This window comes from Mustela putorius, unplaced genomic scaffold (genome assembly GCF_011764305.1).
Source record: "Mustela putorius furo isolate JIRA1106 unplaced genomic scaffold, ASM1176430v1.1 tig00003867_pilon_pilon_pilon, whole genome shotgun sequence".
Lineage (NCBI taxonomy): Eukaryota > Metazoa > Chordata > Mammalia > Carnivora > Mustelidae > Mustela > Mustela putorius.
The window spans coordinates 19770367-19842455 of record NW_025422019.1 but is presented as its reverse complement, the minus strand read 5'-3'; the positions used below and the strand labels follow the sequence as shown (position 1 = coordinate 19842455).

Here is a 72089-nt window from a genome sequence, read left to right as displayed (position 1 = left end):
CAACTAAGAGCATGGACAGTGCATCCATAGTACCAGGAGAGAAAACAGAGTGTATGGCCACAGATAGAGGTAGGTGAGTAAATATAGTAGGAGTTTATAAAATTCTCTTCTGCTATTTTTTTTCTCAGTAAAATATGAGCCTGAGGAGGCTTCAAATCATTAAGTAGGAAAGGAGGATGGGGAAGAAGTTATTGGAGGTTTCACGTATGAAGTAATGCACTAGTAGATGGAAAATAAATGGTTATGGAAATATAACTTCTAGTTAGTCTTAAGAGCCCTCTTGAGATTAATGGTCATGAGTTTAAACTGAGGGCCTTTATCATGGTTTTCTGCACTTCATTAGTCAGTTTCAGTTGCACAGTTGCATGGAAAGAATAGGCAGAGAGTTGGATTTCACCAGGGATGTGTTTTGTCCTATGAGGAGTATATAGAGGGGCAAAGAAGTCATTAATATGTGCAAAGGAGGCATTATAATTATTGGTCACAGAATTAAGGCTGGATAAGAAGGGGAGTGAATCCAAGGTGGGTCAGAAAAAGTGAAGCAAAAGTTAAACATACCATGATGAGTTTTACATCCTGATAGGTTCAAAGGGAGACTGAAGAGAAGATCATGGAAGGAGTGATCTGGAAAGACAGCACGTGGTGGTTAAAGAGTATGATGCTGGAAATAGAGAATATGGAAGGGACGTAGTTCAGATAATGAGAAAATCTGTGGTATAATCATGGAAGGAGAACATAGGAAGTTAGGAGGATGTTAGGAAGCCAGGGTATCAGAAAGATCATATTAACTTGGAAGGACATTGAAATCACCAAGAAATAATAGTATAAAAGAAAATGACAATGAAGCAGAATCAAAAATCTTTGACATGGGGCACCTGGGTGGCTCAGTGGGTTAAGCCGCTGCCTTCGGCTCAGGTCATGATCTCGGGGTCCTGGGATCGAGTCCCACATCGGGCTCTCTGCTCAGAGGGAGCCTGCTTCCCTCTCTCTCTCTCTGCCTGCCTCTCTGTCTACTTGTGATTTCTCTCTGTCAGATGGATAAATGAAAAAAAAAAAAAATCTTTGACAATTAAGAAGTGGCCTTAGTATGAGTTGATAACTATAGCTAGGAGGACTGGTGTGTAGAAGCACCTGATCATTTGAGATTCAAAACTGTTTCCATAGAGAAAGAATGGAAAATAGACAAGAAGGGGCAGTAAGGTGGTAAGAGGGCAGCTTTCCCTCCTGCAATGCCAGTGTCTGAGAACACACAGAGGGTAACAGTTATTATCTGAAAGGGCTATGGGGGAAGTGATATTCTCAAGAAAGAGTCAGGACCTAGAGCACAAGTTGTCTTTCATTATAATGAACCAGGAGTTCTAGAGGTCATATTTGAAGAGGTTTAGGAACTGGGTACAGGTGGAAGATGTGATCAGAAAAGGATTCCATGGGGTGCCTGTGTGGCTCAGTCAGGTCTGTGTTCAGCTCTTGATTTTGGCTCAGATCGTGATCTCAGGGTTGTGAGATAGAGTCCTGAGTAGGTTCTGTCCTGAGCATGGAGCTGGCTTAGGATTCTCTCTCTCTCTCTCTCTCTCTCTCCCTTTCCTTCTGCCCCTTCCCCCTCATTCACATGAACTCTCTTAAAAAAAAAAAAAAAAAAGACATGGGAACTTGGTCAGAGCAAGGAGAGGAAATCATTACTTACTAAAATCATAGGCTAGAGTAAAACACTTGATATCCTTGTACTGTGTGATTCCTCATGAGGAGAAAACTTGGAGGATATCATTGGATAAGATATATAATAAGTTTTTACTTTCTCCTGAATTAACTATTTTTATTTTACTGAAAAGCTTGGGTTGGTAAGTGAAATAATACACATGACAATTGCCAAACTCTTTGAAAAATAAAGGTGCTTATAGGAACGGAAATATTTGTTTTAAATTTTTGAGAATAAGAAAGAAGGAATGAGCAGATGGCTCGTCATGCTTTCATTGGTTTTCAGGTTGGTTCCAAATGGTAAACTATTGCCTGGGCAAATATTTGGAATCAAAATGACCCTACTCCATTTGTTCAGAATATTTCAGTACTCTGTGTACTATGCAAGTCATGTTCACAATTATAAAAGGACATAAAACTTGCTAGGAAAAAAATCCGTGATTTATTAGAGCACTGGGATGAAGGTTGAAAAGAAAGCAAGTGAAGGAACAGATATCCATCACCAAATGGCAAAGATGCTAACCGAGGAAGAAAAGACTCTAAGTATATTGTGGAATTTGAAGTTTAGGTGGCAGAGCTTTTATCTAGGCATGAGCAAACTCTTTATGCTTCATTGTTGTAGAGAACAGGAGTATTTTTAAGTGAAAAGTGGATCTTGAATTATGGATTTTGTTCTAAATAAAGGGAATATTGCTTAACTTTGATGGAACCAATACTCTTTGAGTAAATAATATTTTTTAAATTTTAGTTAAACTTGAAATGACTGTATTTTGGAATAGTTCTTGAGAATAAAAGTAAGCTAAATGAGACATGACTGAAGAGCATCAATCAAATTGGACCTAAAAAGAAAGAAAGAAAAAAATATTGAAGCATGCATAGTTAATTAGTAGTACAAACTAACTTTAGGAGGGTGGGAAGTGGTTCTTTCAATGCTCTAGTTTATTACTTGAGATTAGCTCAAAGACGAAAGTTGTATATCAACATTCTCTCTCATGTAACAGTCTAAGGGTTGGCACTACATACACCCCTGTTGCGGTAACTCTGTTCCATCAAGACTCAGCCCCTTCTACCTATTGCTCTGACAGTTTCTGCTGTAAAGTGGAAATACTAAAATCTCCTTCATGATTTACAGAGATAAAATTAGATACATGTATTGCTTAGCATAGGGTCTGAAACACAGAAATAGGATTTTGCATATAGTCCTTCCCAGTAAATTTGCTATGCAATGTATTGCATTAATATCACCTGAACTATTCAATTTTTCTTTCAAAGATATTTGGGGATGAATTTAATAAAAGAGCCTATTTGCTTTGTTTTTTTTTCCCCCTACTTAATGACTAAGCAAAACTTAAGGCCTAGTGTCCCATGGGAAGCAGACTAGATGGACCTAGATATTAGTTTCCTTAAATAAAAAGAATATTTATTCCTTCTGGTTATGCTGTGATAGCTGCCTCTCTCTCTATTCAATTGCTATGTTTTGGCTATGATTTTTTTTTATTTGTCATTATTAGAACTTGGGCAAGTATAAATTAGTCCACCCCACTGCAAGCCAGTGGTCATTCCTGGAATAGAAATCTGTTAATCCCTTCATGTTATGACATATCCCAGAAAAGCCCTGGGCAGTGGGATAGGAGAAGACTCTCCAAGGAAAACAGAAAACACCAATGGGGTTCTTAAAGTTCCCTGCTCAAATGTGTCCTGTTCAAAAAATCTTCAGTTGTCTAGTAAGAATTGTTTTATATTCCCTCAAGTAATTTCTACTGCTTAATTTTGTAGTTATGTCTCATTGTGTCCTGTATTATATTTGTTCTCTTGTCAGTCTCTCTTAGCTGTTAGGAAGCACTGTGAAAACTAGGCTATCTGCTCACTCATTGCCACTTTCCTATAATACCTAGCATCCAGTCCTGTGCAGGTATCCAAACAAAGTCAGCCCCTGTCAATCATTCCCTCTCTGAGTAACCCCAAGACTTGAGAGTCTTAGTGACTGTGCTGTAGCCATCAAAATATTTAATTTGGGATCTGGGGAGGTTTTTGGGTAACTGTAATTAAATAAAACCCCATTTTGAGGTAAGAAAGATTGAAGATTGTAGAATCAGTTATCCTATAATGCAGAAGGACCTTCCTGGTCCTGCTGCCTTCCATCTCCTTGGTGGAGAAATGGCATAGACGGGTAAAACTGGCTTCCAAGCCAAAGGCACACCTATTTACATCATTGTGATTATTTATTTCAATATTACCTTTTTTTTAAAGATTTTATTTATTTATTTGAGAGAGAGACAGTGAGAGAGAGCATGAGCGAGGAAAAGGTCAGAGGGAGAAGCAGACTCCCCATGGAGCTGGGAGCCAGATGCGGGACTCGATCCCGGGACTCCGGGATCATGACCTGAGCCGAAGGCAGTCGTCCAACCAACTGAGCCACCCAGGCACCCCTCAATATTACTTTTGATTCTCCAACACCTCTCTCCCTTCTCAATAATATTTTCTCACTGTTCCATGCAAATCCTTTTATTTTTCAAATTACTGATCCAAAGAGGGTAAGAGTGGGAGATCTTGCATGAAAAGAAAAATCAATTGGCATATATGATTATCTTGAAGACCTGATATTGAGTTTAGTTGTTACCCTGCTAAAAATTAAATAATGTCTTTTTAAGGCACAAAACTAGGACTGCTGAAAACTCTGATTTTAAATACTCATAGGTATCTGGGCCAGATTTAAACATATTATTCTTAGTGGGAAATAATTGTATCTTATAGTTCCCTTCAATACTATTGTGCATAAGCCAGCAAATCTCTGTTCTTTTTGATTGGAAAATGTAAATCATACTTAAGAATTGTTCCAAAAAGAGTCTTGAGCTGAGTCCTTGGATGCAAAGTTGCAACTCGCTGCAGATTCTGATAGTCGAGTTACAACTCACTGAAAATCAGGGGTTTAAAATGGAAGCACTGACAAACCTTCAAGCCAGGGCAGCACAAATGGCGCCTCGATAATTTATAGTCTACAGGCAGCTCTTGGGTTTATTATCACAATGACAAATGCACTGTCATTGTTAATAGGATATTTCCCAGCAAGGACTTCTTGTTATGCAAGCCAGGTTCGGTATGTCATGCAGCATGATAGCAATAAAGTCTACAAGAATTTGTAATGAACTTCAATTACTAATAGATTATGGTTAATGGGAAATATGTGCAGTAAAGATATGGGTTTTTATATGCGCCTTCTGGTATTCTACAAGGCAATGATTTATGCTACAATTTATGTTAACATTTTCTGCTATGAAAAGGCCCAATTTGGTAGAAAGCCACTTCATCCATAACAAATATTCAAGATAATTTTGCACATATTATAAATGAAAGTATAAAATTAGATATTAATCTGTTTAATTTTAGCATTTTTATTTTTATTGAAAATGAAGACTTTTTCTTCTCTCCTGGGTAGTACTGTTGGTTAAAAATTCTTGATATAAAATGAAAGCATGAGATATATTGATGTCTTTCAGTAAAATGTAACATTTTTATGTTAATTTCTTTGTTTAACTTCCTGCTGTAATTAAGGACCCAGTTAAGATATGATATATGCTGGTGTCTTGCTTATGTAAGTATTTTTAAATTAAGAAAACCCACAAGTATTCATGTTACTTTAACATGAATTTATAATCCACATCATGATTCCTCTCACTATGGAGATTGACAGCTGTGATAATAAATGTGGAAGTACATATATAAATGATTTATGTGTGTGTGTGTGTGTGTGTATGTGTATGTGGCATAAACACACAGACATATATACAATCTACGTACATGCATATATTGACAAAAGTAGACAGAACTGGAAAATGCAAACTATAGCTTAGCCACGTATAGACCACAAAAATGCAATAAAACTAAACTATAAAAAATGAAAGCATTCACCAAAAGATTTTGAGTTAAGTGATAATGAATCTAAAATTATGAACATAGAGCAGGAACATTCTTGGGAACCCACTAAGCATTTTACATCTATGTGTGTGTGAGTGTGTGTGTGTATATGTGTGTGTGTGTAAAAGCTAAGATGATTTTTTTAAAAATTATTTTCAGTATAACAGAATTCATTGTTTATGCACCACACCCAGTGCTCCATGAAATACGTGCCCTCCATAATACCCAATACCTGGCTCCCCCAACCTCTCACCCCTCGCCCCTTCAAAACCCTCAGATTGTTTTTCAGAGTCCATAGTCTCTCATAAAAGATGAATTTTCAAAAAGCTCGATCCTTAAACTCAGAATACATATTTTTAATGTTCTTCCTTTTCTTTTAATTCCCGAAATCATTATTTCCATAGGTCCTATATGGTATCTTACAAATGGCAGGCACACACATAATGAATACATTTGTACTCACTACTGTCCTTACTTAAATAAATTTTGAACTGTGGTTCTTCCCTCTGACCCACTTCCTTGGTAAGAATGATGCGCGGCCTTAGTGTCCAAGAGTTAAGCTCTAGGACTCCGGAGAAGAGACCCAGTTCTGCCACTTCTTAGCTTAGACTGTATGAAAGCTCGTCTAAACTGATCAAACCTCAGGGTTTTCATCTAAAAAATTAGGTTAGTAAAGAATGTCTTTTTATTTTGAAAATTTTATGAAATAATATAAAAAACTTGCATAGTGCCTGACACATAATGAGTGCATAATTCATTTTAGAAATTATTTTCGTGTCAATTAGAGAAACACTGGTCTAGATATGTTAGTGAATGATTAAGATACTCTAATTATTGCTACCATTATTATTAATATTCCTTACAAACTTATTTTCGTGTCAATTAGAGAAACACTGGTCTAGATATGTTAGTGAATGATTAAGATACTCTAATTATTGCTACCATTATTATTAATATTCCTTACAAACTTCCATATCTTGTAGCTTTTGAGGATCTAGTGAGTGAGAGAATCACCCGGTTGGTTCACAAAAGGACAGATTTCTGGGCCACACACACAGATCTAGAGAAGGACCAAGAAATTTGCATATCTAACAATCCTCCCAAGTCATTCTTTTGCCCACTGAAATTTTAAAAGGAGAGCATTGGTACAATTTACAGAATTTGTAGATGCTCATGTCTCTGTAACTTATTGAAACAGAACTAAAATACCATGATGACTGACTAGATCATCTAGTAGGTGATCATGCTGGTTAAACACCTAGAATTCAAGTGATTGATAAAATATGTATACTTCTCATCTTGATATTTTGATCCTATTTGGGGAGAAAATGCTTTTTCCTCAAAAACAACCATCTACTCTCCTAGACCCAATATAACCTGTGTTGTATTTTTCAAAGTTTTTTTTTCTTAATTTTCTCAATGTTCTTCTTGGTCTGCTTTACGAATTAGAAAAAAGGGAAAACTTGGATTAGATTAACCTGTTTGTGTTAGGGTATTATATTATTCCAAATAAGTTAGCATCATACATAGAATGTTGTTTCTCTCTCATATAACAGTCTAAGGGTCAGCCCTATATACACCCATGTTGCTGTAACTCTGTTCCATCAAGACTCAGCTCCTTCTACCTATTGCTCTGAAATTCCCTATGGAATTGCTGCTTTTTTTGCACACTGAGATCGCACACTACCACATCCACATTCTAGTCATCCAAAAGGAGAAAAAGTGGAAGAGAACATAACTCTTGCTTTGTCAGCATAACCCACAAATTGTGTTGCTTCTTCTCATATCCCATTGGCTAGAACTTAGTCATATGATTATATGCAGCTCAAAGGGCATATGGGAAATGCAGTCTTCATCTGGGGAGCCATGTACTTCATTAAGAATTAAACATTATGTTACCAGAGAAGAAAAGGAGTATTGCTATCGGGAAATAGTCTGCACATTACCTTACAATTCTCCAACCAACTGGAGCTACGTAGACCTTACTGTTTGCCATTACCAAAAGTCTCTTTTGCTATGGATACTCAATAACTAATAATATGTTTACACAAGACCAGGATACTAGATCAATTCACTGGAATTGTCTTCCCCTTCCCAACTGGGCAGGCCAAAGTTATATAGGAGTTATATAGTAGTACATTATAGGATCAAAGTTGACTAAGTCAAGTAAGTGCTATCTTTGTAACAGTGACACCGAGTGAGATCAGTCCCTGGGAAAAAGAATGAAAATTCAGCAGCTAAGAGGTAATTCCTATAATGAAGCTTGTAGGGCTAGGAGAGAAAGGAACAGTGAATCAACAAGGATTAATATTAAGGGCAGCCAAGATGTGGTGGTTAAGAACATGGTCCCTGGGGCTCATCTGTGTGGATTGGAATTCTGGTTCCACAGGCTGTGAGAATATGGGAGAAGTGATACAAGCAACTTACACCTCAGCTTCCTTCTTTGTGAAACTGGGATAAAAATATTTACTAATTCATAAACTTGCTGGGAGGATTAGATTAAATAATGTAACACAGTGTGTAACTCCTCAATAAATATTAACTATTATTAACATGGAATCCTTAAAATTCTTTAAGGTCCATTTTATTTAGCAAAGACTCTTTCTCCATGATCAACACTTTTCCAAGCTGGAAATCCATAAATTAGACAGACCAAAGAAAACACAGGGAGCCAATATTTACTCCACCATTCCTAGGACACACAGATGGGAAACCTATGGGTTGTCAACCTTGCCCAAACAAATCTGTCCCATGAGGTTTCTTCTGAAGCAGTAAGCCTTGGCTCATTTCCTTGTCTCATTTTCTGGTTTTTTGTTTTTTGTTTTTTGTTTTTTGTTTTTTGTTTTTTTTTTTTAATGAGGAAGAAGTCCAAACTCTTCTCCCAATCAGACTTAGAGAAAAAAAAAAAAACTAATAAAAATAGTAATAAACAAACCACAAAAACTGTAAAACACCTCCCATTAAAAGTCATTGTGAAGTAGACTAAACCTCTTGGAAAGCATGCAGAATGGTAGCAATATCTTGATAAATAAGCCAAGGCTGCAATGTGCTTGTGCTGATAATAAGTAGCATAGAAGAACTGTCTCTTCTACCAAATCCTGGGATTTATGTCCATTCTGCCTGCATCGGAAACTAGAGAATTAACTCATGAAATCCATCTATCAGCACAGGTAGAAAGAGGAATAGCAGTACAGAAATGAAATTAGCATGAAATTAGTTAGCTGTAGGACATAAATAGGAGTACTGACATTTTCCTGCATCTTCTGTATCAAATGTCTTTGGAGAACTCACCAAGCTTGGACTGTAGTTGATGGCCCCTGTGATTTATTTCAACATTTTCTAACCTAGGCAGGTTGTTTGCAAAGTCCTTCAAATATCATTAAGACAAATCAGGAAACAAATAATTCTTGAAGAGAAGAATATAATCATGGGAAGACACTGCTTATGTAGAATAGCCACAATGTGTCATTGCAGCCTCCAGAACAACGCATCACTGTATTTATTAATCCATTGCTACAGAGATTATGGCATCTGACATGGAGCCCTAATGAATTTTTGGCACATTTAGAAATTGTGACTATTGTTGCCCAGGGAGCCTCTTAAATCAACTCCCACCCCTTTACTGCAGTTGCCTTTTCACAGTGTATATCATGTTGAGAAATGGATTACACAACCGTAGCTTTAACTACCCTGCATTAGGAGATGGCATACTATGGATGTGTATTACACAATGTATGAATCCTAGGGGAGCTAGGAAATGGATGACAGATAATTTAAACATGAAATCAGTGATGCCTGGGACCTGGTAGGAATAGAGGTAGAAAAATAAAGACAAAAGTCAAGGCAAATGGTTGGGAGAACCCAGGTATTTGGACTTGGTTAATACAAACTTACTCATGAAGCATAGTGTTTAGAAATCTAGAGTATTATTTTACCATTTTTTATATTACTCTTTGGCCCTCTGGTGCTGCTTCCTCCCTTCCGTAATAAGATCAATCCCCTTCTGTTTGCAAATGGACCTTTGAGAACAAAAGGAATCCTATGAATTCTTACTTTTTAAGACAAGCTACATCTAAGATAAAAGAGCATATTAACTTGATTTGCACACTGTACAGACACATAATGTGAAGTCAGAAGGTATAGAGTCTAGCTTATACCCTGCTACAAACTTGCTTTGAGAACCAGGCTGAATCATTTAACTTACTAGTATCTCAGCATCCTTGCCTTCAAAAGGGATAATATCATCAGTCTTTCAAATTAAGTAATAATCAAATGAGATGTTATATGCTGTTCTATCTAGGACATCTGGGTGGCAAGAAGATACCCATTAGAACACACCAAGGAAAAGGGAATTTGTTTCCAGGATAGACCTAGACAGGGATTGGAAATGGCAAGGAGCATTACTTGAGACAGCCAAAGCTCATCTCCCATTCAAATGCCATGTAGTTCCATTCTCCTGGCATTTCTCATTCCTGTATGTGTCCCATTCCTGTCTTTCAAACTAACATCCGAATGAGGGCCTCCCCCATGTGGCCCACAGTGACTACTCTGCATTGACTCTATCTTAAGACCTTTCATCGCAGCTGCTAGAGAGCTTAGCCTCCTGCAGTTCCTTCAAATATGTTAAGCTCATTCCCACAACAGGTTCTCTGTACTTGCATGCCCTTCCTGAAATCTCTCCCAGCTCTTTGCATGGCTTCCCTTGCACTTCATGTAAACCTCTGTTCAAATCTCACCCCTTTAAAAAGGACTTTCCTAACCATTCTAAATAATATTATATCCTCTGGTACTCTTTTCTCCTTATCTACTTTTATTTTCTTAAGAGTGCCTATCACTATCTGACATATATCTATTTTTCTGTCTGCCCTCCCACTAGAAATCAGGCCAGTGGCATTGGGAACTTTCTTTTCTTTACTGCAGTATTGCTCTTGCTTAGAACAATGCCTCACACAATAAATATTGGTTGCATGTATATTTCATGAATTAATGATAGTACAAATGCCAAATCTCCCCAGATACATAATTTCAAAAGTTTTTAAAGATTTTATTTATTTATTGGAGATAGATCAAGAGAGAGACCGCAAATAGGGGGGAAGGGCAGAGGGAGAGGGAGAAGTAGGCTGCCCACTGAGCAGGGAGCCCAACCTGGAGCTCCATCCCAGGGCCCTATGCTCATGACCAGAGCTGAAGGCAGACGCTTAACTGACTGAGCTGCCCAGGTGCCCCTATAGTTTCAATTATTTTAAGAAAAGAATTAAAAGGATCTATTTCATATTTCTCAAGAGAAACCACTCCAATCAATTTCTGGCCAACCAGTGAGTTGCTTCCTTGTGTTAGTTGCCCACCCCTTGGTCTATTCAGACAGGGTTGAGATGGGGCCACTTCAGACAGTACAGAGCACAAGCAGTTACAGCATGGGACAGGCAGATATGCCATGGTAGGACTAGAGTGGCCCAACCCTGATCGCACCTTGGACTTCATGAAGCACCAGCTTGGCTCCAGTAGACAAAGAGAGCCCATCAACCTTTGGCTAGAAATGTCAAAGTTATGAATTATTATATTGACTTCTCTAGGTACTAGCTCTCTGACTTTAGTCATAATTTTTATTTTAATTTTTTATCTGTTCTTCATTTTATGTTAAATTTTTATGAGCAATTAATAAAATCATTGCTAATATTTTTGAAATTCCCTGACTCCACCATTTTGTGAATATATTTATGTAGCTTAAGTCCTAGAATCCTTAGGACCATCCTCTGAGGTAGATAGGATGATCATATTTATTTTGAAGGTGAAGAAGTGTGAGAATCGAGATAAAATCAGTTACCTAAGATCTCAGTATCTAACATAACTGGGGTTTGAATCCAGAAGTCTGGTTCTGCTTTATCTAGCAAAACTTTATTTTATATATTCACTTCACTGTGGGGTTTAACAAGAAGTCCTTATATTCTTAGAAATAACATTCTGATGGAATAAACACATGTACCCCTTAAAAAGACAAAATATTCTGCATAAGCTATTCTTATTAAGCAAACACTTAAAATACATTAAATATACATTAAAGTATGTGTGATTTCACAGACTTAAGAACTAGTATTCTCTGTGATCTTTGAATCTGTTTTTATGGAGATATGGAGATATACCAGAAGTCGTTACTTTTTTGTTTTTGTTTTTGTATTTTTGCCCAGATTGGCAGAATTTTTTATTAAGAAAATTGCCAATTTTTATAATAAGCAAATATCAGGGCCCTGTAACACTGTGTTCTACTTAATGTCTTCTCTGGATTTTAGCAGTACTCCCTAAAAACAAAATTAGAAAAGTGTCAGAAATACTTCAAATAAGTTAAGGTTTATACAAACACTAATGGCAACCAACAGTTTTACTGGAGTCTTGAGCTATGCTTGCAGTAAAACTATAAACACACAGGTAAAAAAAAGAAAAGTATATATATATTACACACACACACAAACACATAGATACAAGATGAATGCTTGAGAAAAAAAGAATTCTCTGAATACCCATTACTTAGGATCCATATGCATGGCATCATTAAACACTGGGAAATGTATAATTTTGTATAAAACAACATTCCAAATTCATGTTAGAGGCTTTTTTTCTGAATCAAAAGAACAAACTTGAAAAATCAGTAGTTTCATTCCTTGTACCTATGCAACTTTCCACTACTACTTAGTAGGTACTAATGGGGATCTTATTTTTGAAAAGGTTCAAGTGTTCCATTACATTAACAAACTGAATCAGTGAGAATTTATTTATTTGTTTGTTTTTAGTAAGGGATATTTATAGGGATAAGAAAGACCATTTTTACAAATATCCATCTATGGAGTGCTATTCTTTTCTATCTGTAAGTAGCATGTTAATTCTATTCTTGTTTTGTTTTGCACATGTGCCTTTCATAGAAGGCCATAATTTGCTCTATAGAGTCTTGATTTCTATCCTTTTGGGGAAGTTGTTCAAGGTCGTCATGGCCCATATCCATCAATTATGCCTGCCTCACAGACTTCCTTTGTCAGTAGTACATATCAGTATGATTAATAGTTCAGGGTTCATATTCAGGAACCTAATTGGATAACTGTCGTTTCATTTGTTGTCACTGATAATTCAGAAAACACTGATGAAGTTGTCTAGAAAAAGAGGGTAATGCAAGCCAGTTTTACCCATAATGAACAATAAAGTTTGGTCTTTTGTTAGCAAAAATAGGCTGTGCTCTCCACTATACTTCCTGGATCTCATCTAGGAGATTAGGAAGAGGTATTAACTCTATAGGTATTTCCTGTAACATTAAGTAGTAGTTCTACAATATGAAAGAGTCAATACCACACTATGTTGAAGGCTTTATAACTGGGAAAATGAGGATTCATGAGCTTTTCAGTAAAACCTAACTTATTCTGTACCTAAGAGAAAGTAGTAATTATTCACTTACTTTAAATATAGCCTTATTTATAAATTATTGGACTTATTTAAAGAAATGTACTGTTTTTATAAGAATGATAGATGTTTGTCATTAAAAATAAAATAAAGCACATTCAATAAGCTTTCAAAAATCCTCTGAAATCCTGTCCAAGGACGACTCTTAGTCTTAAGAGAGATTTTAGAGGAACATAAGAGACTCTAGAGTTTTGAAATAGATTCAGGGTTTTCTGGAAATTTGGTAAATGATACAATGTAGCATTTTAAGTCAGTGGAGATTTCCGCCCCCACCCCAAGAGAATTGTGTTGGTATAGCTACCTATCTTTTTGAGGGCAAACATTTTATTCTCATCTTACCTCCTTTCACTTATGTAAATTTTTATTAAGTTTCTAAATTTTAATTCCAATATAGTTAACATAGAGTGTCACATTACTTTCAGGTATACAGTATAGTAATTCATTAAATCTATATATTACTCAGTGTTCATGATGATAAGTGTACTCTTAATCCCCATCACCTACTTCACCCATCCCCTAACCCACCTCCCTTCTGGTAACCATCAGTTTGTTCTCTATAGTTAAGAGTCCAGTTCATTTGTTTGTCTCTCTCTCTTTTTTTCCTTTGTTCCTTTGTTTTGTTTCTTAAATTCCACATATGAGTGAAATCATATAGTATTTGTCATTCTTTGACTGACTTATTTCACTTAGCATAATAGTGCTCTTTAGCTCCATCCATGTTGTTGCAAGTGGCAAGGTTTCATTCTTTTTTATGGCCAGATAATATTTCATTATATATACATACACCTCTTCTTTATCCATTCATCAATTGATGGACACTTGTGATGCTTCCATATCTTGACTATTGTAAATAATGTTGCAGTAAACACAGGGGTACATGTATCTCTTTGAATTGGTGTTCTTGTGTTTTGGGGGTAAATGCCTTGTAGTGCAATTACTGGATTGTAGGGTAGTTCTGTTTTTAACTTTTTGAGGGAACTCCATAATGTCTTCCATAGTGGATACACCAGTTTGCATTCCCACCAACAGTGCACTACGGTTTCTTTCCATCTATATCCTTGCCAAAACTTGTTTTTTTAAGCCATTCTGAAAGGTGTGAGAAATATCTCTTCATAGTTTTGATCTTTATTTCCCTCATGATGAGTGATGTTGAGCATCTTTTCATGTGTCTGTTGACCACCTGTATATCTCTTTAAAGAAATATATATTCATGTCATCTCATTTTTTAATTGAATTGCTGTTTTGTTTTTTTTTCTGGTGTAGAGTTATATAAGTTCTTTATATATATTGGATACTAATGCTTTGTCAGATATCTACATCAGATATGCAAATATCTTTTCTCATTCATTACGATATTTTTTAAACTTGGTTGTTTCCAGTCAGTTTTGCTGTTGAGAAGCTTTTTATTTTAATGTAGTCTCAATAGTTAGCTTTTACTTTCATTTTCCTTGCCTTAGGAGACAGATCTAGAAAAAATGTTGCTACGGCTAATGTTGGAGAAATTATTGCCTGTGCTCTGTTTTAGGATATTTATAGTTTCAGGTCTCACATTTAGGTCTTAATCCATTTTGAGTTTATTTTTGTATACAGTGTAAGAAAGTGGTCCAGTTTCATTTTTTTGTATGTTGCTGTCCAGTTTTCCCAGCACCATTTCTTGAACAAACTGTCTTTTTCCCATTGCATATTCCTGCTTCCTTTGTTGAAGATTAAGTGACCATATACTTATGGGTTGATTTCTGGGTTTTCTATTCTGTTTCATTGATCTACATGTCTGTTTTTGTGCCATTACCATACTGTTTTGATCATCATGCTTTGTAATATAACTCAAGGTCCAGAATTGTGATGCCTCCAATTTGATTTTCTCTTTTGAGATTCCTTTGGCTATTTGGGGTCTTGTCTGGTTCCATACAAGTTTTAGAATTGTTTGTTCTGGTTGTTAGAAAAATGCTGTTGGTATTTTAACAGGGATTGCATTAAATATGTAGACTGCTTTGGGTACTATGGACAGTTTAACATGTGTGCTTCCAGTTCATGCACATGGGATGTCTTTCCGTTTCTTTGTGTTATCTTCAATTTCTTTCATCAAATGTTCTACAATTTTCAGAGTACAAGTTTTTCACCTCTTTGGTTAGGTATACTCCTAGGTATTTTATTGGTTTTGGTGTAATTGTAAATAGAATTAATTTCTCTTTCTGCTGCTTAATTATCACTTATAGAAATGCAATGGATTTTTGTACATTGATTTTGTATCCAGCAACTTTACTGAGTTCATTTATCAGTTCTAGTAGTTTTTTGGTGAAATCATACACACACACACACACACACACACACACACACACACATATATATGCATATATATATATATTCATATTCATGTTATCTGCAGCATTCCCTTTTAACATTGCTTGCTTGTAGGACTGGTTTGGTGATCATGAAGTCCTTTAGTTCTTGTCTGATAAATTTTTTATCCCTCCTATTCTGAATGCTAGCATTTCTGGATAGAATATACTTGGCTGCACATTTTTCCCATTCAGTACTTTGCATATATGCCACTCCCTTCTGGCCTGCAATGTTTCTGCTAAAAAAATCCACTAATAGTCTTATGGAGTTTCCTTTGTAAGTATTGTCTTCTTTTCTCCAGCTGTTTTAATTTTTTTAATCACTTCTTTTGCCATTTTAATTACTATGTTTCTTTGTGTGGGTCTTCTTGGTTTGATTTTATTGCAGGATCTCTGTACCTCCTAGATCTGGGTTTGTTTCCTTCCCCAGATTCAGGAACTTTCAGTGATTACTCCCTCAAATAAATTTTCTGCCCACTTTTCTTTCTTCTTAGTGATCCCTATAATGCAAATGTTGTTATGCTTGATGGAGTCACTGAGTTCCCTAAGTCTATTCTCATTTTGCATATTTATTTTATTTTACCTCCTCAATTTGATTGCTTTCCATTATTGTCTTCCATATTGAGAATTTGTTCTTCTCATTCCTCTAGTCTAGTATTTATCCCATCTAGCATATTTTAAGTTTCATTTATTGTGCTCTTCATCTGTCATTGGTACTTTTTGTATCTCTTTGTTAAGGATCTCACCAATGCCCCCACTTATTTCCCAAGCACAGTGACTACCTTTATGATCATTACTTTAAATTCTCTATCAGGCATGTTACTTATATTCATTTCACATAAGTCTTTTGCTGTGGTTTTGTCCTGATCTTTCATTTGGAACACATTCCTCTGTCTTCTCATTTTGTTTAACTCTCCATGTCTGTTTCTCTGTGTTAGGAAACTCAGCTGTCTCCTACTCTTGAAAGTAGTGGGTAAGGCACACACTTTTAATGAGATGGTGCTGGTCCTCTTCCATAGGATACATGCAATTGCTGTGAAGACCAGGCCTGGCCAGTGCTTCTCTGCAAAGCCCACATAGGCAGGGAGTGCAGTTTTAATAAGGTGTGTGTGGAGGTGAACTGTTGCTTGGAACAAAGCCCCACAAAACACCCAGGAGACTCAGCGTTGGCAAACATTATGTCAGTCTTCTAGGGGAGGGGACTGTAGTGCAGGCAAGTGCCTGAGGAGGGGCAGATCTGCTGATGTGGGGTTGCTTAGTGTAAGCAAGTTAGGTAAGGAGTGTAGACTTTGCCAGTTTCTGAAGGTGGTAAAGGATTTATGCTGAGGGGTGGGAGATGGAAATGGCAGCTCCTTTGTTTCTGGAGGAGTCTCTCAGGGAAATCTGTTTTTCTGGGACATGCTCTGAGATTAGTAAATAACTCTCCCTCCCATATACCCTAGTTATTTTTCAAATTGCTGTTTCTATGCTGTTTCTATTGCTGTTTCTATGAAATTTGTTGTGCTCTCTTTTTAAGGGCAGGGACACAGTTTCCTGCAGCACACTGGACTCTCCCAGAGCAAAGCCTGCTAGTTTTTAAAAGTCATGCTTATTGTAAGAACTCAAAAAATTCAGTCCCTTTGCTTTCAAAGCCAAATGTTATGGGGATTCTTCCTCCCCATACAGGCTCCCTGGTGTGACAGTGTATTTCTCACCCTTCTCCATGCCTCTGCTCCCTCCCAACTGCAGAGAGCCAGGGCCTTTTTAGCTCCCCACCTCATCTTCACCTTTCCTATCCTCTTCCACATGGCCTCTTCTCTACCTTTAGTTATGGAGTTTCTTCTGCCTGTCTTTGGGTGGTTTTCTGTTATTTATGCTGATTTGAGTGTTACCATGGGACTGGGTGAGCTTCGGGTCCTCTACTCTGCCATCTTCCCAGAATCCTATACTTATGTAAATTTCAAAAATATGAAGATTTATTTTTTTAAAGTGAAACTATATTTTTATAATAAAATATGTAAAGATTCTAAAACTTTAAGAAGGCCTTTAAAAATGTATCAGAAACCCAGAAGGGAAAAATAAAACCTGAAGATTTGACTGAAAAAAACTTCACTGTATCAAAAGCAAACCAAATACTATAAAATCAAAGATAAAGGATAAACAATAAAGAGAAAACAAAGTGGAAGAAAATGGGACATGTGACAAATAATTTTGTAATATCCTAAGGTGCTTATTTTTAGTATCAATAAAAACAAGTTAGAAACTACTAGAGGAATATGCACAAATAATTCACAGAAGGAGGAAAAAAATAAACATATACTTTTTTCATATATATCAATACGTATATAATTTTGTAGTATTTAAAGAATCCATAGTATATGGATTTTATTATTTTATTTATTAATTAAATTAAATTAAATTTTATTTTACTTTATTTAAATTAAATAAATTATTTAATTTAAATTTAATTTTGATTTAATTTTTTAAAAATATTATTTAAATTAAATAAATTTATTTATTTATTAATATTTTATTAATATTTTAGGAAATTCCAGTACAATCAACAAATGGAAAGGATTTTCTTGTCCATAAGCTAGTGAAACTTAGTTGTCTCATTTTTATAGCCTAGGTGGTATTTAGCCTGATATGGCCTCTTGATATGGGGAAGGAATGGGATAAGAATAACAGTATCCTATATGATATGCATGGAAATCTGAGAACGTCTTGGAATTTTCTAGATTTTATATATGAGACAATGCTCTATTTATATTGGGATGTGTTTATAATTTTAATACAGAAGTAAGTGATCAACAGTATTCAAAATATAATTTTTTAAAAAGATTTTATTTATTTATTTGACAGACAGAGATCACAAGCAGACAGAGAGAGAGAGGAGGAAGCAGGCCCGCCGCTTAGCAGAGAGCCTGATGTGGGGCTCGATCCTGAGTCCAAGGCAGAGGCTTTAATCCACTGAGCCACCCAGGTGCCCCCAAAATATAATTTTTTGAATACATCTTCATGATTAATATTTATGCCTCAACCACTATGAAACTCAGACTATTATTAAAAAGAACTTTTCCCTCCTTCTTTAAACTGAACTCAGACTCTTGCAGATCTTTCATAATTTCTGCTTTGAGATCAGGTGGTGCTGTTGTATTAAAGTTGCAGGTTTCTGTCAAAAAATCACAAAGCAGTTCTCCATTTTCATTGCCATCAATAAAACAATCAGATATGTCCATGGTGGACAGAAGGTCATAACATTCATACTTAATCCCCAGTTTATCCAGCATCTGAGTGAGGTCAGATGATGTGACATACTGACAGAGGTCATCCTGAGGTAAGCGGGATCCATACTTTTTCCACAGCTTGTTCCAGCCGCTGATTCCTGTGTGATAAAAGAAAGCTCATGCTTTTACTTATTCTTCTTTTCATTTCCCTTCTCTGCCAGGAAGTATACTACATGCTTAGAATAAAGCAGCCAATAAATAAATATTCTTGCTTTTGGGTAGCTTAATTTAAGAGGTACACAGAAGGGGGAAAGAAAGCTAAATATACAATTAAATAAATCACATATCAGATGGTGCTAAGTACTAATGAAAAACAAATCAGAACAAGGAATAAGGAGGGTCAAAGAGTTGTATGGGTTACGGTTTATATACGGTGGTCACAGAAACTCTTGATAATAATGTGACATTTGAGCAGGGATATGTGAACAAGCCATGTAGATATGAGAGGGAAGATTACCTTAGGTAGAGAAAAGAGCAACTACAAAGGACCTGAGGCGAGAGCATGCTTGTCATGTTAAGAACTGGCCATAAACCAGTGAGATCTGAAATCAGTGAGCAAAGGGGAAAGTAGAAGAAGATAAAGTTGGATGAGTGGTGGAGGGAGTGGGTAGGGTACCATATCACATGGAGTGAGATGGGAAGTCACTGTTGTGTTATCTGAAAGAACTTTCTGGAACACATTCTGTATCTGCATTGTCCAATATGGTAGCAAGTAACCATCTGTGGCTAAGGAACATTTGAACTGTGGCTGGTATGACCAAGGAAATGAATTTTAACTTTTACTTCATTGCAATTCATTTACATATCAATTTCAGTAGTCAATGTGGCTTTTATATTGAGCAATACAACATTCGAGTGACTTAACCTGATTTATATTTTAATAAGTTTAATTGGTCACACAGATGAGAATAGACTATAGGCCCATAAGGGTGGAAACAGGGAGAACTGTAAGGAGGTTATGACAATAATCTGGGTGGCAGATGATGGTAAATTGGAGTAGCTAGCTTTTGGAAGTGATGAGAAGTGGTTGGATTTCTTTTATATTATGCTCATAGATACAGTGAGATTTGCCAACAATTTGGATTTTGGGTATGAGTGAAAATGGAGTCAGTGACCCAATGATTCTGGCCCAAGCTCCTGAAAAGAGAGAATTGCCATTATGGGAAATGGGAAGAATGAGGGAGGAACAGTTTTAAATGTATCAATGTGTCAAGTTTTGTCCCCAGCTTTAGAAGATGTTTTAGCAATGTCTATTGTGTTTAATGGATAATGTGGCCCAGTGTAGAAGCTAAGAGATGCAGCCTCTGAGGGAGAGAGACACAGGTTGGGATGTACTTCTGACACTTCATGAATAAGATGAGATTTGTTTTTTAGTCTCTTGAGAACCTCAGTTTTCTGATCTATAAAGTGGGGATAACTGTACATACCTCAAATGCAACTGCAAGTACTAAATGAGATAATTTAAGTGAATTGTTGTACAATGCTAAGTACATAGCAGATGGGTAATAAGTACTCACAAAATAAATGAACATTATATGGAGTTGGTTTGATAATGTATTCTCACTGGTTGTAATCTTGAGACTATGAAAAAGCAAACTTGCTGTTTGGAAATCTCTAATACTAATACCTCAACAGAAATAAGCATCTATTTGTGGACCCTCTAATACCTGCATATAATAATGGGATGTCACATACCCAATTAATATTTATCAATTGATACAATGTAGTAGAGGGCCTCTAAAGCCAACTGCCTAAGTATGAAGCCTGGCTTTTCCTCTGACTAGCTTTATGAAGCTTCCCCTCAGTTTTATCACCTGCAAAGAGGGATAAATACAGAATTTATAGCATAGAATTGGGGTAAGAAAAAGTAAAGGAACTAAGAACCGTGATTGGCAAACAAAGTAAACAAACTTTGTTCAAGTATTAGGAAATTAAGTTGGACTTGGCAAAGCAATATAAGAGAGAACCTGTATTCCAGGATTAATAGTGAAGATTTCAAAGGCTTGAGGTTTTTGGGTTTCCAAACCTCTTTTATGGTCTAATGAAGTAATTGACTCTCCAGCATAATACACAAACAATAAATACCCATACCATTATGTATATAATTATTGGCTGTTCAAAGAACCCTGGCCCTCATCCATGGGCTAAAGTCTCCTGATTGAACTCAACAAAAGGGACTAACCGAGGAGAAAAAGGTAAAATTTAAATAGCTTAGATAACTGACATTCAACTAATATTTCAGAAGAGGGAGTAATAACCACAGGGTACGCTCTAGAGGGTAAAATTGGAATGAAGCAGAAAAAAACAAAACCTCAGTCTAATGGGAAAAAAAAAATAGGGTCATGAGTCTATATTAAAAAATCTTTTATTACACAGACAGTGATTATCTGCCCAAATAAGAATATGCCTACAAATAAGACTTTATGAGAAAATAAATATTTCAGTGGTTGAAAAGAGGCTCTATTATCATTATCATTTTCATTATTATTTTCATTATTATCATTATTATTTTTATTTTTAACCTGACAGAGACAAAAAAAAAAAAATAACCAAACACTGATTGCAGAAGTTTTACTGGTGTCAGTGTTGTGTGACTTGGTGCCATTTCTGAGCTGAGCAATTACACACTTTCTAACTGATGCATTATCATAATGGCTCTCGGTGGGCACAACATATGGTGTTACTTTTGTTTCCAACATGATATAAACCAGATTTTTTTTTTCATTGTATTAAAAATAACACACCATGATTTGCCTCCTTCCTTAGTCGGGTAAGGAGAGGGATGAACAAAAAAGTGGTGTCTCCTTCTGGCAAAACCCCCTTAACCAGAGAAGTTACATTTTAACCAGCAACTCTCAAAATTAATGCCTGGCTACTACATTTGGGGAAAGACATGCTACTACTGATATTAGTGTGAGACACTCATTTTAAAAATCCACCTCTTTTGTCCTTATTTCTCTTCCTTTTCATCCCCAAATCAAATCTTTTCTCTTTATATAATCAAGAACTTCTGCTTGTTATAATTAAATGAATATTTACTGAGCTGGGCTAGTTCTGTAACTGATAATTACAAACACAGAGAAAAGCATCTCTTCCCTCAAGCAACACGTATTCTAACAGTAAATGCTGTCATTTAATTCTGATTTCAATTTCTTTTTCTTTTCCTAATGAGTTTCATTTGCCTACCCTTCATAGCTTTTCTCTGCCTATTTCAGCATGGGTTTTGAGCATGTGTGTGTGTCTCTGTGAATGTTAATCTTCTTTATTGAGTCTTTTACTCCTGTTTATTAAACCTTTCTTCAAATCTCCAGAACTTTCCATATTCTCTGATTCCATGTCCATCATGTAGTACGTTTTAGCCAAAATATGCTCTCTCTTTTTTTTAAGATTTTATTTATTTATTTGAGAGAGAGACAGTGAGAGAGAGCATGAGCGAGGAGAAGGGCAGATGGAGAAGCAGACTCCCCGTGGAACCAGGAGCCCTATGCAGGACTCGATCCCTGGTCTCTGGGATCATGACTTGAGCCGAAGGCAGTCGTCCAACCAAATGAGCCACCCAGGCGTCCCAAAATATGCTCTCTTTTATTAGACACATTCAGAACTAGTAGTTTAGAATGCTATATGCCCCATATGCCTCTGATAAGGAACTTAGCACACTGCTCCAAGTGTTTACATGCCTCAGTCCTCCACTACATAAGAGTTGCTCCAAAGCAGTGGAAAAGTAATGGAGATAGGAAATCAAAAATTGAACTGGGAGCAGAAGTTTGGGGCAAACAGTGGTTGGTAACCATCAGGAGCATGTAAGCATGACTCCCAGGATCCTCAGCAGTCACAGAGCAAGGGATGAATGACCCAAGTTACTTGAGATAAGGGATCCCATCATTTTTCCTGGATTTGCAAGAGTTATGAGTGATCCCTTAAGACTGGGGAATCTGGAGACATTCACTTTATACTAAATTGATGACAATTTCAGTATATTGACAATTTTATTTACCTTTTCCTTTACTGAGAAGGAAACTATATTGAACAAGGTGGCTTACTTTTTATTATGTATATTTAATTAATTTCCTTCCTTAATAACTCTTCTGATAGAGGCAAGAAATCTGTAACTTTTAGCCTTAGGAGAGAATTGGAAAGTCCAAAATAAAATGCCTAAATTTATCTTCTCCTTTTGTTAAGTGGTTCTTTAAGAAGAAATGTACATATGATATTTTTCTTGTAGCTGCACAACTCTCTTCTAAGAAAAGTGCATGTGATGAAGGCAAGGGGTCACTGGAGTCCTTTTAATCATTGGACATTTGTTATTTGTTCTAGTCTTATGTATAGGAACAATGTCTATGAGTAGTGTTGTCCTCTTTGGGATACCTGTCTCCCATGCTGAATACAGTAATGAAGAGGGTTTTTTTTTTACTACATAAAGAAAAAGTTAGCAAAATATTTCCACCATCAAACTACCTTGACTGAGTAATTTTGACTCAAAATACTTTTTATGAAAAAGCTAACTGATATTTGAATCTTTATTACATTTCTTTGATTTTTTCCCTGTGAATGGATATATACATAGTACATATGAAACATATATATGCATAGATGCAATATAATATAGGTATGATCATCTAGAAATAGCCCTTGAATAAACTAAGACTCACAGACCACATTCACACAGCTAGGAAATGCCTCAGCATTCTTGTTGCATGTATCATCATATATTTCACTGCACCTGTTTTGATCTGAACATTTCTTGATGCCAATATACTATGGGTTGTATTAGTGTAATTCAAGAGATAGCTAGCAGAATACTGTATTCACAAGGGCACTTAGCCAGTTCTCAGTTGTTTGTATAGACTACTCACGTCACTTTCTAAATCTTAGGCTGGCTTTTTCCTCTTGGTAGAAATATAGAAAACTGCTTTCTGACACTGAAATACTTAACTTCTGAAATATTTAAGAATAAACCAAATATAAATAAGAGTGGATCTTCTATTTATATGAAATACATCCTAAACTCTGGATGAATTATTATTTCTATTGCTAACACGTTTCTTTATTATTGATACAGATTATCAAGAATAGACTGCCCTCATTGGTCACAACTAAGTTTTCTTTTGTATTCCTAAATGTAGTATAATGGCTTTACCCAAGTGCCTTGATTTAGATGGAGGTTAAAAAGAAGCATCCAGTTTACATGAGCCCTTCTAAATGGGGAGATAGAACTCTCCCACATAAATGAGTATTTTTAATTAACCAACAGATAAAAATAGTATATCAAAATGTTCTTTAGGGAAGAGGTTGTATGCAGGAACTCTCATTTGCAAAACTTCCACATGAGTTCAAACCTAGAATTACAGGCAACAACCCTGTTTGCCATCCTTAAAGTCATTCTTCATATTTAAGAACTGATGAATTTTATGACATATGGTTTTGAGTATAGGGTCTGGTATAAACTTAGGAAGACAGAGATTGTTGTATATCTAGAATCAATCAGCCTAGCACTGTGTATACAATCCATGAAGATTACTAAATGAAAGAAGTAATTAATTAATGAACTCAAGAATTTCAGTGTCTCATTTATTAACATGTTTACTTCTCTGTGTGGTACTTACTATATATACTGGAAGCAACATGACATGATCAAATGCCCTGTTTTACAAATAAGACAGTAATACAAAACAAGTGAACAATTTTTGGTAGTTATTTGAGAAAATCAACCATGAGCAATATTGATAGGTTCTAGAAATGTAAACTAATCAAATATGAAGGTATCCCAAATATTTAAACCTTTATTTATGTATTAATAAACATCACAGAAGGGAAAGAAACATTCAAGAAACAAAAAGGAGGGGCGCCTGGGTGGCTCAGTGAGTTAAAGCCTCTGCTTTCCGCTCAGGTCCTAGTCCCAGGGTTCTGGGATCGAGCTGAGCAGAGAGCCTGCTTCCCCCTCTCTCTCTGCCTGCCTCTCTGCCTACTTGTGATCTCTCTCTGTCAAATAAATAAAATCTTTAAAAAAAAAAGAAAAGAAACAAAAAGGAGGTAAACAGAAATATTCGCTATTTTTGGCCTCGTTAAAAAATTTGTATTAGTGGTATTTGCTCTACATTGCATAAAAAAGAATTTATAATTCCACTGGACCCCCTAAATTGATAGCTGTTGTGAAGGACTTTCCTAATACTGTGTTAACTGACTATGCTTAGAAGCCAAGTCAAGAATTTCATAATGAAGACAAAATATTGCAGCTGCCTTCAAACACATATATCCAAGCACATAGGCACTATTACCATTTTAAAATTCAGGGTGAATGTAAATAATTTACCTGACACAAGAATAATCAGCATCTTAGCATTGGTAGCTAAGAGACTGTGAAAGAATTTCAGGGTAGCCGGGATATCTTTTACATAATACAGCATCTAGAAATGAAAGAAAAGAGAAATTAGACACTTTTCTATGTCAATTTTTTTGTTACTTGGGTTATATATTCTTTAGAAAGGTTGATTTTCAAGTTGAGAGTTTTTTTTTTTTTTCCATTTTATTTTATTTCTTTTCAGTGTTCCAGAATTCATTGTTTATGCACCACACCCAGTACTCCATGCAGTACGTGCCCTCCATAATACCCACCACCAGGTCCCCCTCCCCTCCGAAACCCTCAGTTTATTTCTCAGAGTCCACTGTCTCTCATGATGTGTCTCGTCCTCCGATTTCCCCCAACTCACTTCTCTTCTCTTATCTCCCAGTGTCCTCCGTGTTATTCCTTATGCTCCATAAGTAAGTGAAACCATATGATAACTGACTCTCTGCTTGACTTATTTCACTCAGCATAATCTCTTCCAGCCCCATCCATGTTAATACAAAAGTTGGGTATTCGTCCTTTCTGATGGAGGCATAATACTCCATTGTATATAAGGACCGAATCTTCTTTATCCATTCATCTGTTGAAGGGCAGCTTGGCTCTTTCCACAGTTTGGGGACTGCGGCCATTGCTGCTATGAACATTGGGGTACAGACGGCCCTTCTTTTCACTACATCAGTATCTTTGGGGTAAATACCCAGTAGTGCAAATGCAGGATCATAGGGAAGCTCTATTTTTAATTTCTTAAGGAATCTCCACACTGTTTTCCAAAGTGGCTGAACCAACTTGCATTCCCACCAGCAGTGTAAGAGGGGTCCCCTTTCTCCACATCCTCTCCAACACATGTTGTTTACTGTCTTGTTAATTTTGGCCATTCTAACTGGTGTAAGGTGGTATCTCAATGTGGTTTTGATTTTAATCTCCCTGATTGCTAATAAGAGTTTTACTCAACAAAACACTTTAAGAAGAAGATATTCACAAATGACAATACAAAGGACTGATATCCAAGATCTATAAAGAACTCCTCAAACTCAACACACACAAAACAAATAATCTTTTCAAAAAATGGGCAGAAGACATGAACAGACACTTCTCTAAAGAAGCCATGCAAATGGCTAACAGACACATGAAAAAATGTTCACCATCATTAGCCATCAGAAAGATTCAAATCAAAACCACATTAAGTGGTTCCCACCTTACACCAGTTAGAATGGCCAAAATTAAGAAGACTATGGTATTTGTTTAATTATAGCCAAAGAGTTTTAAATTTACTCTTTCTGGTTTAAATAACAGAGACATTTATAGCTGGAGATACTTCGTCTCTACTCCACATTGGGACATTGATTCTATGCTTGCTCTATATTTTGTGAATTGTAGTTCTGGGAGAAGATGGTGCTGGCACCATAAAAACAGACCCCCATTTCATAGAACTCTGCTTTAAAATTAAGCCCTTTGCACTAGCTTTACCATATGCTCACAGATGCTTTTTATAAATCACAGAAAATATGGCAGTCTCTGATACTGACAGATTCTCTAGGAAAATGGACTGAATAAAGCATGAGATTACATCCCTGGTCACAGGGTGCTGAGGGTCAACTCACCCTTTTTTTTTTTAATAACTCTGGACCATTTTCTGATGAAATGCAGGGAGAGGTCTTTCCACTCAGCAAGGCAGAGCCTATAATTATACATTGGCAGTGGAAAATTTTCCCCAAAGGCTTCCTTTGCTTCCCTGTAATCTACCCCCACAGGTACTTCTTATATCTCATCTCCATCTCTCTTGGGCAAGAGTTTAATTTCTATGTAAATGCCTATGATAGAATTTATTACATTAAACAAACACAACTTAAACTTTGCCCCTCTCACATGAATGGATGAAATAAAATGACGGGGTGCCTGGGTGGCTCAGTGGGATAAGCCTCTGCCTTCAGTTCTGGTCATGGTCCCAGGATCCTGGAATCAAGCTCTACATTGGGCTCTCTGCTCAGCGGGGACCCTGCTTCCCCTTCTCTCTCTTCCTGCTTCTATGCCTACTTGTGATATCTCCCTCTCTCTCTGTCAAATAAATAAATAAAATCTTTAAAAAAAAAAAGAAATAAAATGGAGCTGAACATGGCCTATGCTGCTTTGGGGCCATATTTAGTATCATGTCATTCCATGCTGTTCACGACAGGGATAGATACTCAGATACATAATCCATAAGATGGCTAACAGTCTATGATGTAACCTGGCTAAAAAGAGGAGGTGGCCCATAACAGATGCTCTGAAATTTGATCTAATAGATACTGAGATTCTCTGAAGTTGACTGTGAATATTAAGCTGAAAGAATGTCACTTGAGTGTTAAGACTATAAGGAACAATGAAGAGACAAAGACATAACACAGGGAAAATGTGAGCTAGACAGGGAGGAAGGTAGAGAAATAGAACAGTAATGCAGAGGAAGTAGTGTTGCTCTAAGAAAGAAGGAAGACGCATGGAAATTTTGAGAGAAATAGGAGAATGATCTCTGAATCTGCAACATTTTATAACAGGTAAAGAATGGGATCCAGAGCACAAGTGGAGGTACTGGTTTTCGATAAAAGGAGGCCTTTGTAATAAGATGAAAGACAGAGATGGTGGGTACAGATACAGTTGTGTTTATAAATTTGGAGGGTGAAAGATGACTTTCCATTGGATGATTTCTCTTTTTGCTATACAGTATGAAGTGAGGTCATCAGCTGGGAATGAGTGGTGGTGAAGGGGTTACAGGAAGTATAAGGAGAGAGAGGGATGTATGAAATAGTTATATGAGGAGGGAGGAAATTAAGTCTAATAGAGAAACATTGTAGGCTTGATGGGCAATATAAGTACTCCTTTATAGGTAAATGATTTTGTCAGCTAGGAGAACAGAGGTGTAGTATTGCTTGGATATACCAATGTTAGAGTCATTTCTTCCTTTGATTTCTTAAAGGTTTAATCCTTTGGGATGACTGTACTTGTGGACTACAGAATGATGTCTCTTACAACATGTCCAGAGTTTTTCTGAATCCTCCTCTTTTTAGCCAGGTTACATCATAGACTGTTAGCCATCTTATGGATTATGTATCTGGGTATCTGGTATTTCTAAAATATACATCTTCTAATGGTAGACAACGTCCAAAGTCTATACACCCATATGCTATCCAGAAATATCAGTGATTCTCATAAATCCATCCCCATAACATCTAATGAATGGTCACCCCCTTTCCAAGAAACCCTTTAGTATATTTCCAAGAAATATACTATCAGTGTTGGATCATAGAAATATATTCCTACTGAATGACTGACATAAGTAAATTTTATCAACCTAAGAATGATCTAACCTTCCCCTTCTGTCACATGCACACTAACCAGGTCATCAAAGAAGGTTAAGGAAAGGATTCAGAAAAACTCTGGACATCAGTCCATCCAGACCATTAGAGCTGTGCTAAGATATGTCACACTCTACTCTCCTCAAAACTATCTATGAACTTCCAATCCTACAAAAATTAATTAAGCCAACACTGAAAAAAAAAATCAGTAACAGAAGGTGTGGAGTATAAAAAACCTGGCTTTTTTAATGTTACAGAGAACCTCTCAGTCCTATCAACATCTTTATCCTCAATTTGGATGGATAATGTTCACTTGTAAAATCAGAAATCAGATTTTCATTTTTCTTCCTAAAGGTAGAATATTAGGTATTCTTCACACATATTTCTGAGAAAAAAGTCTCCTGAGAATATATAACAATAAATATTTCTTACCTGAATCATATGAATAAAGTCCCACTTCTGAAATTCTTTTTTCTCCATGATTCTATTTTGATATTCAGATGATGTCTCCTTATGCCAAGCAAACTTTATGTTCTCAAGGTTTGATGTCTTGGCTACAAGCTCTAAAATACAGAAAAGAGATGGCACACCATCAATTTTAATTGCAAATGTAGAATCCATTTCCATTTCGAATTTTAATGCAATCAATGTTATATACATAACAGATATAAAGCACATTTTTCTTTTTTATGTAGCTCTGGAAGACCAGAGAGTTCATCCTGATTTTTTTCTAGTATTAAATGAAATTAGGGAAGAAAGAAAGAGTCAATAAGAAATAATTATAAGAACGCTGATCAGATATTGGTTGCATTTTATCAGTATTAATGGGAAATCAACTGGTGAATTTTATCAGTGGAAAACAAATGATATGTTTCTGTAACCCAGGAGTCAGCAGACCATGGCCGATGGACCATATCTGGCTCACTACCTATTTCTAGACTGCAAACTAAAAACATATACTATTGCACTTTCTGACTTTATGCCTGTTTTGCATATCTCATGCTGCTGGATTTTTAAACGGTTGAAGGAAAAATCAAAAGAATAATATTTCATGAAATGTGAAAATGATATAAAAATCAAACTTTAGTATTTATAAATAAAGTTTTATTGGAACATATGAACACTCAGTTTGTCAGCATCATCTGTGACTGCCGTGGTGCTACAGTAGGAGAGTTGACTAATGTGAGAGAGATCATGTGGCCTAAAAATATTTAGAGTGTGTATTTGTGTATTTTTTCAGAGAGGTTTGCTGACTCCTGCTATATATAATCCATTAAACACAAACCATTTAAGAGCAAGGGTTCTGTTTAAATATTTTTTAATGAATTAATGACTCTGTCTCTAAGAATAAACATCAAAAATAGTAGTTGATCACCAGGGAATAGAAGAATCAGTACAAAAAGAAATCTAATTATTCATTGTTCATATTTCTGAGGTCATGTCTTCCAAGAAAACAAATTAAATATGTTCTTTTCCCAATAAGCTTACAAAGAACATACCACAGTAACTATGTTGTTAATGAGTGAGGGGACAAATTTGGGATGATAAGCCTTTCAGGATAGGATTTTACATAGAGCACCATAGCATACAGATACCTTTGTACTTGGCAATTTGCTCAGCACTTGGCTCAACAACTTCATTGTTGATATGAATTCCTGGATGTTGAATCTGCACTTTGGAAAGAATTTGAAGATCAATTTCACCTAGAAGACAAGCATATGGAACCTATAATATAAGTCCAGTACGAAATGATGAAGATAAATCTGACATAGCGTATTATCTGTCTTACTTGTACTAGGAAAACCCAACATAAATAAAGAATAATGTTCAACTGTGGCCCTGCCACATTGTCTGATGCAGACAGCTAGGTTATAAGTAGGAATGATAATACGACTTAAGGAGGGCTATGATTGTTATTCCTTCTTTCATACATATAACTTTTATTTATCATCTATTACCACATTTTTTTACTAAAGATTTTATTTATTTATTTGACAGAGAGGGATCACAAGTAGGCAGAGAGGTAGGCAGAGGGGTGGAGGGAAAGCAGCCTCCCTGCTGAGCGAGAGCCTGATGTGGGACTCAATCCTAGGATGCTGAGATCATGACCCAAGCCAAAGGTAGAGGCTTAACCCACTGAGCCACCCAGGTGCCCTATTACCATATTATGTTAAATCTAAGATGCCATTGATTATAGGACTCAGTCAACTCTTCTTTTTGTGTCACTAAATTAGAAAAACACTGAAAGATGTATCCCAAATTCAGAGCTGTTAAAAAATATTTTTTTAAATGTACCTGAGAATGGATAAACTAGGCCACACCAGAACCATATAAAAATATGTTAGAAGAAAAATGTGTTAGGCATAAAAAGAAGATACAAAAAGAGGTCGGACATCCACTTTCAAATACACCATGGTCTAGTGGAAGACACAGGCATGAAAGAACCCTGTTGGGTTGAGCCATGGTGGGAAAAGGAAAGGAGATGGTGAGGAAAAGGATAGGAGGAGAGGTGAGAGAAGTGGAAAGCCTTATGGAGGGAGACCATTCTTGAGCTCTGTGTTACTAGGTAAAGGGAAGTTAGCTCAGAGACTTCTGGGAGAATGAGGAATTGCAGGTAGACAGGACAGCAAGATAGAGACATGAAGTCAGGGAATAGAATGGTATATATGGACTACTGGCACTCAGAATTTTGGAATATTCAGTAAGTCAGGACCTCGTAGGAAAACTTGAGTCCGGTAGGTAAAATGGAAAGGAGGTTATGGCAAAATAGATATATATTCATTAATGCATGCACAAACAATTAATTGCATACTGTGTGTCCTGCACTGTACTAGGTTCTAGCAAATAATGATAGGAAGAACACAGAGATGCCTGTCCTGTTGAAAATTCAGCCTGTAAATGAGTGAGTGAGAGAGATGGTGATGGTTGATGGATCTGAGTTTTAAACCTGTCTTCTCCACTTACTAGTTGTATATAACTTTCAGGAATTTTTTTTTACCTCTCCAAGCTGTACTTTCCTCATCAGAAAAATAGCAATAATGATAGTACATAATTTATTCATTGTGAAGGTTTAGTGAGGCAATGCATATAAAACTCAGTGTAAAATAGACACCCAAAAAACAGTAGCTATTCATTAGTTTTATTATCATTGAGTGCCTCTCTTTGAAAATATCTCCTCTGTCCCTATTGCTGATGCCTCCAACTTAAGTTCTGCACTTTCATTCTTTAAGGTTATGATGCTGACCTTTACTAAAATAGACCTATGTGCTGGTAAGACTAGCCTATGAAAATGATATTAGTTTTTAACATTTTGGTATATATGACATTAACAGAACCTCTACAAGGATAGATATAGTAGGCAACAAAAGCATAAGTTATAAGACTAGGAGGTCTGGAAGAAAGGAAATGAGGAAGATAAATCAGGAACAAAAGATGCTAAACTAGGAAAAAGGGCAGTCACACAGCACCATGAGATCCCCAAGTACTGGCAGTAGGAGTTGGTGGCGATGGGGAGGGGAAGGAGTGGTAAGGAAGCTGAAATGGAGGATAAAGGAGCCTATGTGACAATTTTATGGCCTCACCAACATGACACCTTTTATACTTTCTGTAGTAACTCTAGATGCCACTTATTGGCCACCTACTATTTGTCAAACACTGTGCTTGGCACTTTACTTGGATCATCTCACTTAATCCTGACCACAGAGTTATCACAAATTCTCACAGTACTATTCCCATTCAGATAAGGTGATTAAAGTAACTTAACACTACTAATATGCCTGAAGTTTAAGGCACATTTTTCTGACTCTAAAGTGGTTGTTCTTCTAAACACTTCATACTAAGAAATAGGAAGATACCAAATACTAGAAGGGCATAAGAAGGGTTTTTTTTCCCCTTTTTTCCAGTAACTATTTTTGAATGATAAACAAAATAATAATAATAATTACTAGGGCAAAAGGCTGAGAAGAAAAGTTGTGGACTAATGAGAAATAGATTATAGCTTGTCCCAAAGGACCAGAGGCCAAAAACTCGATTTTTTCTTCTATCAACCTAGATACATACATTTTAAGACAAAGAGCACATGAGCAGGGAGGGGAGGGACAAGAAGAGAGGGAAACAGAAAATGTTAAGTAGGCTCCATACCCAGTTGACAGCCTGATCTGCACTTGAATTTGCAATCTTGGAACCATGACCAAGAGTCAGACACTTAACCAACTGAGCCATCCGGGCATTCCCAACCTAGTCATATATTTTAAACAAAAAAAAAAGTAATCATTTCTGAGGATCCCAAATCTAACATTTTAGAACTCAGGAGATTGTATTAATTTTCCTCTTAGGGCTTTATTAGCTCTTCTCCTAAGATGGACCCCAACATTTTTGGTCTACCTAAATGGCAGGATGTATCTAGAACATCCCCAGGGTATATTCTTATATTGTTATTTTCCCAAGCAGCAGAATGTTCTACTACAGTCAGAGCCAGCCAGTCCCTCTTTTTAGGGTAATAATGGGAGGCACAATATTAGAATAGCACCTAAGACAAAAAAACCATGGGTTTACCTAACAACATCTGGACTGTGAGTCTATGTGTGGCCATAAAGTGTCTGTGAATTTTCTGCTGGACCCCTAGCAGAAATAAATGAGCAAAAAAAGGAGATAATGAAACTCTTTCATCAGGAATTAGCACATAGAATCCGTTTCTGTCTTCATGAGTTGAGTAACCACATTTCCTCTTTGCTAGGGGCAGTTCTACTTTTCGTTTGTTATGCTGGTTTCCCATCTGGTTTTATTCTTGTCCTAAGTTGTTGTTGTTGTTTTTAAATTTTTGACCAAATATCATTATTATTATTATTATTTTATTTTTACAAATAGTTTTTATTATTTGTAAAATTTATTTGCAGAATAAATTTATTTTATAAATTGACCAACATAATAAAAAACTTTTGATAAATATTTTTTAAAATTATAATAATTTTAATTCTTTACCCACTCCCTACAAATCCCATGCTTAAAAAAAAAAAATTATTTTAGGGAAGGGGGAGCAGAGGGAAAGGGAAAGAGAGAATTCTCAAGCAGACTTCCCACTAAGTGTAGAGCCTGATGCGGGGCTTGATCCTAGGACCCTGAGATCATGACCTGAGCCAAAGAGAGTCTGATGTTCAACTCCTTATCCATCCAGATGCCCCCACAGCTCTCACTCTTAAAAGTATTCTGGATTTGGGGGCACCTGGGTGGCTCAGTGGGTTAAAGCCTCTGCCTTCGGCCCAGATCATGATCCCAGGGTCCTGGGATCGAGCCCCACATCTGGCTCTCTGATCAGCGGGGAGTCTGCTTCCCTTCCTCTCTCTCTGCCTGCCTCTCTGTCTACTTGTGACCTCTGTCTGTCAAATAAATAAAGAAAATCTTAAAAAAAAAAAGTATTCTGGATTTGACAATAAATAATTCCACCATGCTGATGAGACACTTATTCTCTGGGCTATGTCTATTATTTATAATAGACTGCATTATTTCTTATTATAATAGATTATATAGATAGATTATAGATAGACAGACAGACAGATAGTTGTAGAGATCACCCAAAATATAATACATTCCTTGTTCTCATACCCTACACAGTTGGCTTCCTAGCATCTCTCAGAAATAGGAGACCTGTGTTTAAAAAAATGACTAATGTGAACATCTTCCTCAACAAAAAGAGAATAATAAAGAGGTAGTTCAGATGTTCTATAGTATTATGTCCTATAGTCTGTCTTAGCATTTAGTTATAAATGTCTTAGCATTTAGTTATAAATATATGTCTTAGCATTTAGTTATAAATATATTTATATATACATAAGACATAAAAATATGTCAGCATTTAGTTATAAATATATTTTTAATACATTACCTATGTTGTTCACTATCCATTCTGTCTCCCAAGATGTGCTCCTTCCTTCTTTCTCCTTCTCAGCTGTGTGTAAATTTCCTGCTAAATGTTTCTTTATTTTTTCCCATTCCTATTAGCAATCCTTGTTCAGTCCCAATTATCTGTGTCTTCGAATTCTGCAAAAATATCCTAAAATTTCACCCTCTCTCTGCTGAACTTTCTGTCCCCCAAAGCCATCACTACAACAATCATCCGAAACTCTAAGCTAAGCAAGCCCGTCACTTCCCTGCTTAAAACCTTCTGACTAATCAACTAGATGAAGTCCAAGCTCTTAAACTGGGCATAGACCACCCTGCCTACTTCCTAATCTCATCTCTCACAGCTTCATGTTTTGAAACTTTTGGCTCCGGAACCTTGAATTTCTTGCATTTTTACCCTTCTTTCTCCCCCGCTGCCCTTCACATACACCATGCTCTTCTGTGCCTTTTGTCTTCTGCCAGGAATCCTTCCCCTCATTTCTTTACATCATCTAACTCCAACACATCTTGAACTCTTCTACACATGACTAATTACCTGGGAAAACTTTCCCACAGAGCCTGGAAATAGCATCAAAATCCTTCAGACAGAAATGACCCATCAATTGACTGGAGTTTGCAACACAGACAAAACCTTGTTTTCTCTGATATAAATTATTGATTTACTTCACTTACTTTATTCACTAGAAAAGACTTGATTTCAACAAGTTTGTTAGAAAGTATCAAGGACTCTAAAATGCTAGATTGAATGAGCAGGTTTGATCATCAATCACTGTAAAGCATTGTGCGGGGTTATTTGAACTGTAGTACCATGAGTCAGCAATAAGAGATTCAAACAAACAAAAACAAAAACAAATAAAAGGGGAAAAAAGAGAAAAAAAAAAGGAAGGGGATCATTTTTTCTTTCTCAACTGAATTTTCCTGAGTAGGAACCCTAACATTATGAATGTGTTCCACTATCAGACATTAAGCATACTAGAAATGCTTTTCAGAGAGCACATAAGCCAAACTAACATGCCAAAAGAATGGGAGAAAGTAAACTAGAAATGAATCAATCAAATAATTCAGAAATTCTCAGCAAATTAAGAGGTAAATGAAAGAAATGTGGAAGCCAACACTTTTATTGTGCATTGCAAAGCCTCCTGGAAATCCTAACTTTGAGGTCCAAGAAAACAGCATTTACAGAGAAGAAGGCAATACATGTTTATCTCAAAGTCAGTCTCTTATTAGGCATTGTTTGATAGTAATTCTGACAGTTGTAGACTACTTATTTATAACATCTTAAATCTTCAGCTACGTAAATGCCAACAGCTGTTGGGGTTAACTAAAGTCTTATTATGTGTTTCCCCTTAAAGGTTTGGAACAAAATCTGCAGTTTCCTATGTCAAATGGAAAAATTATAATGATTTAAAAACTCTATTTTTATATACTATCTTTTTGGAGTCTGTGCATTTTATGATGATGTAATTGATTTTCTCAGTTGGTTAATATGTAAAACTTGAGCAAAGTTGAGAAAATCCAAATGTGTCAAAATGTTATAGAGTACTTTGTTTTAATATACAGTGTTTAGAAAGATATGCACCAGTTTACAATCATTGGTTATCTCAGGTGGTGGAATTACAGGTTATTTTTCATCCACCCCCCTTTTTTAAAAATTTTCATTCCCGTGACCTTTTCATTACAGAAATGAAAACATGTACCTCCCACTCACTTTCATCCATTTTGCCCATACCCCAACCCCCTTCCTTGGGCAATCACCAGTTTGTTCTCTATATATAGGAGTCTGTTTCTGCTTCACTTGTTTGTTTTGTTTTTGTTTATATTCTATTTAAAAGTGAAATCATGGGCATCTGGGTGGCTCAGTGGGTTAAAGCCTCTGCCTTTAGCTCAGGTCATGATCCCAGGATCCTGGGATCAAGCCCAGCATCCGGCTCTCTGCTCAGCAGGGAGCCTGCTTCCCCATCTCTCTCTGCTGCCTCTGCCTACTTGTGATCTCTGTCAAATAAATAAAATCTTAAAAAAAATTTTTAGGGGGGTTATGGACATTGGGGAGGGTATGTGCTTTGGTGAGTGCTGTGAAGTGTGTAAACCTGGCGATTCACAGACCTGGACCCCTGGGGATAAAAATATATGTTTACAAAAAATAAAAAATTAAAAAAAAATTTTTTTTAAATAAAGTGAAATCATATGGTATTTGTCTTTCTCAGGTTGACTTATTTCACTTAGCATAATCCATGTTGTTGCAAATGGCAATATTTTATTCTTTTTTATTGCTGAGGATTATTCCTGTGTTTGTGTGCGTGTGCATGTGTGTATATGTGTACACACATCTTCTTTATTCATTCATCATTTGGTAGACACTTACGTAGCTTCCAAATCGTCACTACTGTAAGTAATGCTGCAATGAACACAGGGATGCATAGAGCTTTTCAAGTTAGTTCTTTTGTTTTCTTTAAGTAAATACACAGAAGTGTAATTACTGAACTATATGGTATTTCTGTTTTTAATATTTTTGTGGAACCTCCATGCTGTTTCCCATAGTAGCTGCACCAATGTACATTCCCACCAAGAGTGCATGAAGATTAGTTTTTTTCCACATCTTTGCCCAGATACTGGCCATTCTGACAGTGTGAGGTGATATCTCACTGGTGGTCTTGATTTTCAATTCCGTGATGATGAGTAATGTTGAGCATCTTTTTATGTGTTTGTTAGCTATCTGTATGTCTTCTTTGGAAAATTATTCAAATCCTCTGAGGATTTGAATAGGATTTGAATCCTCAGAGGATTATTCAAATCCTCTGCCCACTTTTAATTGGTTATTTGTTTTTTCTTGTGTTGAGTTCGGAGTTCTTTACATAGTTTGGATATTGACCACTCATCAGATACTGGATTTACAAATATCTTTCCCATTCAGTAGGTTGCCTTATTGTTTTGTTGTCTCTTTCACTGTGCAAAACCTTTTTGTTTTGGCACAGTCACAATAGTTTATTTTTGGTTTTGTTTCCCTTGCCTGAGGAGACAGATCCAGAAAAATGTTTCTAAGGCCAATGTCAAGGAGACTACTGACAATATTTTGTTCTAGGAGTTTTAGGATTTCAGGTGTCATATTTAAGCCTTTAATCCATTTTGAATTTAATTTTGTGTATGGTGTAATATGGTGGGTCATCTTTTGTATGCAGGTATCCAGTTTTCCCAGAATCATTTATTTAAGAGATTGCCTTTTCCCCCATTGTATATTCCTGCCTCATTTCCTGTAGATTAATTGACCATATAAGTGTAGGTTTATTTCTGGACACTCTATTCTGTTCCATTGATCTATGTGTCTATTTTTGTGCCAGTACCATACTGTTTAGATCACTGCCTCCAGCTTTGCTCTTCTTTTCAAACTTGCTTGGCTATTTGGGGTCTTTACATCCAAATTTTAGAATTGTTTTTTTTCTAGTTGTTTGAAAAATGCTGTTGGTATTTTGATAGGGATTGCATTAAATGTGTAGATTGTTTTGGGTACTATGAGTATTTTAACAAATTTTTTTCTTCCAATCCATGAACATGGAATGTCTTTCTATTTCTTTGTATGATCTTCAATTTTCTTTCATCAGTGTTTTATAGTTTTCAGTATATATATTTTAGTTTTAAAATAAGTATTTTACCTCTTTGGTTAAGTTTTTCCTAGATTTCTCATTATATTTGGTGTAATTGTAAATGAGATTTTTTTTCTTAATTTCTCTTTCTGTTGTTTCGAGTGTATAGGAATGCGAAAGATTTTGTACACGGATTTTGTATCCTGCAACTTTACTGATTTCATCTGGTAAATGAAACTGATAATTCCAGTAAGGTTTTATGTTTGTTTGTTTGTTTGGTGGAGTCTTCAGGGTTTTCTATAGAGAGTATCATGTCACTTACAAATTGTGAAAGTTTTACTTCTTTACTGATTTGGATGTCTTTTATTTCTCTTTGTTGTCTGATTGCTGTGGCTAGGACTTTCAGTACTATGTTAAATAAAAGTGGTGAGGTTGGACATCCTTGTCTTATATCTGACCTTAGGGCAAAAGCTCTCAGTTTTTCCCCACTGAGGAAGATATATATCCTTTATTATGTTGAGGTGTGTTCCCTCTAAACCTACTTTATGGAGGGTTTTATCATGGATGGATGTTATACTTGGTCAAATGCTTTTTCTGTATCTATTGAAATAATCGTATGGTTTTATCTTTTCTCTTACTGATGTTAGGTATCACATTGACTGATTTGCAAATACCAAACCACCCTTGCTTCCCAGAATAAATCATGCTTGATCGTGGTGAATGATTTTTTAAAATGTATTGTTGGATTATGTTTGCTAGTATTTTGTTGAAGACTTTTGCATCTATGTTCCTCAGAGATCTTGGCCTGTAGTTCTCCCTTTTAGTGGTGTCTATCTGGTTTTGGTATCAGGGTTATGCTGGCCTCATTGAATGAATTTGGAAGTTTTCCTTCCTCCTCCTCCTCCCCCTTCCCTTCTCCCCTCCTCCTCCTCCACCTTTTGAATAGTTTGAGAAGAACAGATATTAATTCTTCTTTTTTTATTTGGAGATAATTATTAGCATTTTAAAAAATTTAATTTTTTTTTTTTTCAGTGTTCCAAAATTCAAAATGATTCGTAGAGTTCACCTATGAGGCCATGTGGTCCTGGACTTTTGTTTGCTGGCAGTTTTTTTGTTTTTTGTTTTTTGTTTTTTGAGGTTTTTGTTTTTGTTTTTAATTTATTTGGCAGAGAGCGATCACAAGTAGGCAGAGAGGCAGGCAGAGAGAGAAGGGGAAGCAGGCTCTCCGCTGAGCAGAGAACCTGATGCGGGGCTCGATTCCAGGACCTTGAGATCATGACCTGAGCCAAAAGCAGAGGTTTTTAACTCACTGAGTCACCCAGGCGCCCCTGCTGGCAGTCTTTAAATTACTGATTCCATCCCTTTGCTGGTTATTGATCTGTTCAAATTTCCTGTTTCATCTTTTTTTGGTTTAGGCAGTTTATATGTTTCCAGGAATTTATCCATTTCTTGTAGGTCGTCCAGTATGTTACCATATAATTTTTCACTTTATTCTCTTATAATTGTTTGTATATCTGGGTGTTGGTTATTTTGCATCTCTCATTTGTGACTTTATTTGAGTCATTTCTCTTTTTTCTTCATTAAGTATGGTGAGGAGTTGATCAATTTTATTGAATTTTTTTTTCAAAGAAACAGTTCCTGCTTTCATTGATCTGTCCTATTGTGGTTTTAGTTTCTATATCATTTATTTCTGCTCTGATCTTTATTATTTCCTTCCTTCTGCTGGCTTTAGGTTTTGTTTGTTGTACTTTTTCTTGCTCCTTTTGCCTAAAGTTAGGTTTTTGTTTGAAATTTTTCTTTCTTCTTGAGGTCAGCCTGAATTGCAATAAACCCTTCTAAGAACTGCTTTTGCTTCATCCCAAATGTTTTAGATTGTTATATTTTCATTTTAATTTGTTTCCATGTACTTTTTTTACTTCTTCTTTGATTTCCTGGCTGACTGATTCATTGTTTAGTAGTAAGTTATTTAACCTCCATGTATTCGTGGTCTTCCAAAACTTTTTCTTGAGGTCGACTTCTAGTTACATAGAAGTAACTAGAAGTCATCTATGATCATCTTGAATTTTTTGAGACTTATATTGTAACCTAATATATGATCTGTTCTGGAGAATATTCTGTGTGCACTAGAAAAGAATGTATATTCTGCTGTTTTAGGATGGCGTGTCCTGAATATATCTATTAAATCCATCTGTTCCAGTATGTCATTCAAAACCATTGTTTCCTGGTTGATCTTCTGTTTAGATAATGTGTCCATTGATGTAAGTATTAAAGTCCCCTACTATTACTGTATTATCAATTAGTTCCTTTGTATTTGCTAGTAACTTTTATGTATATTGTGTTCCTATATTTTGTGTGCATAAATATTTAACAATTGTTACATCTTTTTGTTGGATGGCTCCCTTTATTATTATATATTGTCTTTGTCACTTCTTAGAGTCTTTGTTTTCAAGTCATTTGTCTGATATAAGCATTGATATTCTGGCTTTCTTTTGAAACCCATTTGCATGATAAATCCCCTCCTTTTCAATCTTCAGGTGTCCTTAGGTCTAAAATGAGTCTCAGAGGCAGCATATAGATGGGTCTTATTTTTTTATCCATTTTGTCACCCTACATTTTTGATTAGAGCATTTAGTCCATTTATATTCAAAACAATTATTGATAGGTATGAATTTATTGTCATTTTATTTGTTTTGTGGTTGTTTTTGATATTTCCTCTGATTCTTTATTCTCTTTCTCTCTTTCATGGTTTGCTGATTTTCTTCAGTGATATATTTTGATTTCTTTTTATTCTTTACATATTTATCAGTGGTTTTTAATATATGGTTACCACTAGGTTTGCATATAACCTCTTCTGCATATAGCCATCTTTATTAAGTTGATGGTCATTTAGGTTTGAACCCATTCTTTACTCTTCTCCTCCCCATGCCGTATGTATACACTGCCATATTTTGCATTCTTTTACTTCATGAGTTGACTGATTTTTTTTTACAGAAATATTCGTTCTTACTGCTTTTGTGTTTCCTGCCTTTATACTGTCACTTTTGGTCTCCTCTTTTTGCTCAGAGTCCCTTTTCCTATTTCTTGCAGACTGTTTCAGTGGTCATGAACTCCTTTAGTTTTTGTTTGTCTGGGAAACTCTTTATCTCTCCTTGTATTCTGAATAATACCCTTGCTTGATACAGTATTCTTGGCTGCAGATATTTCCCATTAGCACTGTGACTATATCATGGTACTCCCTTCTGGCTTGTTAAGAAAGGAGTTGGCTTGAAAAATCTCCTGCTAGCCCTGTGGGTTTTCCCTTGCATGTTATTGTCTTCTTTTGTCTTGCTGCTTTTAAATTTTTTTTTCTTATCATTATATTTTACCAATTTAATTACAATATATCTTGGTATGGATCTGCCGTTGTTGATTTTGGTGAGAGTTCTCTGTGCTCTTGGATCTGAATATATTTCCTTTCCCAGATTAGGGATGTTTTCAGTTATTATTTCTTTGCATAATTCTCTGCCCCCTTCTCTCCTTTTTCCTGTGTTATTTTCTCTCAAACAAAATATGCTGATCTTAATTTAGAAAGTTAAATGAAAATTAATTTCTTAAAATCCCCTTCATACAAATCTTCCTTTGTACCACCCCATTCCTCAAATCAGCCACAAGTATAAAATGACTTTGTTTCTCTTTTGGGGCTATGTTGAACCTTTATTTAATTTTATAGTCAGATAGTTCTGTGGTTGGGATATCTTGATTTCATATGAGCCATATTTTAAATGCATCATATCTGTATTTAAAGGGATATATATATTTGAAATCCCTGACAGTGGAACTTAGAAAAAGTTCAAAAACAAGGAAAGGGGGCGGGGATCTCATCTTCTAGACAACCTTTCTCCATTCCCTCAACTTGAGTGATATATTTAATCAGATAGCAGAGGAGTGTTACATTCTTGCTTGAAATCCAAGGTCAGCTGATTAAATATAGAAAAAAAATATGAAAAGGAAAACTCATAGGTTATGGATAGACAAAACTGAGCTCAAATTTAGTATTTTCCGGAATTATCTTATATAAATTTATTAATATCTCTACCCTTTAAAGTACATATGTGTAAATTAGAGATAATGTGGTCTATGCTATTGTAAAGGGCAGAGGCACTATATGGAGATCTTGTACTTCAGTTCATGATTATATAGTAATTGCTCAATAAATTAAAGCTATTTTACATTAATTCAATGAATATTCTTCAGCACCTACTAAATGCCAAGTCCTAATCACTGGAGATATAGCAATGAATAATACAGACAAAAATACTCAACTGGTATGAATAGTGATAAGTCTCATGGAGAATAACCAAGGCAAAAGGAGCAAGGGGGAAGCCATGGAGGAGAGTTTGTGAATCTCGACTGATTGGTCAAGTAGTCTTCATGTAAAAAGTGACATTTAAGAGAAAGTTTAAGGAGATGAGGAATGAGGGAATGAAGTTTTACCCTTCTAAATGAGCAGCTACATAATAAAATGACAACTTGTAAGAGCAGTCATCATGTATTTGTATTGTCTTGATTGTTCTTCTTACTTGTCTTCCATCAAATGAAACACAAATCCCAGCTTGAGAACCTTAGAGTTTCCCAAAATGAGAAAATCTTTGGGTCAAGAAAATGGTGGATTAAAGACTGGAGATACCACTTGCCATTTGATTTCCTTCTATTCTTGCTTCATTTCTCATATTGAAATGCATGCATGTGTATTCTTTAGATTAATAGCAGGAAAAATTTTATTCTATTACATGTTGCATTAAGATCATAATCTTCTTTGTTCTCTCTACTAGAATATCAAGCAAAAAAAAAAAAATGTATGGAGAAAAATTGCCCAGATAACTCTGTGCTTAGTGATGAAAAACAATTTCAGCTATGGGTTTGTAACCAGAGCAAGAGCAATCTGATGTTGAGCTGCAGTGAGAATGATAGAAGATTCTTGACAAGATCACCTCATCTCTCTCTCTCTCTCTCTTTCCTTGGGTGCCTCAGGATTGAGGCAATTCTGTCAGTAAAGAAATATGAGATAGAATATTAAAATAGCTCTAGGGTCTCAGGAAGGGAATTATAAATATAAATTCTAAGTCAAAAGGGCATTGCCATTTGTTTTTGTGTGTCTTCTGGCTATTAGCCCAGGAACAAAACTGCCTGAATACTTTGCAACTGCAGGAGGCCTAAAAAGAGCCATGCTACCAAAATGTTGTATGAAGTACAACTTAGAAAAAAATGTCCCAAAAGGTGCCTAACACGGAAATGTAGAGATATTTGATAAACAATTCACATGAGTTTTGCCTTAACTTTTAATTTATAAATCCTAACTGCACAGATACTTGACAGCTACTTCAACACATACATAGAAAGAAGTAAAGTCTATCCATACCATATTGTAATGTCTAAAAGTTACACTGTTTTACCCTCAGTGAAGTGCTAACATTCTCTTAACTTTTCTTCCTCATGCCCAGAGACAGGACTTATAAGATTAAACTACTTGAACTGGCAAAGGTAGTCCGAGATAATCACACAGATGGTGTGATTTCATCAACACTGGCATGCATGCGTGCTCTCTCATACCTCTCTGTCTCTCAAATAAACTTCACAAGCACTCATGTGAGCCTGCAATATTAATAATCATTAAAACACAAATTTTTCTTGCTGAGGAAAATTATTAGTCATTTATACCCTCGTATGAATAGAGTCTAAGGGACTGCTACCCTCATGGAATAAAAAAACAGGAAACCGTTATTAACAAATGTCTCTAAAAGAGGCAGTGGATAATTACCATCCTTTTGGCCACCATCACCCTCATAATAATGACAGGCATGGAAGAATCTGTGTCCTCTGAAAAAAAACCTCTGCTAAGCTATAACACAGATAACATGGTTCTTAAAATATTTGTACAGGTATAATGCTATTGCCAGTGAGTCATAAATGGCCAAAGGAAAACTGTCCCAAAAACATATATGTGGGAGCAGTGCTTTGGGTATCAGCCACATAGCTAAAGTTGCTGTCAGAAGTCAATGAGTATACTCTTTATCATCATCTCTCATCAACTATAAGATTATAATTTTAATTGGGTTTATTTTTCCTGTTCCTGGTTATAAAATGTATACCACAGAAAACTTGAGAAAAAGATATGAAGTAAAATATCAAATAAATAGCTCACTACCAGAGAAAACAAAAATTAACATTTTAGGGGCGCCTGGGTGGCTCAGTGGGTTAAGCCTCTGCCTTCGGCTCAGGTCATGATCCCAGGGTCCTGGGATCAAGCCCCACATCGGGCTCTCTGCTCAGCAGGGAGCCTGCTTCTTCCTCTCTCTCTGCCTCTCTGCCTACTTGTGATCTCTGTCTGTCAAGTAAATAAATTTAAAAAAAAATTAACATTTTAGCTTATTTCCTGCTTATGCTCTTCCTTTTTTACTTTCAAATAATTTCCTTTAGTCTACCCAGGCAAGATCATTATGTATATGAACTATTTTGATTTTCTTTCTTGAGAGTTAAATCATGAATATATCAAAATATACTTAAATGTGTTATTTATGGTGGCAATACTATATTCTCTAAAATGGGATAATTGTTTTAATTATCTTTGATACTATAATATAAATGTATATAAACTTACACATTTGTATGTGGAAATATATATGAATACATATTTATATGTAAATATATCTTAATATATAGTTAGTTGGTATATAGTTAATTTTTTTCTATTATGAAGAACCTGACAACAAACCCTGACTTTTTGTGCAAAAATCTTGATTTTTTTTTTTTTTTCAGATTAATTCCAAGAACCAGAACTCATGGTTAGAATAAGCCTTTTGGGCTTTGGTGGTCTTAAAAATAAAAAAACAAAACAAAACAAAAGACAAGGCCTAAGGACAAAGATGCCAGATGTTGAGAAAGGATGCAGGCTGAAGAACTGTAGCACATTCTTAGAGACTTCCTCACTGGGCAAGACCAGTCTAAATGCTGGAGCTCTTGGAGATGGGGGGCAGACAGGGGTACGGGGTGGGAGTAGACATGTCCAGGACCCGGTGAGGAGGGGCTGAAGCAGCAGCTGGGGCTGTGGTGGGACAGCAAGGGGGTGGCTATATATTAAGCATGTCAGTATTTTTATGGCCAGAATGAACAGGTCTTTCTGTATTTGATGAATACCAGAACTTTTTTTTGATACATTACTTCAGGAAAGTTTCATTTCATGCCTTTACCTTTTATACATGAAAGCTTCCATATCATTGTAGTCTCATTAGTATTACCTAATGGCTTTTTAAATTCTTGTCGAGTTGTTCTCAGTGAAAATTTGAACTTTTCTTCAAATAGCTTGCTTATTTTAATATTAAATATTATTAGCTAATTAAATACTTTTTCATCACTTCTATAAGTTTGTTGTTGTTGATAGAAACAAAGCTACAGAAGACCCTGGGCATTGATCCCAATCTCTGTAATCCTCAAGCCCCTTTATTAAGTTCAACATCTGCAAAATGAAGATAACAACAGACCCCCTACACTGGGTTGCATGAGTATATACATTAAATCACAAAGTTTTATTCAGTAGTAAATGTCAAGTGGAAGCCTATTCACTGATTAAAGAGATTGTCCCAAACTGTCACAAAAACTGACAAGATACAAATTTTTCCTTGAGCAAAATTGAACAAACCACATGCTAAGGACTTTCAAGTACATTGTAGATATTCAAAACTGTGAATAAAAAGCTCACATGTTAACAGAAAAAGAATGTGGATCTATCACATTGCTTTTTATCTGTTTTACCTATATCAGGCCATTACTGCATTCTTATGAATTCTAAGGCTGTACAACTGAGTTTATTTGCCTAAGTATACAGTCATTTAATCTGCAAATAATGGTAGTTTTGTCTTCACTCTGCTCATTATCCTGTTTTCTTGTTTCAAGCCTTATTGAATTACCCAAAACAATCTTGTTTACTCTGGTTTTAATGACAATGGTTCCAATGCTATAGCAATATGCTTGCTTCTCTCAAATTGGTAATGTAGTTATTGTTAATAATGCTTCCATTTCACTTGAAAGTTTTAAATACAATGTGGTAAACTATTTTGTTAAACACTATATGTAGTTTTAATAATATGGTTATGAATGCCTTTAACAAAATATCTGAGGCCCTAAACTATGATTATCCAAAGCAGACAGTCCTAAATTCTGTAAATTAGTTAATCAATAGATTCCATATCATAGAATATCTACTAGTATGCTGCACTTGAGTAAAATAGTACTTACCATTTCAACTTATAAGCATTACAGATTAAAATTATGTGCATGTCTAGAAGCCCCATTTAAACTCCACTTCTTCAGTATAGCCAAACATGGTGTTAGCCATACCACTCTGGAGAAATGTCTACCACTTTCTAGAAGGTTACTCATGAAACCATAGATTTTTTGGACCAAAAGCACCTTTAATGCCCCCAGCATCCAAGAAATCAGTGCCTAAGTCCTTTCCACAGTATGTCTGAGCAATATTTTCTAGCCTATGCTTACTCCTTGAACCACAGATAACACCTTATCTCAAGATGTGTACTTTCATTCTGGACAAGTTTGTTCAGTAAATTTTAATATTGACTCAAGAAATCTTTCTCTCTTACAACCATTGGTTCTTTAGGGGGTAGATATTCTGTAATTTGATCAACATGAAATTGAAAGACCAAAAGAACCCCCCTGGCTAGAAGTGCATTTTTATCCTGTTAACCAGCTAGTTTCGCTTCTGTATGAACGCTTGCTTGTTTCCCGCGCGCGGGCCCCCTGAACCAATCCGCTGGCGCCAAGTATGCCTGTTCAAACTGTCAACCAATCAGCTCAGCCCTACCCGAAACTTGTTTGTATCTGTCTGTAAAAACCCTGCACCAACCCAGCTCTGGACCCCTAGGCGTTATCAGCAAGGAGCAGCCAGAGGTCCAGGTTCGAACCTGCAATAAACGACCCTTGCTGCTTGGCTTTGACTCACGTCTCTGGTGGTCTTTTAAGGTGGTATTTCAAAATATCTGAAGATGGGAAAAACCACATTCAATCCGCCCCCCCCCCACCACCCCGCAAGTACCGGGCTTAAAAAAAAAAAAAAAAATCCCTTCATTTTCTGTATTTCTTCAGTCATTCCCAGTTTGCTGATATAAATGGTTGGCTTACTCTGGATGACTGAAAAACATTAACCTTTAGTTCCTACCACCTCCTTGCTTCTAAACTTAACACACTGGCTCTTTCTGTTCCTGCCCTAATTACATTTCCTTCCCTTCTATCCAACTAGCTTAGAAAATAAAACTTCTGTGTCACCTTAACATGTCCTTATGAACAGAGACAGAGTTAATATCCAAAAGATTAGATTTTCAAATAGCTGGTTATTATTAAGTACCTAATATCTTGTTTTCCAAGTCAATAATTAACTTTTATGTTTGTTTCATAAAATCTGTTAAACTGGACTAAAGTCAAGAGACCTGCCTTTTGTTCTGCTTTGGTGATTCTCGGGCTTCTTATTTGTAGAATGAGATGTTGATGGTTTCTAAACTCTTTTCTATTTTTTAACCTCAGTAGGAATGCTGATGTCTGCGTGTTGTTGTAGAACAAGAAAATCACCTAATTGCTCTCAGCATTATGTCAACAAAATTATTACCAAAAATATGTCATGAGAGGTTTCATACTACCTATATTTCATATGTGAGTTGCTTCAGTTGATCAAAGATTATCTATAGGGGTACCTGGGAGCTCAGTTGGTTAAGTTTATGACTCTTGATTTCAGCTAAGTTCATGATCTTCGGGTCCTAGGACTAAGCTTTGCATGGGGTTCTATGCTTAGCAGGGAGTCTGCTTGAGGATTCTCTCTCCCTCTTTCTCTATCCTTCCCCCGCTCTCTCTCTATAAAATAAATAAATCTTAAAAAATTATCTATAAACATATATATATATATATATATATATAAAATGGCAGTTGAGTCAGTACATAAAAGGTTAATAAAAATAGAAGTAAGAAGATTGGATAAAATGAAATTATTTGTTATCATCTTATCTAATCCTTATAAAGCTTTCTGGCATTTGAACATCAGGACTGAATAGTACAGCAGGTTTTCCTTTAAGCAGAGCCCAGAGCAAGGAGAACACATTGCCCATTACAGCCTTCTGGAACATTTTTCCAGGCATAAATGTATGCAGTGTAAATTACTAGCATTCTCCTTTACCAAAAAGAATATTTTTTTCTTCATGTACTATCCACCATAAAGACAATATTCATTAAAAATCAAATAATAATGAAACCCCATTGAGTGGCTCAAGCATCAGTATTCAGAATGAACCAAAAAAAAAACATCCTATGAGACTTAGAATACAATGCAATTGTTCTCAGTATCTAAAAACAATTGCTAAAATGAACAAGTTATGAGTACTTAAAGACCTTGAATAAAAGCAAATCCAGTTGCTTTGTGTTTCATTAAAGCATGTCACCAACTTCTACAGAAGAGAAGCAGGAGACTAAAAGGGTGCATAGTACTCCCCTGCCCACGTTTCTGAAAAGAAAACCAAATAGGCTGACAAAGAGCATGAGTATTAAGTGATAAAAGCAGCAATTTCATTTAGAGAAGTTTTTAGTTTCTTTGCTTTTACTTGTTTTTTTCATTGTAGTGCGGAGAAGTGGTCGCACCAGTATGTATGTAGAGAAAATATTTGCACCAAAGATATGCAGAAGATAATCTGCAGGTATCTAGGCAATCAGGAAGAGAACATTTACGTAGTGAAACCATACAGGTCTATAAGCTAAGAAGGAAGTAGAATCTTGTACGATACAATATGGGAGCTAAGCACAAGTACTAGATGGGGCCAGTGGCCTTGTTTGCCATGGATTGGAGTTCAGTGACTGACTTGAAAGGATACTGATGTCAAAGGATAATGCAAAACTCTCAGGTATCCTGTAGATTGTAGAACATGTGGAGAGACAATTTCTCTAAAAGATAGGAAGTTCCTCATTGTATAGTAATATACTGTTCTTCTGCCCAGTGCTTGCAGTTAGGCAATGACAGGTTATCAAATAAGCATGTCCCAATTGGTATGTGAGCATTTGAACTAAGTAAATGGGGTCCTCACACTATAAAGCAGTGCTTTTTCATGCCAGGAACATCTAGACCTAGGAATTTTAAATAAAACAGTTTTTATTTCATATAGCTGATTTGCTTAAGCGAGAATGTTATCTATAGCTTGAATTTCCCTTGGAGTTCTTCTTATATTTCTAATCAATTTCTTATGAAGAGTAACCTTAAAGGGCACCCATATTCTCTCCCCAAGGCAGAGCCTGTTATTAATACAATGTTAGGGCTCAGTCAGAAAAATTCCAAGTGTTGCTTCCTTTGTTTTGGTAAGTTCTCTATATTAGCTCCTATGTGCACCTCTGTGTAAGGAATCACTGTGCAGGCCAAATGTTCCTTTCTCTAGATAGCTTATAAGCATCTGGACAAATTTACATTAGAAATTCAATTAACTTTATATTAAAAGGTCAATTAACTTGGCCATGATAGAGATTGTTTTTAATTACTTTTCCTTGTAGGGCTTCTCTTCTTGTCCAAGCACAAGTGACACTATCAAATGATAGTCTCACTGCCTGTTGGGTGCCTGAAATTCATATGCAGAACTCACTGGAAAAACTGTCTTGATTAAATGAATTTACTTTTATAATCCTTAGGACTCAGAATATCAATAAGCAATGATAGGATATTTTCACTTAAGCAATCTCTAAAATACTGTTCATGACAGTATCCTTCATTATTTGTCCTTGCTGGTTTTTATTTTCTTGGTAGAAGATAATAATAAACAAAAATCATTTTAAATAGTTAGCCCTCATTACATCATATCACAGTATATTGTATGAAAAATGAATAAATGACTACAGTAAAAGCAAATGATTCTAATTCCATTAGAGGGCTCTTAGTTATCTTTGGGTTCACATGGGTCACAATTTAACTTACTCACATGTCACTAGAGCATTTATACTTGAGAAACCCGAGACCCGAGAGATCACCACTTGACACTATATAACATGTTGTAGTGTAGTGTCTACTTCTTACCAGGAAGTAACCAATACTAAGCTATCACTTAATCAAAATAATAAAAATCAAAAATATCACTTAATCAAAAATAATAAAAGAAACAAAGGAATAAAGAAAGGTATAAATATATAAGTAATATATATATAACTATACTTTACATATCCATATATTAACTCAGATCTCCAGGTGACCAGCAACTTAAAAATAAAACCAACACTACTCAAGAGTTATGAGGGGAAGTCTGCAAATGAAATTTTTTGTTTTATTTTTGAAGAGGGGACCAGCCTGTACCTTACAGGAGTGGTAACAATGTGCTTTATCTGTATAGTTCTCACTACAACCCTATGGGGTAGAATTCATTGTTTCCATTTTACTGAAGAGTAAACAGAAGCTCTAATGTAGTCAGAAACTACACCCACATCAATCTGCCTTTTCAGACGTTCATTTTCTCCTAGGATACATGCACAGATCTAAGAGTAGTGAGGCCATGAAGTGCTTGTAAAAGTGGGTTTGGGAGTGTTTTGGAGGGGAAGTTTGGGAACTGAATCCAAGGAAGGGAAAGGTTTTGGCCAGTGCAACTCAAAGAGTGGGGCCATAAGAGTATAAATGAACTATGTCATTAAACATATTTTCCCCTTATATTGATAGTTTCTCAATGAAGGGAGCTGTGCACAGATTTACATTTTAGTGCATGCTTCTTTGTCTCCTCCTGGACCATTAACAGTTTGCAAACCAGCAAGCCGTCCACGACCACGCATAGGTGGCACAAGCGTAAGGAATATCCTGTGAAATTTTCCTTTACCCTGAACAATTAAATGATTTTGGATAAAAGTTACCTTTAAATTTACTCTATGTGTTTTTCCATTTATAAAAAAGTATTAAAAAGCCACTTCAGGGCACGTGGGTGGCTCCGTCAGGTAAGCATCTGCCTTCGGCTCAGGCCATGATTCCAGGGTCCTGGGATTGAGTCCCATATCAGGCTCTCTGCTCAGTGGGGAGCCTGCTTCTCCCTCTATAGCTCCCCCTGCTCATGCTTGCACTCTCTCTCTCTCTCTCATTCCCTCTCTCTGTCAAATAAATAAAATCTTAAAAAAATAAATATTAAATGCTACATCTTATCCATATTTCTATACTAATGAAGGCTTAAATCTCAAGTGTTATAAAATTATGAGGGCCTTTATTTTTTTTTAAAGATTTTATTTATTCATTTATTTGACAGAGATCACAAGTAGGCAGAGAGGCAGGCAGAGAGAGAGGAGGAAGCAGGCCCCCTAGTGAGCAGAGAGGCTGACATGGGTCTTGATCCCAGGACCCTGGGATCATGACCTGAGCCAAAGGCAGAGGCTTTAACCCACTGAGCCACCCAGGTGCCCCTTATAGGGGCTTTAATCTTAGTTGAAATAATACTACTCTTACTAGTTTTAATAAGCCAATCTCCTCCAAAAGCAAAGAAAAATAGTTATCTTAAAGAACGAAAAATATTGCTATCAAACAGCACGGTGGTTGGAGTGAAATACAAATTTTAAAAATGTGTTATTCATACCTGCACCTCCGCCAATGCTTAGAATCTTAATTTCAGATTTTCTATCACCAATCCTGAAAAAAAAATTATGTCATTTAAGAAAAATGTGCTATGTGCTTTGTAAAATCTGATTATTGAATCTAGTTTAAGAGAATAAACTAAAATTATAATGAACAAAAACTAGGTCAACATGAAAGGTCACACTCAGGTCAGTGGTTACACTGCTGTGTTTAGAAATCTTTAGAAAATATGTTCTACTCATTAATGACTTTGAACTGTGAGACTTTTGAAAAGAGCACTATAAACATTTCAGAGACAGGAAATGCCATTTGTTTAGAGATTGTATGGAGAAAAAAACCAGATAAAGTGAGCCTTTGAGTCTAGTGATCTAATAAGCCATCCATTATAGTAGAAGGAAGGCTAAGGTGATTAATACTGTATATATGCTTTCTTCTTTCTTGATAACTTCCTTTCAATGAACAAATGTTTTTAAACATTTATTGTGTGTCCATATTTAGCATTAGGGATATAAAAGTGAATAAAACTCTGTTTTGTTCTTAAGTTAAAATGTGAGATAATACAATCCAGTATTAAGAAAAGGGAAAGATGGCAAAGTAGTAGGATCCTAAACTGATCTCCTCCCACAGACACACTGAGGCCACAATGACATATAATACAACTCACCCCGAAAACAACCTGAAGACTAGCAGAAGGAGATTTTACACAACTAAAGACATAAAGAAGCCATATCAAGAAGGGTAGGAGGGGTGGACGTATGGGAGGACCCAAACCCTCAGCATGGCAACTACAGGCTGGAGGGGTATCAAAGGCAAGGAGATCCTTCCTAAGGTGTGAGGGGGTGAAGCCCCACCTGATGCACCCCGTGTTACAGGAACCTATACGAGGAAGACAAGCCTTCAGAAAATCTGGCTTTGAAAAATCAGCAGGAATTAACTCCAGGAGAGCCAGGCCATAGAAAACGGAGACTCTGCTCCTAAAAGGTCAGCACACAATATCACTCAATCAGAGACCCAGTACAGAGACAGAAGTTTGAAAAGTACCTGGACATGAAGGAAGAAATGTATTAACTAATCTCAGCGCTTGTGCTGGAGGGTAGAAGCTTTCTCCAGGAATGGAAGTTTTGGCAGGCCTCATTTTTCTTGCCCCTTTTCAGTCTAACTAGCTAGATGTTGGTAGTAGCCAATGTTGCCACTCTCCATCTACTGCTTGCTCTTCCTGGCAAACCCCTGCAGACCTGCCCCAGCAGGCAGCCCTTCAAAGCAGGTCCTACACCATCACACCCAGAAGACAACCCCACCTGGGACCAGTGCCCCACAAAAGTGATTTCTTCACTGAGGATACTAAGGGGCAGCCCCACCCACCAGCAAACCTGCAGTAATTGTGGCTAAGCCTCTCTGAAAGCTGTCTTGGGAGCTTACACCACTGACCAGCAAGTGCCCAGAAGCTATAGCTTGGTCTGTCAGCCATCCAAGCTATAGGCCATCTCTGGCCATGATTGTGCTCACAGTAGTTGCAATCTGATCACAGGAGGGTACAGAAAGCCCACACAAGGGACACCCCAGGAGCACCTGGTTCTGGCGAATGGAGGCACTGCATTACTGGGCCCCACGGAATGCCTTCTACATAAGACCACTACTTTCAAGACCATGAGATATAGCTGACCAACTAATGCACAGAAATAAACAGAGTATCAAAAAAAATTAGAAGACACAGGAATATGCTCCAAACAAAGAACAAGACAAAATATCAGAAAAAGAACTAAACAAAACAGATAAGCAGGTACCTGATGAAGAAATGAGAGTAATGTTTATAAAGGTGCTCACCAGATTTGGAAGAGGAGTGGATGAACTCTATGAGGACTTCAGTAAAAACACAGAAAAATGGAAAAAAGAACCAATCAAAGCTAAAGAATACAATAACTGAAATGGAAAATATACTAGAGGGAATCAACAGCACATTAGAGGATGCAGAAGAACAGAGCAGCAATCTGGAAGTCAGGATAATGGAAAGCACCCAAGCTGAACAGCAAAAAGAAAAATTTTCAAAAAATGAGGATAGGTTAAGGGACCTCTGTATATCAGGAGTACTAACATTTGTATTATAGGGGTGCCAGAAGGAAAAGAAGGGGCATAAAACTTACTCAAAGAAATAATTGCTGAAAACTTCACCAACCTGTGGGAGGAAGCAGTTTCAGGAATAACAGAGAGCCCCAAACAAGATGAACCAGAGGAGGTCTACACCAAGATACATAATAGTTAAAATGCCAAAAACTAAAGATAAGATGAAAATCTTAAAAGCAGCAAGAGAAAAGAAAGCACTTATGTACAGAAGAAATCCCACAATGCTATAACCTGATTTTTCACCAGAAGTTTTCCAGGTCAGAAGATAGTGGCAAGATGTATTCAATGTGCTGAAAGAAAAGCAGCCTACAACCAGGAGTATTCTACCTGTAAGATTAACATCCAGAATTGAAGGAGAGAGAGTTTCCCAAACAAACAGAAATTAAAGCAGTTCATCACTAAAGCAGACTCACAAGAAATGTTAAAGGGACTTCTTTATGTGGAAAAGAGAAAGCCATAACTAGAAATAAGAAAACTATGAAGGAAAAAAAATTCACTGGTAAAAATCAAATAAAGCTAGGATAAAGGGTAAAACATAAAAGTAATGAAATAAATTCTATCTACAAAAATTAGTTAAGGATTACACAGAATAAAAAGTTGTAAAATATGATATTATGTACATAAAACATGGAACAGAAGTAAAAATGTTTTTATTTTAGAATGTGTTTGAATTTAAGCAACCATAAATTTAATATAGACTGTTATATACATAAAATGTTATATGTGAACTTCATAGTAACCACACACACACACACACCCCTATAGTAGATACACAAAAAGTAAAGAGAAAGGAATCCAAGCTTTACACTAAAGAAAGTCATCAAATCACCTGGCAATATAGCAAGAGCAAAACAAAAGAGAAGAGCTACAAAAACAATTATTAACAATTGTAAATATTTATTCACCTAACAGAGAGGCACCTACATATATAAATCAAATATTATCAGACATAAAGAAGTAACAGTAATACAATAATAGTAGGGGACTTTCATCCCACTTACATCAATAGATAGACCATCCTGGCAGAAAATTAATAAGCAAACAGTGGCACATTTTTTTCAAGTGCACATAGACATTCTCTAAGACAGATCATATTAGCTTACAAAACTTGTATCAATAAACTTAAGAGAAGTGAAATTACATCAAACATCAGAAAAGATCACAATATGAAACTAGAAATCGATTATAAGGAAAAAGAGGGGGGGAAATGGAGGCTAAGCAGCACACTACTAAAAAAACCAATGAGTCAACTAAAAAATCAAAGAGAAAATTTTTAAAAAATACCTGGAGAAAAATAAAACTGGAAACACAGCAGTGCAAAATGTTTGGGATGCAACAAACGCAATTCTAAAAGGGAAGTTGATAGTGATACAGGTCTACCTAAGAAACAAGAAAAATCTCAAACAATCAAATCATACACCTAAAGGACTAGAAGAAGAATAAATGAAGCTTGAAGTTAGTAGAATGAAGGAAATAACAAATATCAGAGAGGAAATAAATGAAATCAAGACTTAAAAAACAATTAGAAAGATCAGTGAAACCAAGAGCTGGTTCTTTGAAAAGTTAAACAATTCATAAACCTTCAGTCAGATTCATTAAGAAAAGTGGAGAGAGGACTCAAATAAAATCATAAATGAAAGAGAAGTTACAACTGACACCACAGAAATACAAAGGATTATAAGAAATACTATGAAAAATTATATGCAAACAAATTATACACTGAGAAATAGAAGAAATGGATAAATTCCTAGAAAAATATAATCTTCTAAGAATGAATCAAGAATAAATAGAAAAATCTTAACAGGCAGATTACTATTGACAAAACTGAATCAGTAATTTAAAAACTTCCAACAAACAAAAGTCCAGGACTAGAGGGATTCACAGGAGAATTCTACCAAATATTTAAAGAAGAGTTAATACCTATTATTCCCCAAACTATTCCAAAAACTGGAAGAGGAAGTAATGCTTCCCAATTCATTCTGTGGGGCCAGCATTGCCCTCATACCAAAATGAAATAAAAATACTAATTTTTTTAAAAAATTACAGACCAGTATCCAACATAGATGCATAAATTCTCAACAAAATGTTAGCAAACCAAATTCAACAACACATTAAAAGGATCACTCGCCACAATCAAATAGGATTGATAGCGGGATACAAGGATGATTCAATATCTGCTAATCAATCAATGTGATATACCACATTAACAAAAGGAAGGACAAAAAGCAAATGATCATCTCATTAGATGCAAAAAAGCATTTGACAAAATTGAACATCTATTAATGTTAAAAACTGTAAACAGAGTGGGCTTAAAGGAAACATACCTTAACATAACAAAGGCCATACAGGAAAAACCCACAGCTAGCATTATACTCTGGTGTAAAGTTGAAAGCTTTTCCTCTAAGGTCAGGAACAAGATAAGGATGTCCACTCTTACCACTTTTGTTCAACATAGTACTGAAGTCCTAGCCACAGCAAGCAGACAAGAAAAAGAAAAGACATCCATGTTATTAAGGAAAAAGTTAAACTGTCACTCTTTATAGATATGATATTTTATGTACAAAAACCTAAAGATGCACTAAAAAACTATTAGAGGTATGAAATCAATTCAGTAAAGTTGCACGATCCAAAATTAATAAAAATCTGTTCCATTTCTGTACATTAGTAACAAACTGGCAGAAAGAGAAATAAGAAAGCAATCCCAATTACAATTGTATTAAAAAAGAATAAAATATCTCAGAATAAATTTAAACAAGGAGGTGAAGCATGTATCCTCTGAAAACTATAAGACACTGATAAAAGAAATTAAAGGAACAGAAATAAATGAAAAGATATACCATGCTCATGGATTAGAAGAATTAAAATTGTTAAAATGTCCATATGACCTAAAGCAATATACAGATTTAATACAATTTCGCTCAAAATACCAATAGTGTTTTTCACAGAACTAGAACAGATAATCCTTAAATTTGTAAGGAACCACAAAAGACCTCAAATAGCCAAAGAAATCTTGAGAAAAGAACAACAAAGCTAGAGGTATCACAATCCCAGATTTCAAACTATATTATAAAGTGATAATAATCAAAAGTATATGCTACTAGCACAAAAACAGACACATAGATCAATGAAATGGAATAGTAAGCCCAGAAATAAATGCATACTTATATTCTCAATTAACCTATGACAAACGAGTCAAGAATATACAATGAGAGGGTTTCTGGGTGGCTTAGTTGATTAATCATCTGACTCCTGGTTTAGTCATAATCTCATGGGTCATGAGATTTTGCTCCATGTCAGGTTCCATGCTCAGTGGAGAGTCTACTTGAAAGATTCTCTCTCTGCCATGCTCTCTCACTCTAAAACAAACAAATAAATCTTAAAATAGAACAAGTGAAGGACAGTCTCTTCAATAAATGTTACTGGGAAAACTGGATAGCTACATGCAAAAGAATGAAACTGGATCACATTCTCATACCATAAGGAAAAATAAACTCAAAATAGATTAAAGACCTGAATATAAGACATGAAACCATAAAAATCCTAAAAGAAAACATAGGCAGTAATCTCTTGGACATTAGCCTTCACAAGATATTTCCTCTGTCTCCTCAGATAAGGGAAACAAAAAGCAAAAATAAACAGTTGGGAGTACTTCAAACTAAAAGGCTTTTGCATGGCAAAGAAACCAGTAACAAAACAAAAGGCAACCTAGTGAATGAGAGGAGATATTTGCCAATGACATAGCCCATAAAGGGTTAACATCTAAAATATATAACGAATGCCTACAACTCAACAGAAAGAAAGAAAGAAGGAACGAACGAAAGAAAGACAGACAGAAAGAAAGAAAGTCCACTTAAAAATCTTAGAGGACCTAAATAGACATTTTTCCCAAGAGGATATACAGATGACCAACAGACACATGAAAAGATGCTTAACATCACTAAATGTCAGGGCAGTGTAAATGAAAACCATAGTGAGATATTACTTCACAAAAGTCAGAATGGGTAGTATCAAAAAGACAAAAAATAGCAAGTGTCAGTGAGGATGTGAAGAAAGGGGAATGCTGGTGCACTGCTGGTCAGAATGTAAAATGGTTCAGCCACTATGGAAAACAGTATGGAAAGAGTATGGAAAACAGATTCCTAAAAAATTAAGAATAAAAATACCACACAATTTAGCAATTCCACTTTTGGGTATTTACCCAAAGAGAAGGAAAAACCTAATTAAAGATATACGCTCCCCTATGCTTACCATTATTTATAAAAGTCAAAATATGGAAGCAACCTAAGTAAGAATGGATGAATGGAGAAATATGTGATACATATACACAACGGAATATTACTCAGCCATTTAAAAAATGAGAACTTGCCATTTGTGACAACATAGATGGACTTAGAGGGTATTCTAAGTGAAATAAAGAAGATGGAGTAAGATAAATGCCTTATAATTTCACATACACATCAGATCTAAAAAACAAAACTAACAAATAGGCATCATCAACAACAATAACAACAAGAAACAGAAGCAGACTCATAAATATAGAAAATACACGTGGTTGCCAGAGGGTGGGGAGTGAGGTGATGGGTGAAATAGGCATGGGGTTTAAAGGATACAAACATCCAGTTATAAAACAAATAAGCATGGGAATGCATGGGAATATAGTCAATAATACTGTAATAATTTATGGTGACAAGTGGTAATTATACTTACTGTTGTAAGCATTTTGTAATGTGTATGCTTGTGGAATCACTACATTGTGTACCTGAAACAATACTGTATATCAACTATACTTCGATTAAAACTAAAGAAAAAACTAGAGCTCAGTATATGGTTCTAGTACTGGAAATGGAATCGGTTGATTTACTGGGAGGTAGCAGTAGGACTTGCTTTTGATTGATGCTAATAAAAGGGAAAACGGTATTATGACTGTCGAATTTCCAGCTTGGGTGACTGCATATGGTGAAAAAAAAGAAGCTGGAGAATATAGTTTGAAGGCAAGTTTGTGTTTTGTCAGGGTGCTTTGTTTTTTGTTTTCTCTTTTTAATTGGAATTCTACAAACATTTGGATATGCAAGATTTAAGTTGAGTGGGAGACAGATCGGGTCAATGATGTATTCTGGAAAGTTAGCATCATAAAGTTATGGTCTAACTAGGAGACTGGATTCTACCACCCAAGCATACTGCAAAGAATTAGACAAGTAGTAGGATAATGATGTAATGCCAACTTTTAAAAGTCACTGATTTATGGGGAACACACAAAGGGGACAAAGAAGAAAACAGTAAAGCTCAGAGAGGATAGAATCAGAGAAAGAGAAAGCCATTAGTAGTGTTAACAGTAGCAGAGTGTACTACCAAAAAATAAAGAGGAATCATCTCCATTGAATTTGGCAATACGAGTATCTTTGATAATAGTTTTAAAAAGAATGTTGAAGGCAGAAGTCAGATGGCAGTGAGATTAAAAGTGAGCTGAATAAAGAGAAATAAGATCTAGAGATTGTTGTACTATAATGAAAGGGTGAGAATGGAAAGGGAAAACAGGAACCGGGAGTGGTATTTATGTGGACTCTAGCTTTGCAGCTGCTTTTTTCCCCCTGATGTGAGAGAGCCTGGACAGAGTAGTAGAACAAAAACAGATTGAAGCCAAGTTCACAAAGGATAGATTCAAGGACACCTATGAATGAATTGCCTTCCTTAGTTCTAATTATCTTCCCACTCATGATCATAGTCCTAATACACCCATCCCTATCTATGGGCTTGGTTAATTCTTAAAACTGCTTTATATCTGTAGATAGCATAGTGAAGCCATGGAGCACAGCACCAAGGTTGAAGCCATGGCCTACTGACATATTACCTTAAGCAAGTTATTTAATTTCTCTGCATCTTTACTACCTATGAAATAGGATAATAATACCACCTACTGTATAGAATTGTAATAATAGTATCTAGTTTAAAGAACAGCTGTGGGGATTAAGTGATTTAATTCACGTAAATCTCTTAGAAATGTGTCTGCACATGACAAGCACTCAACATGTAATAGGAATTGTTATTGCTAATCGTCCAGCAATTGTCAAGCAATTGTCCAGCCACAACTAAGTGATTTCACTCTTTGAATCTTCACAATTTTTCTATGAATTAGACACTACGATGAACCTATTTCACACATTATGATGAATAATTATTGAAAACTTACCATTTTCCAGCCAGGGATCTAACTGTATAACATATAGGGGTGCCTGGGTGGCTCAGTCATTAAGTGTCTGCCTTCGGCTCAGGTCATGATTCCACAGTCCTGGGACTGAGCCTGGCATTGGGCTCCCTGTGCAGCAGGAAGCCTGCTTCTCCCTCTCCCATTCTCCCTGCTTGTGTTCCCTCTCTCACCGAGTCTCTTTCTATCAAATAAATAAGTAAAATATTTTTAAAAAATAATAAATGTATAACATATAACAACAGCAACACAATTTATTATTTACAGCAATATACTGGAACTCTCCCCACCCCACACTTTGCATCCAGATGGGGATTGTTTCTCCAAGGAAACAAACCATCTTAATGAATAAACTTACAATACTGACCTCCCAGAATCTCTTAGTAAACAACTGAATTCACATCCAATTCCTACAGTGAGTCACCCACTCAAACTTCACTTACATACACAAAAAGGATCTGAACACTTTTTTTAGTGTCTCACTATTGATTGGAGGGATAATCAATCACATCAGGTAACTAGGAAGTTCCCCTAACATGAGAGGGACCAAAAGAAACAGAAAAAGAGCACTCAGAAGAAATATGCAGAGAGCAGAGGAAAATTTTATAATAGATAAAAAAGGTATTACACTTGTGAAAGATGAACAGGCTATAAAAAAGAAAACTTTTGAAAATTAAAACTATAATAGTAAAAAAATTAATAGAAGGGCTATAAGATAAAATTGTAAAAATTGGATATGTAAGAAAATTAGGGAATTAATTCAGGAGGTCTGGTGTTTGATGAATATAATATCCAGAAAGAAAATCAGAGAGAAGGGATGATAAAATAATACCAAATTTCCCTGAGATGAAAGATCAAAATCTTGATTGAAGTGGCCCAGGGACTACCCACAAAAATGTGTGAAAAAGGAATGCCTGGGTGGCTCAGTCGGTTAAGCCTCTGCCTTCAGCTCAGCTCATGACCCCAGGGTCCTGGGATCGAGTCCTGATTTGGAATCCCTGTTCAGTGGGGAGTCTGCTTCTCCCTCTGCCTGCTGCTCCACCTGCCGTCCTCTCTCTCTGACAAATAAAATCTTAAAAATAAAATGTGTGAAAAAGTCCCACACTACAACTCATCTTAAAATTTTAGAATACTAGACAGAACATCCTTAAAACGACTAAGTAGGGAAAACAAAAACAAAACAAAACAGAAAGGTCACAAGCCAAACAAGAACAATTTGAAGGACATTGGATTTCTCAATAGAAACTAGTTGCTAAAAGAAAATGAAAAAATACCTTTAAATTTCTGATATAACATTTCAAGATAGCAATTGCTATCTAATAAAGATGACCATAGATTGAAGTTACTTTTAAACATAACAAAATCTCAAAGAAGTTTACTTTTCATGCACTCTTTCTGGGGAAGACTTAAACGACAAGAAGAAGTGGCGGGGAGGGGTAGGACAAAGTCGAGGATGATAAAAGTCTAAAGAAATCAAGAAAAGAATGACATGAGAACCAGAATCAGGGTATTCAGTACTGCAGAGAGGAGAAGAGAATTTCTATAAGGTGAAATAAATTCTATCAATAATTGTATGGCAGATCACCAGCAAATCACCAGAGTGGAAAAGATGAACAGAGTTCCAGAAAAGATGTTCCCAAGGGGAAAAATTAACGATGACTTGATTTGTTGGATTATATTGAGAGAAAATTAATCCTTCTGCTTGGGGTACAAGTAGTGACAGGTATATTGAAAACTAAGAAAAGAAACTAAAATCAAAATAATAGTTAACTCTAGGAAAAAAGCAAAAAGTACCTGAAAGGAAATGTGATTGTAGTATAATGTATCATTCAATTATGTATAATAGGTACATAGGCAAAATGATATAAACATTCAAATTATTGAACCCAAAATTTTGACATAAATATACTGACATGATAGGGAAGGAAATGTATGTGTTGATTTAGCTATTTTAATACAGTAAAATTAAGAAAAAGAAGAATAACATGTTATTTAGAATTAGGAAAGAAAATTTCATAAGAAACAGCTAAAATACTTCAAAATGTTGAAAGTGGTTGCTTCTGAGAGGGGAGTAAATAGGGCTAGGAACCAGTTTTTTGTTTTTTTACCACTGCAGTGCTCATTTGGTTATGCTTTTGAAAGTTCTTCAGTCTTTCACAGAGTCTACATTCAGTATTTCAAAACAGACTGTGGACACCATGAAGATAGGGGTCATCATTCATTATGTTATATCCATTCACGGTGCCTCTTCGAACCACTGATGACTAAAGAAAACCAAGGGTCTGGATAAGCTACAGATATGAACACAGACCTTTAGTACTGCAAAAGAATTCAGAAATTAGCTTATAATCTTTAATTTTGAAATGAACAAAAAGACCCAAAGAAGTAAATTATTAGTTCCTAGATAAGAAGTTACCTGTATTTGAGGTTGCTTTGATTTTGGCATCATTGTTCTAATACTTAACTAATTTTTAATAAATTATATAACACTCTATTTAAAAAAATTTAAAACTGAACCATGGAGAATATAAAGGGAAATGGAATTTCACACACATCCAACAATGCCTGCTTTCATCAGGCAGAGGTACTGTCCTGGTGAAAGAATTTCAGGCCTACAATAGAGAAATCCAGCAAAAGATAAAGTATCAGTTTTCTTTGCTTTTGCAAATTGGATCCACAGTCAGTTATTTCTTCCAGTTTTCTATCATTATTTCCTGAAGCAGAGTAAGTTACAGCAGTCCACCCCAGATAGGTGATTTGATTATCTTTAGCATGTGGAATCTTTAACTCTCATAATGCTTATCAGCTCTGGCACAAATTGAACACATTAATCACCCCCCCCCCCCAAAAAAAAGTCTGCAAGAAGGATAGGAACTGGTGAGTTTCACTGATAATGGGAAAATGCCTTTTTTTTTTTTTTTAAAGAACCACATTGCTAATATTAAGTTGAAAGGAAAAGACGGGGTTTTTGGGTTTTTTTTTTGTTTGTTTGTTTGTTTTGTTTTGTTTTGAGAATGATAACTGTAAGAATGGATAAGGAAGTGAATTTAAATGGATATTCGGAGAACCCAGAAGCACCCTTTCCTCAATCCACTGGGGTAAACAGTATTTGGTAACTATTTATATTTTATTCTAATCAAAAGAATACTAAATTCTGCATTTGGTACGTTTTTGAAACGCGAAATCTGGAGGACTGAAAAATCTGAGCTCAAAGATTTGCATCTTTTCCCAAACGAACATGGTTGTATGCCTTCAAATGGTTAACGCTTATCTCCGCGCAGCTGGAAATCCTGCACAAATCGGAGCCTTTGAACATAGAAAGCGAGCATCTAACTAAAGCACTGCAGGAGAAGGGGCGCAGGGGTGGGGGTGGGGGCGAGGAGGGCTGGGTGGAAGCTGCTATCAGTAGCTCCTTCTTATCCCCGCGCCCAGCCTGCAGGGCTGGGCTCGACACATCTATCATTGCACACCAGGCGCCGGAGGCTTGTCTTTTTGACAAAAACGTCCTTTTTTTGTTACCTTGCTATTATTCCTGGCAGCTTCTTGTCCATGAATTCCTGCATGCACTGGTGTTCCGTGGAACTGTTGAGAAACCTCCGAAAAGATTCAACGTATCTGTTGTGGTCAGAAAACAAGCTCCTCATGGAAGATGCCATGTTTGCTTTTCTGATGGAAGACAGAGAAGGAAGTTTAACTTCCCCTCCTTTTCTTCCCAGTTCCTTATTTCTTCTCCTCAACAGAACCCTTTCCCTCCTACCCTCCCTCCCCCACAAAAAAAAAAAAAAAGAAAAAAAGAAAAAGAAAAAACAAAAAAAGGAGAACAAAAACAAAACAAATAAAAAAAAACCCAAAACAAAAACAAAACAACACAAGACAAAACCCACCAAAACCTGCTTTGAATTTAACAGGCACTGAAGGCTGGTGTGCAAATCTCATTATTACGTCAGTCATTTGTACAGGACTTTGGCTGCTACTTTAACCCTTACACTGTTGTTTTGTAAGAAAGGGAGGTGGTAAAGTAAAGCAATAAATTCACTGCTACAACTTGTTTGTTAACGCTTGAAGTTCAGAAAGTCGAAAACACAGACTGGATTCTAATAATATCCTGTCTGTGAGCAGCTGCCAGACATAAATTCCAAGTGGGACAGTGGCGGCTTTAAGGGCAAAAGGCGACAAGCACAGGGATAAACACCCATGGAAAGAGCTAAAGACCATTTTCAGAAATCTTCCCGGGTTGAAATCTTTGACAGATTTCCTCCTCCTAGCTCCGGTCCGAGCTTTCTATAGGAGAATTTCTTGCCTTCCCCCTGCTCAGTACTTGACCTTTACACTCCTGCACTGCCTTTCTTCAAATGCTGTTGTGATTCAGGAAGTCTCTTTAGCATAAACCATGGGGAAGGAACTATTAACCAGTAGGTCTGAGAAGCCTGCTGGAGGCAGTGAAGGGAATGAGAAATCACTCTCTGGGTACAAATGCAGGAGCCTTGTACCTGCAGCCAAGTCTGTAGGAATTCCCCAAGTGCTTCTGAGCATTGGATCTTACCTAGGGTTGGATGAGCTTCTGGTGGCCCAGCGTTGTCACCAAAGACGCAAAGTGTTAGAATATCCACATGCTGGACTTTTTACCCAGGATAGGTATTTAAAAAGACCACTCCCAGGGGACCTGGGTGACTCAGTCAGTTAAGTGTCTTCGCTCAGGTCATGATCCCAAGGGCCTGGAAACCAGCCCAGAATCAGGCTCCTTGTTTAGTAGGGAATCTACTTCCCCTATCTCCCTTGGCTCCCCTCTCCTCTTCCCTGATTGTGCGCGCTCTCTCTCTCACACTGTCTCAAAATAAATGAATAAAATCTTTAAAAAAAAGAAAGAAAGAAAGAAAAAAGAAAATCACTCCTCCAGCTTAGGATGTTAAATAACAGTATCTATCTCAGGAAAGGTTTTAAGAATTAATGAGTTAGTTCCTATACATCTCTTAGAAGTGTGTCTGCCTAAGCCATTCCCATGCTCTGATTAAGTTCCAAAACTGCCCTCCAAGCATTCAACACTCCCAAGCCCTCTTTTATAAGCACTTCATGGTCACACTACTCTTGGAGCTGTGCCTTTACCTTAGGAGAAAATGGGAAATCTGGAAAAGCAGATTGATGTGGGTGTAGTGTGAAACTGTGTGACCTTGGCTGAGACAGAACCTTCTGTTTGCTCATCAGTAAAATGGGAACAATGAATTAAATCTCGTGGGGTTGTAGTGAGAGTTCTCCTGGATTCTTTTATATCATGATTAGCACATTGTTACTGCTCATGTAAGGGGCAGGCCAGTCCCCTCTGTAATAAGAAAACAACAAGAGTTGCCGTTTTACTTACAGACACTGAAAGCTGAGTTTCATATCCTTTTCCCATGTCATGAAATACTATTCTTCTTTGGATTTTCTCCAGTCATTGAAAAAAGTAACAGTTATTCTTAGCTCATGGGCTGGATGAAAAACAAGATGCTGGGCTGGATTTGGCCCACCGGCCCTAACTTAGCTCCTGGGACTGCATATAGACAGACAGACATATGCTCTTTAACTCGTGCGTCTATCCACCCAGCCTGGTTTTTCCTCAGACCGACTCTCACAAGCTTCTGGTTCTTCATTACGATCTCCCACTCTTCCCTTTAGAGCTAATCCAAGTGGTTCATTCACATATTCATCTCCTGAACAAATATTTAGTAAGGGTATACTGCGTGATACTCGGTTGTGAAGAAATGGCATTGACCTTACCTTCAAAAGTTCCTACCAAAACCTACTTCTAACTAAAGCTCACTCTTCCCCTGAGACTATCACCTGGCCCATTGCCAAATCTTCCTCAACAGTCTGTTCTTCATTCATTTCTCATTTGGGATTTCTTCCCTCTTATTGCCTCTATCCTACTTGAGATTCTCCTTTTTTTTCACCTACTGCGCCATTTCCATACTGACCTCCCGATCTTAGGAGTCACACAGATCCTAGCCAATTGTATTGCCACTGCCAAATTCAGTCTTCTAAAGCACGGTAATGATAAAGTCACTCCTCTCCCCTCACATGTGTACTGTATCTCCACCATTACCCAAGTTAAGTCTAAAGCTCATTCTTTGACTCTCCCACCCCAAATCATCCAGGCTTGTGTTTCATTTTCCTTTAAGCCTTGCTAGTGCATGCCTTCAAACTGTGCTACTTCTCTGGATATATCCCTGTGCTTTCCTGCCCACAGCATCTCCATGCAGTAGCCCCTCTTTGACTAATGCCCTGCTTCTCCTTTTACCCTGCCCACCAAAAATGTTCCCACTCCTCACGTGCTACCACTTCCATGAAGCCTTCCATATTTGCCTCGAAAGGCTTAGGTGTTTCTTTTTGTTTGTGTGTTTGTGTGTGTGTGTGTGTGTGTGTGTTTGTTTTTTTAGTGCTCTTAATTTCAGGCCCTCTTACAACTTTGACGGCATTTGTTCTTGTGTTATGGTATGTTAATGCACCTGCCTTCTCTCCCCCGCAAGTCACTATGTGATTGCCAGCTAATAAAGATGGACTGAGTCACAACTGTGCACAATAGTTCAGTTATTTTTAAAAGATTAAAATTTTGCTTGATCACTTTCAGTATTGAGATACTCTCCACTGTCAGATAGTCTTCATCCTTTACATGACTGGTTCTGACTGTTAATAATAAAACTGTAATTCCACTTACTGAGTTCTTATTATGGGCCCAGAGTTATATGGGTCTTTTCTAATTTAGTGTAGGATTTTTACTTTGTAGTAGCTCTGTGGGCTTGCCTATATGACAGATGAGAAAACTGAGATCCCAAGAGGTTGGGTCCTTTCCCCAAGGATGCCTAGTAAGGAAGGGGCAGGACTGAGAATATAATTCTCCTTTGTCAGATACCCAAACCAGTGCTGTCACAAACTCTATGTTCAGCCCAAATCTGCCTCCTTATAACTTATACATGGTATTCCTGTGTCTGGCTACTTAATCTACATGGAATGATTCTAATTTCTTCCCCGTACAACACCTATTGAAAAATTTGAAGTTGGCTCATAGGATAGCCCTACTCCTAAAGGTATCTCTTTCCTAATTCCATAATTCTTAGTTTATTTGGACTGCTATCACAAAAATGTTACACACTAAGTAGCTTAAAAAGCAAGCATTTATTTTTCAGAACTCTGCATATCTGAGTCTATGTGTATGTTTCTCATATTTGACATTCTAGTCAAAATCTACAGATGCTGGCAGATTCGGGATATGGGGAAGGCTCATTTTCTTGTTCTTAAACAGACATCTTCTAACTGCCTCTTCACATGTCAGAAAGGACAGGAAGTTCTCTGGAATCTTTTATAAGGGCACCAATCCTGTTCATGAGGCCTTTATACTCATGACCTAATCACTTTTCAAAGGCCCCCACCTCCCAATACCATAATGTTGGTGGTTAATATTTCAACATATGATTTGGTGAGTACTCAGATACTTGGTCCATGACAGGACCAATTATTTCCATGACTAATGGAAATGGAAATTAGTCCATGACTAATTATTTCATTTCCACTATAGCTTTATATAATCCATTATGCTAGTTTCTTCCTTTGGACATACTAGTTTGTCAGGGATTCTTTAAAAAATTGGTGTCTGCAAATAAACACAATATCCCAAAAATTGTCTAACTGATACAGATTGTTAGGGTCCAGGTTAGACTAAACTAATATTTCTCAATGATGTTCTGCCCAACCCAAGTTCTTTCAGATGTAACTTGCTGTTTTACAAAAAAAAAAAAAAAAGCGTTCAGTAGATTTATCTGATAGTTATAATGCATACTAACATATTAAAACCTAATATTCATAAAACCTTTGCCACATGCCCTGTTGAAATGCAGATATGCCATGTCTGTGGCATTTTGGCATTTCTCTGATTAGTCTTTCAGCCCCTCCACAAAAAGGAAAATCTTGTTGCTTTCAGTGTGACTTGCACTTGACTTAATGCTGGTTTCAGCAATCACAACTTCCTTTCTACAATTACAAATAGACTATCTGCTTCATAATCCATATTGAATCTGGAATGTCCCTGGGGATTAAAACATCTAGCAGGCTGGTTGGAATTACTAAATTTTATGAATCCTCTTTTCCCCTCTTTCTTAAAAATTGGGGCAACAGTCTAGCAATCTATCATTTGCTGTGACTTCTCAAAGGTTACTGACAATAACATCATTTTTGCTCTTATAAATTATTTCAGTACATTGGGATGTGATTCTTCTAGGCTTTGAAAGATTGTCGTAGTTAGAATTCTTCGATGTTCTCATCCCTCTTTGGGGCTTCTGTCCTCTATTACTTACGATATATTACGCTGTTACTGTGTCAAAGTGGCTTTCACACATTATCTCATAATACTCTTAATCCTCTGGGAATGGAACGATTGCTATCATTAAGCAAGACTCAGAACAAATAAGTTGTATGAAATCATGTAACGCATGAGAAAAGAATCTGGATTCAAATTCATTTTGTTTAACGTCATGGACCATTTCTTAAAAAATTATATCACACTATTTCTTACCACTCTGTACCTTTTCAACTTGATTATTTTCCATGTTAGAGAACTCTGGAACAATGACAACAAAAAGGTAGAGTATTCTTCCTGTCATCAAGTAATATAATATTATCCATGCTAGGTCAACAAGCAAACGGTATCCCTTATTTACTTTTTTAAAATTTTTTTAAATTTTTTATTTGAGTATTGCTGATATGCAATGTTACATTAGTTTTAGGTGTACAGCATAGTGATTTGACAAGTTTATACATTATGCTGTGTTCACCACAAGTGTAGCTACCATCTGTCCTGATATATCACTATTAATGGAGGATAGTAGCAAGTAAGGCAGGCAGGGGCAAAGGACCCCCATCCTAAGAGGAAACTACCTTTAAAAGGAAAAGGAACCTGTCCTGTTACTCTACATCATTCTGGAAGGATACCTCCTCCTTTTCCCACGTGAACAACTACCTGATAGGTAGATAAGCAGTGGACAAAAACTGAATTGGGTGACAGGTACAGGGAGATTTAATCAGATTAAAGCAGTCTGCCAACATTCTCCTAAAAACCCTTAGACTTAGAAGCCCTAATGGGAACCATCTCAGGCCCCCGCCCTCTTCAAGAGCTTTGTACTATCTCTTAGTAAACTTTGCTGCCCACCACTCTTCTCCTGGTCTATCTCTTCATTCTCCGAAGCCACCTGACCAAGAACCACAGGCAGCGAAGGAAAAGAAATCCTGAAACACTGTTACAATATCATTGACTTTATTCCTTAAGGTGTGCATTTTATTCCTGTGACTTATTCTTGCCAAACTGGAAGCATGTATCTCCCCCTTCCCTTCACCTATTTTTTCAAACTCCACACCCCTCCCTTCTGTCCACAAACTGTCAGTTAGTTCTCTGTGTTTATGAGTATGATTCTGCTTTTTGTTTATTTCCCTTTATTTGTATGGCTTTGTATGTGCTATATCAAAAAACAAACAAATAAAAGAGGAAGAAACAGTAGCAAAATGGCAATGGTGTGAAAATGTTTGGGTTTGGGAACAATCAGTAAAGAAGAATTCCTGAGTTATCTTTGGTGCAAAAAGTGTGGTTTTACTAAAGAATGGGGACAGGGCCCACAGGCAGAAAGAGATGCCCTGAGGCCAGGAGGAGTGGCTGATTATATACTTTCAAGTTAGGAGGCAGTTAGGGATAGCACAGTCTCTAAGGAATTTGAAAACAAGGTTTCTAGGATCTTGAGGAGCTAGCTATCGTTAGGATAAGGTAATTTACTACTGTCTCGTAAAACCTTACAGTCCTGAGACCCTTCAGAGATATATCAGTGGGTCATATATTTGGGGGATGATTACAAATATTTATCTTGTGGGGACAGAGAGGAAGGAAGGTTCCAAAGGTATTTTTAATAGGATTCTGGAGGCTGGGCTAGTATCAAGCTGAAGTTGCCTTTTGCTTTTAGCTAAGTATTACCCTCGAAGTAGCTAAGCTCCACGAGGAAGATTACTTGAGATAGCTCAAGTACTTGTCAATGGACTGCAAGGGAAATTTATTTTTTTTTTCCTTTGTTCTCCACATCATTCTCCCCTGAATAATTTTGACCCTTAAATCTTCAAGGTTGCTGAAAGTGGAAGGTCTCATCTTCTAGAACTTCTTCCTGCTGAATAGGGGCATAGAGATGTCCCTGCCTATGGGTCAACATTGATCAGTCAGGGACTTATATGTATAGGAGTTATGAAAGAGAGGCGGCTGAATCCAAGGGAGACCACATATATAAAATTTCCCTCAATACAAAGGATCACCTGTTGGCTTGAAGATGTGGCAGTGATGGAGTCTGAGCACCAGGTGGAGAAACAGGGGAGAAAACAGCAAACCATGATTAGAGTAACAAAAAGAAAAAGAAAAACAAATCAGAGTCAGTTGACAAAAATCCTCTTCCAATCTAGGAGTTTAAAAAATCACTAAAGGAAAAAGAGAGATTATTTAAAACACCTACCCACCTTTGGGTATTCATAGAATCCTGGCACATGTTTATGGTCAACTGAGGTATATACACAACACTTTGTTTTCATAAAGCATAGGTTCCTCCTTGAGCTGCAGTCAGGATATCAGGGATCATTTGGTTTTGGAGGGTCACCTTCTGAATTTGTGCATGACTATATGTCTAGCTTAGTTCAAGGTAGTCACTGTATACCTGGCTAAGGCCTCTATTTGCAGTTTTATATCATAAGAGGCAGCTCCTGGGACATATACAGCTAAGGGATAAAACCATTTGATGTTTAGCCTTAACAATATCCTAATTATGAGGATTCACTGGCAAGTGAGAGAACACTTGTCTGGGTATATGGGTATCCCTAAGTATAACACCCAATACAATAATAAAGAAAGAGGGTTGTCCATTATTTACACAAATCCATAGTTAATCTTATGGAGTGGTTGTCTTTTGGATTTTAAGGAGTGATTTTGTTATTCAAGCCACACAGAATTGGTCAAGGTGCTACTTGAGTTACACAATTATTGGGGAGAAAATTCATCCCATTTTTTTCAGTTGCTCAAATAGTCATATGCTCATGGGCTCATGTGACTATCCCCACAAAATAACAAACATGAAAACTGTCTATACATGAGCTATCATGGCAATCTCTCTGAAATTTACCTCAAGTTGTCTAGCTTAGGCAAGCAACCAATACTCAAAGTTAATCAGAACTAGAATTTAACATCCTTAAAATGCATTACTGAAACATAATTTTTCTCTCTAGGATCACCCTTATTTCCAGAGATGGCCAAATTGAAACAAATCTGCTTGTAAAACGAGTCCAATCTTTAACATAGTTGGCCTAATTAGTTACATGAGCTCAGTGAGAATTGTAATTGGCCATATAGAACTTTCAAAATTTGTTTTGCTGAAACTCTTCATAAGGGATCTAGATTGAACTTTTAGTAGTGTCTTTAGGCCAGAAACCAAGCTAAGTACTTGCCATGAGATATGACTGCAATACCTGTAGATTTGGGTGAATTCATCTTCTCAAGGTTCCCAAAGCATCCTGACATTCCTGCACCTGCCAGGAAGTGACATTCTTTCTTTACCTGGTAAGGCTGTTGGGAACTTGGTAAGCAAAGTATCGGGCCAAGATTTCTGAAGGTCTTTGTGGCTCTGTGTTTCACAAAGTCAACCTCAATTCCTTAAAGCTGTCTGGTCATATCTGAGTCTAGGTGTGTGTTTCTCATATATGACATTCCATTCAAACCTTGGTAAGATAACCAATTTCTCCAATGGTGTCCTATTACAAGAAGAACAGATTCTTATTGAACTTATGCAAACAACTATGATTGCCATAAAAGAAAGAATACTTACAGAGACTTTTTGAACTTCAGAGGATTCAGGTAGAGAGAAATGTTTAACACTTTAATTCATTCAAGGAATATTTTATCACATTTCTGTAAGTCATAGATATCTTAAGAGAAAGTCTCTTTAATCTGGAAAAACAAACATTAGAGAACCAGCAGTGTTTCAAACAAGAGTCACAAAACTATAATCCTCTTCTTTGGTTCATTTAGTCCCATGTTACTAATTCTTACTCAGTTTGAATGTAGCTTTTTATTTAGTTCTGAAATTCTTACCCATTTCTTCGAATTTTAGGATCTCAAAGATGCCAAATACCTGTATTTTCCTAAAGTCCTTTTAATGAATCTTCTTAAAGATGAAGCACATTTCACAAGAGCATCAGAACAGTCATAAATAACAAAAACTTAGAAATGGACACTGTTAATGATCTGATATAGAGTTCATTATGATGTAGCTGACAAGAAAATTCAGTTATTTCTGTGACACATAACAC

At 36.3% G+C, this 72089-nt stretch overlaps 1 protein-coding gene across 3 annotated transcripts; it reads right to left on the bottom strand.

Moving 5' to 3' along the window:
* Positions 1 to 18264: 18264 nt before the first annotated feature.
* HNMT (histamine N-methyltransferase) lies at positions 18265 to 64410 on the bottom strand. Of its 3 annotated transcripts, none has more exons than XM_004778372.3 (7): positions 64282 to 64410; positions 63258 to 63404; positions 51417 to 51469; positions 29926 to 30033; positions 28763 to 28893; positions 24969 to 25062; positions 18266 to 18756 (listed from the first exon to the last, which is right to left on the bottom strand). In XM_004778372.3, the coding sequence occupies exons 2-7, from the start codon at positions 63392 to 63394 to the stop codon at positions 18401 to 18403; spliced, it is 879 nt and encodes a 292-aa protein (XP_004778429.2). In that variant the 5' UTR covers positions 63395 to 63404; positions 64282 to 64410; the 3' UTR covers positions 18266 to 18400. The 3 variants fall into 3 exon arrangements, with proteins under 3 accessions (XP_004778431.2, XP_004778429.2, XP_004778428.2); XM_004778371.3 differs by lacking the exon at positions 64282 to 64410 and adding an exon at positions 63623 to 63751; XM_004778374.3 differs by lacking the exons at positions 63258 to 63404; positions 64282 to 64410 and adding an exon at positions 55861 to 55936 and having other exon boundaries at positions 18265 to 18756.
* Positions 64411 to 72089: the final 7679 nt, after the last annotated feature.

Bases quoted from the DNA above. Each gene is read 5' to 3' on its own strand.
- HNMT (XM_004778372.3), bottom strand. From the start codon at position 63,394: ATGGCATCTTCCATGAGGAGCTTGTTTTCTGACCACAACAGATACGTT. The intron at 51,470-63,257 runs GTAACAAAAAAA...TTTTTTTTTCAG, and splicing joins CTGCCAGGAATAATAGCAAG to GATTGGTGATAGAAAATCTG. The intron at 28,894-29,925 runs GTATCTGTATGC...TCTGTATTTTAG, and splicing joins GCAAATTGCCAAGTACAAAG to AGCTTGTAGCCAAGACATCA.